This window comes from Pleurodeles waltl, chromosome 3_1 (assembly GCF_031143425.1).
Source record: "Pleurodeles waltl isolate 20211129_DDA chromosome 3_1, aPleWal1.hap1.20221129, whole genome shotgun sequence".
NCBI lineage: Eukaryota > Metazoa > Chordata > Amphibia > Caudata > Salamandridae > Pleurodeles > Pleurodeles waltl.
The window spans coordinates 720,683,242-720,755,330 of record NC_090440.1 but is presented as its reverse complement, the minus strand read 5'-3'; positions in this window follow the sequence as shown (position 1 = coordinate 720,755,330).

Below are 72,089 nucleotides of genomic sequence, written 5' to 3'. Positions count from 1 at the left end.
AGACTTGGGGGAACGCTGGGTGGAAGGAAATTTGTGGCTCCTCTCAGATTCCAGAACTTTCTGCCACAGAAATGTGAGGAACATGTGTTTTTTTTAGCCAAATTTTGAGGTTTGCAAAGGATTCTGGGTAACAGAACCTGGTCCGAGCCACACAAGTCACCCCATCTTGGATTCCCCTAGGTCTTTAGTTTTCGGAAATGCGCAGGATTGGTAGGTTTCCCGAGGTGCCGGCTGAGCTAGAGGCCAAAATCTACAGGTAGGCACTTTGCAAAAAACACCTCTGTTTTCTTTGAAAAATTTGGATGTGTCCACGTTACGATTTGGGGCGTCTCCTGTCGCAGGCGCTAGGCCTACCCACACAAGTGAGATATCATTTTTATCGGGAGACTTGGGGGAACGCTGGGTGGAAGGAAAGTTGTAGCTCCTCTCAGATTCCAGAACTTTCTGCCACAGAAATGTGAGGAACATGTGTTTTTTTAGCCAAATTTTGAGGTTTGCAAAGGATTCTGGGTAACAGAACCTGGTCCGAGCCACACAAGTCACCCCATATTGGATTCCCCTAGGTCTCTAGTTTTCAGAAATGCACAGGTTTGGTAGGTTTCCCTAGGTGCCGGTCAAGCTAGAGGCCAAAAGCTACAGGTAGGCACTTTGCAAAAAACACCTCTGTTTTCTCAAAAAAATTTGGATGTGTCCACGTTGCGCTTTGGGGTGTCTCCTGTCGCGGGCGCTAGGCCTACCCACACAAGTGAGGTATCATTTTTATCGGGAGACTTGGGGGAACGCTGGGTGGAAGGAAATTTGTGGCTCCTCTCAGATTCCAGTACTTTCTGCCACAGAAATGTGAGGAACATGTGTTTTTTTTAGCCAAAGTTTGAGGTTTGCAAAGGATTCTGGGTAACAGAACCTGGTCCGAGCCACACAAGTCACCCCATCTTGGATTCCCCTAGGTCTCTAGTTTTCAGAAATGCACAGGTTTGGTAGGTGTCCCTAGGTGCCGGCTGAGCTAGAGGCCAAAATCTACAGGTAGGCACTTTTCAAAAAACAGCTCTGTTTTCTTTGAAAAAATGGGATGTGTCCATGTTGTGTTTTGGGGCGTCTACTTTCACGGCCGCTAGGCCTACCCACACAAGTGAGGTGTCATTTTTATCGGGAGACTTGGGGGAACGCTGGGTGGAAGGAATTCTGTGGCTCCTCCCAGATTCCAGAACTTTCTGCCACAGAAATGTGAGGAACATGTGTTTTTTTAGCTAAATTTTGAGGTTTGCAAAGGATTCTGGGTAACAGAACCTGGTCCAAGCCACACAAGTCACCCCATCTTGGATTCCCTTAGGTCTCTAGTTTTCAGAAATGCACAGGTTTGGTAGGTTTCCCTAGGTGCCGGCTGAGCTAGAGGCCAAAATCTACAGGTAGGCACTTTGCAAAAAACACCTCTGTTTTCTTTCAAAAAATTGGATGTGTCCACGTTGCGCTTTGGGGCGTTTCCTGTGGCGGGCGCTAGGCCTACCCACACAACTGAGGTATCATTTTTATCGGGAGACTTGGGGGAACGCTGGGTGGAAGGAAATTTGTGGCTCCTCTCAGATTCCAGAACTTTCTGCCACAGAAATGTGAGGAACATGTGTTTTTTTTAGCCAAATTTTGAGGTTTGCAAAGGATTCTGGGTAACAGAACCTGGTCCGAGCCACACAAGTCACCCCATCTTGGATTCCCCTAGGTCTCTAGTTTTCAGAAATGCACAGGTTTGGTAGGTGTCCCTAGATGCCGGCTGAGCTAGAGGCCAAAATCTACAGGTAGGCACTTTTAAAAAAACAGCTCTGTTTTCTTTCAAAAAATGGGATGTGTCCATGTTGTGTTTTGGGGCGTCTACTTTCGCGGCCGCTAGGCCTACCCACACAAGTGAGATGTCATTTTTATCGGGAGACTTGAGGGAACTGTGGGTGGAAGGAATTTTGTGGCTCCTCCCAGATTCCAGAACTTTCTGCCACAGAAATGTGAGGAACATGTGTTTTTTTAGCCAAATTTTGAGGTTTGCAAAGGATTCTGGGTAACAGAACCTGGTCCAAGCCACACAAGTCACCCCATCTTGGATTCCCTTAGGTCTCTAGTTTTCAGAAATGCACAGGTTTGGTAGGTTTCCCTAGGTGCCGGCTGACCTAGAGGCCAAAATCTACAGGTAGGCACTTTGCTAAAAACACCTCTGTTTTCTTTCAAAAAATTGGATGTGTCCACGTTGCGCTTTGGGGCGGTTCCTGTGGCGGGCGCTAGGCCTACCCACACAACTGAGGTATCATTTTTATCGGGAGACTTGGGGGAACGCTGGGTGGAAGGAAATTTGTGGCTCCTCTCAGATTCCAGAACTTTCTGCCACAGAAATGTGAGGAACATGTGTTTTTTTAGCCAAATTTTGAGGTTTGCAAAGGATTCTGGGTAACAGAACCTGGTCCGAGCCACACAAGTCACCCCATCTTGGATTCCCCTAGGTCTCTAGTTTTCAGAAATGCACAGGTTTGGTAGGTTTCCCTAGGTGCCGGCTGAGCTAGATGCCAAAATCTACAGGTAGGCACTTTGCGAAAAACACCTCTGTTTTATTTCAAAAATTTTGACGCGTCCATGTTGCACTTTGGGGCGGCTCCAGTCGCGGGCGCTAGGCCTACCCACACAAGTGAGGTATCATTTTTATCGGGAGACTTGGGGGAACGCTGGGTGGAAGGAAATTTGTGGCTCCTCTCAGATTCCAGAACTTTCTGCCACAGAAATGTGAGGAACATGTGTTTTTTTAGCCAAATTTTGAGGTTTGCAAAGGATTCTGGGTAACAGAACCTGGTCCGAGCCACACAAGTCACCCCATCTTGGATTCCCTTAGGTCTCTAGTTTTCAGAAATGCACAGGTTTGGTAGGTTTCCCTAGGTGCCGGCTGAGCTAGAGGCCAAAATCTACAGGTAGGCACTTTGCAAAAAACACCTCTGTTTTCTTTCAAAAAATTGGATGTGTCCACGTTGCGCTTTGGGGCGTTTCCTGTGGCGGGCGCTAGGCCTACCCACACAACTGAGGTATCATTTTTATCGGGAGACTTGGGGGAACGCTGGGTGGAAGGTAATTTGTGGCTCCTCTCAGATTCCAGAACTTTCTGCCACAGAAATGTGAGGAACATGTGTTTTTTTAGCCAAATGTTGAGGTTTGCAAAGGATTCTGGGTAACAGAACCTGGTCCGAGCCACACAAGTCACCCCATCTTGGATTCCCCTAGGTCTCTAGTTTTCAGAAATGCACAGGTTTGGTAGGTTTCCCTAGGTGCCGGCTGAGCTAGATGCCAAAATCTACAGGTAGGCACTTTGCGAAAAACACCTCTGTTTTCTTTCAAAAATTTTGATGCGTCCATGTTGCACTTTGGGGCGGCTCCGGTCGCGGGCGCTAGGCCTACCCACACAAGTGAGGTATCATTTTTATCGGGAGACTTGGGGGAACGCTGGGTGGAAGGAAATTTGTGGCTCCTCTCAGATTCCAGAACTTTCTGCCACAGAAATGTGAGGAACATGTGTTTTTTTAGCCAAATTTTGAGGTTTGCAAAGGATTCTGGGTAACAGAACCTGGTCCGAGCCACACAAGTCACCCCATCTTGGATTCCCCTAGGTCTCTAGTTTTCAGAAATGCACAGGTTTGGTAGGTTTCCCTAGGTGCCGGCTGAGCTAGAGGCCAAAATCTACAGGTAGGCACTTTGCAAAAAACAGCTCTGTTTTCTTTCAAAAAATGGGATGTGTCCATGTTGCATTCTGGGGCGTCTTGTGTCGCGGCCGCTAGGCCTACCCACACAAGTGAGGTATCAGTTTTATCGGGAGACTTGGGGGAACGCTGGGTGGAAGGAAATTTGTGGCTCCTCTCAGATTCCAGAACTTTCTGCCACAGAAATGTGAGGAACATGTGTTTTTTTAGCCAAATTTTGAGGTTTGCAAAGGATTCTGGGTAACAGAACCTGGTCCGAGCCACACAAGTCACCCCATCTTGGATTCCCCTAGGTCTCTAGTTTTCAGAAATGCACAGGATTGGTAGGTTTCCCGAGGTGCCGGCTGAGCTAGAGGCCAAAATCTACAGGTAGGCACTTTGCAAAAAACACCTCTGTTTTCTTTGAAAAATTTGGATGTGTCCACGTTGCGATTTGGGGCGTCTCCTGTCGCAGGCGCTAGGCCTACCCACACAAGTGAGGTATCATTTTTATCGGGAGACGTGGGGAAACGCTGGGTGGAAGGAAAGTTGTAGCTCCTCTCAGATTCCAGAACTTTCTGCCACAGAAATGTGAGGAACATGTGTTTTTTTAGCCAAATTTTGAGGTTTGCAAAGGATTCTGGGTAACAGAACCTGGTCCGAGCCACACAAGTCACCCCATATTGGATTCCCCTAGGTCTCTAGTTTTCAGAAATGCACAGGTTTGGTAGGTTTCCCTAGGTGCCGGCCAAGCTAGAGGCCAAAAGCTACAGGTAGGCACTTTGCAAAAAACACCTCTGTTTTCTTAAAAAAATTTGGATGTGTCCACGTTGCGCTTTGGGGTGTCTCCTGTCGCGGGCGCTAGGCCTACCCACACAAGTGAGGTATCATTTTTATCAGGAGACTTGGGGGAACGCTGGGTGGAAGGAAATTTGTGGCTCCTCTCAGATTCCAGTACTTTCTGCCACAGAAATGTGAGGAACATGTGTTTTTTTTAGCCAAAGTTTGAGGTTTGCAAAGGATTCTGGGTAACAGAACCTGGTCCGAGCCACACAAGTCACCCCATCTTGGATTCCCCTAGGTCTCTAGTTTTCAGAAATGCACAGGTTTGGTAGGTGTCCCTAGGTGCCGGCTGAGCTAGAGGCCAAAATCTACAGGTAGGCACTTTTCAAAAAACAGCTCTGTTTTCTTTCAAAAAATGGGATGTGTCCATGTTGTGTTTTGGGGTGTCCACTTTCGCGGCCGCTACGCCTACCCACACAAGTGAGGTGTCATTTTTATCGGGAGACTTGGGGGAACGCTGGGTGGAAGGAATTTTGTGGCTCCTCCCAGATTCCAGAACTTTCTGCCACAGAAATGTGAGGAACATGTGTTTTTTTAGCTACATTTTGAGGTTTGCAAAGGATTCTGGGTAACAGAACCTGGTCCAAGCCACACAAGTCACCCCATCTTGGATTCCCTTAGGTCTCTAGTTTTCAGAAATGCACAGGTTTGGTAGGTTTCCCTAGGTGCCGGCTGAGCTAGAGGCCAAAATCTACAGGTAGGCACTTTGCAAAAAACACCTCTGTTTTCTTTCAAAAAATTGGATGTGTCCACGTTGCGCTTTGGGGCGTTTCCTGTGGCGGGCGCTAGGCCTACCCACACAACTGAGGTATCATTTTTATCGGGAGACTTGGGGGAACGCTGGGTGGAAGGAAATTTGTGGCTCCTCTCAGATTCCAGAACTTTCTGCCACAGAAATGTGAGGAACATGTGTTTTTTTTAGCCAAATTTTGAGGTTTGCAAAGGATTCTGGGTAACAGAACCTGGTCCGAGCCACACAAGTCACCCCATCTTGGATTCCCCTAGGTCTCTAGTTTTCAGAAATGCACAGGTTTGGTAGGTGTCCCTAGGTGCCGGCTGAGCTAGAGGCCAAAATCTACAGGTAGGCACTTTTCAAAAAACAGCTCTGTTTTCTTTCAAAAAATGGGATGTGTCCATGTTGTGTTTTGGGGCGTCTAGTTTCGCGGCCGCTAGGCCTACCCACACAAGTGAGGTGTCATTTTTATCGGGAGACTTGAGGGAACGCTGGGTGGAAGGAATTGTGTGGCTCCTCCCAGATTCCAGAACTTTCTGCCACAGAAATGTGAGGAACATGTGTTTTTTTAGCCAAATTTTGAGGTTTGCAAAGGATTCTGGGTAACAGAACCTGGTCCAAGCCACACAAGTCACCCCATCTTGGATTCCCTTAGGTCTCTAGTTTTCAGAAATGCACAGGTTTGGTAGGTTTCCCTAGGTGCCGGCTGAGCTAGAGGCCAAAATCTACAGGTAGGCACTTTGCAAAAAACACCTCTGTTTTCTTTCAAAAAATTGGATGTGTCCACGTTGCGCTTTGGGGCGTTTCCTGTGGCGGGCGCTAGGCCTACCCACACAACTGAGGTATCATTTTTATCGGGAGACTTGGGGGAACGCTGGGTGGAAGGTAATTTGTGGCTCCTCTCAGATTCCAGTACTTTCTGCCACAGAAATGTGAGGAACATGTGTTTTTTTTAGCCAAAGTTTGAGGTTTGCAAAGGATTCTGGGTAACAGAACCTGGTCCGAGCCACACAAGTCACCCCATCTTGGATTCCCCTAGGTCTCTAGTTTTCAGAAATGCACAGGTTTGGTAGGTGTCCCTAGGTGCCGGCTGAGCTAGAGGCCAAAATCTACAGGTAGGCACTTTGCGAAAAACACCTCTGTTTACTTTCAAAAGTTTTGATGCGTCCATGTTGCACTTTGGGGCGTCTCCAGTCGCGGGCGCTAGGCCTACCCACACAAGTGAGGTATCATTTTTATCGGGAGACTTGGGGGAACGCTGGGTGGAAGGAAATTTGTGGCTCCTCTCAGATTCCAGAACTTTCTGCCACAGAAATGTGAGGAACATGTGTTTTTTTAGCCAAATTTTGAGGTTTGCAAAGGATTCTGGGTAACAGAACCTGGTCCGAGCCACACAAGTCACCCCATCTTGGATTCCCTTAAGTCTCTAGTTTTCAGAAATGCACAGGTTTGGTAGGTTTCCCTAGGTGCCGGCTGAGCTAGAGGCCAAAATCTACAGGTAGGCACTTTGCAAAAAACACCTCTGTTTTCTTTCAAAAAATTGGATGTGTCCACGTTGCGCTTTGGGGCGTTTCCTGTGGCGGGCGCTAGGCCTACCCACACAACTGAGGTATCATTTTTATCGGGAGACTTGGGGGAACGCTGGGTGGAAGGTAATTTGTGGCTCCTCTCAGATTCCAGAACTTTCTGCCACAGAAATGTGAGGAACATGTGTTTTTTTAGCCAAATTTTGAGGTTTGCAAAGGATTCTGGGTAACAGAACCTGGTCCGAGCCACACAAGTCACCCCATCTTGGATTCCCCTAGGTCTCTAGTTTTCAGAAATGCACAGGTTTGGTAGGTTTCCCTAGGTGCCGGCTGAGCTAGATGCCAAAATCTACAGGTAGGCACTTTGCGAAAAACACCTCTGTTTTCTTTCAAAAATTTTGATGCGTCCATGTTGCACTTTGGGGCAGCTCCGGTCGCGGGCGCTAGGCCTACCCACACAAGTGAGGTATCATTTTTATCGGGAGACTTGGGGGAACGCTGGGTGGAAGGAAATTTGTGGCTCCTCTCAGATTCCAGAACTTTCTGCCACAGAAATGTGAGGAACATGTGTTTTTTAGCCAAATTTTGAGGTTTGCAAAGGATTCTGGGTAACAGAACCTGGTCCTAGCCACACAAGTCACCCCATCTTGGATTCCCCTAGGTCTCTAGTTTTCAGAAATGCACAGGTTTGGTAGGTTTCCCTAGGTGCCGGCTGAGCTAGAGGCCAAAATCTACAGGTAGGCACTTTGCAAAAAACAGCTCTGTTTTCTTTCAAAAAATGGGATGTGTCCATGTTGCATTCTGGGGCGTGTTGTGTCGCGGCCGCTAGGCCTACCCACACAAGTGAGGTATCATTTTTATCGGGAGACTTGGGGGAACGCTGTGTGGAAGGAAATTTGTGGCTCCTCTCAGATTCCAGAACTTTCTGCCACAGAAATGTGAGGAACATGTGTTTTTTTAGCCAAATTTTGAGGTTTGCAAAGGATTCTGGGTAACAGAACCTGGTCCGAGCCACACAAGTCACCCCATATTGGATTCCCCTAGGTCTCTAGTTTTCAGAAATGCACAGGTTTGGTAGGTTTCCCTAGGTGCCGGCTGAGCTAGATGCCAAAATCTACAGGTAGGCACTTTGCAAAAAACACCTCTGTTTTCTTTCAAAGGTTTTGATGCGTCCACGTTGTACTTTGGGGCGGCTCCTGTCGCGGGCGCTAGGCCTACCCACACAAGTGAAGTATCATTTTTATCGGGAGACTTGGGGGAACGCTGGGTGGAAGGAAATTTGTGGCTCCTCTCAGATTCCAGAACTTTCTGCCACAGAAATGTGAGGAACATGTGTTTTTTTAGCCAAATTTTGAGGTTTGCAAAGGATTCTGGGTAACAGAACCTGGTCCGAGCCACACAAGTCACCCCATCTTGGATTCCCCTAGGTCTCTAGTTTTCAGAAATGCACAGGATCGGTAGGTTTCCCTAGGTGCCGGCTGAGCTAGATGCCAAAATCTACAGGTAGGCACTTTGCGAAAAACACCTCTGTTTTCTTTCAAAAATTTTGATGCGTCCATGTTGCACTTTGGGGCAGCTCCGGTCGCGGGCGCTAGGCCTACCCACACAAGTGAGGTATCATTTTTATCGGGAGACTTGGGGGAACGCTGGGTGGAAGGAAATTTGTGGCTCCTCTCAGATTCCAGAACTTTCTGCCACAGAAATGTGAGGAACATGTGTTTTTTAGCCAAATTTTGAGGTTTGCAAAGGATTCTGGGTAACAGAACCTGGTCCTAGCCACACAAGTCACCCCATCTTGGATTCCCCTAGGTCTCTAGTTTTCAGAAATGCACAGGTTTGGTAGGTTTCCCTAGGTGCCGGCTGAGCTAGAGGCCAAAATCTACAGGTAGGCACTTTGCAAAAAACAGCTCTGTTTTCTTTCAAAAAATGGGATGTGTCCATGTTGCATTCTGGGGCGTGTTGTGTCGCGGCCGCTAGGCCTACCCACACAAGTGAGGTATCATTTTTATCGGGAGACTTGGGGGAACGCTGGGTGGAAGGAAATTTGTGGCTCCTCTCAGATTCCAGAACTTTCTGCCACAGAAATGTGAGGAACATGTGTTTTTTTAGCCAAATTTTGAGGTTTGCAAAGGATTCTGGGTAACAGAACCTGGTCCGAGCCACACAAGTCACCCCATATTGGATTCCCCTAGGTCTCTAGTTTTCAGAAATGCACAGGTTTGGTAGGTTTCCCTAGGTGCCGGCTGAGCTAGATGCCAAAATCTACAGGTAGGCACTTTGCAAAAAACACCTCTGTTTTCTTTCAAAGGTTTTGATGCGTCCACGTTGTACTTTGGGGCGGCTCCTGTCGCGGGCGCTAGGCCTACCCACACAAGTGAAGTATCATTTTTATCGGGAGACTTGGGGGAACGCTGGGTGGAAGGAAATTTGTGGCTCCTCTCAGATTCCAGAACTTTCTGCCACAGAAATGTGAGGAACATGTGTTTTTTTAGCCAAATTTTGAGGTTTGCAAAGGATTCTGGGTAACAGAACCTGGTCCGAGCCACACAAGTCACCCCATCTTGGATTCCCCTAGGTCTCTAGTTTTCAGAAATGCACAGGATCGGTAGGTTTCCCGAGGTGCCGGCTGAGCTAGAGGCCAAAATCTACAGGTAGGCACTTTGCAAAAAACACCTCTGTTTTCTTTGAAAAATTTGGATGTGTCCACGTTGCGATTTGGGGCGTCTCCTGTCGCAGGCGCTAGGCCTACCCACACAAGTGAGGTATCATTTTTATCGGGAGACGTGGGGAAACGCTGGGTGGAAGGAAAGTTGTAGCTCCTCTCAGATTCCAGAACTTTCTGCCACAGAAATGTGAGGAACATGTGTTTTTTTAGCCAAATTTTGAGGTTTGCAAAGGATTCTGGGTAACAGAACCTGGTCCGAGCCACACAAGTCACCCCATATTGGATTCCCCTAGGTCTCTAGTTTTCAGAAATGCACAGGTTTGGTAGGTTTCCCTAGGTGCCGGCCAAGCTAGAGGCCAAAAGCTACAGGTAGGCACTTTGCAAAAAACACCTCTGTTTTCTTAAAAAAATTTGGATGTGTCCACGTTGCGCTTTGGGGTGTCTCCTGTCGCGGGCGCTAGGCCTACCCACACAAGTGAGGTATCATTTTTATCGGGAGACTTGGGGGAACGCTGGGTGGAAGGAAATTTGTGGCTCCTCTCAGATTCCAGTACTTTCTGCCACAGAAATGTGAGGAACATGTGTTTTTTTTAGCCAAAGTTTGAGGTTTGCAAAGGATTCTGGGTAACAGAACCTGGTCCGAGCCACACAAGTCACCCCATCTTGGATTCCCCTAGGTCTCTAGTTTTCAGAAATGCACAGGTTTGGTAGGTGTCCCTAGGTGCCGGCTGAGCTAGAGGCCAAAATCTACAGGTAGGCACTTTTCAAAAAACAGCTCTGTTTTCTTTCAAAAAATGGGATGTGTCCATGTTGTGTTTTGGGGTGTCCACTTTCGCGGCCGCTAGGCCTACCCACACAAGTGAGGTGTCATTTTTATCGGGAGACTTGGGGGAACGCTGGGTGGAAGGAATTTTGTGGCTCCTCCCAGATTGCAGAACATTCTGCCACAGAAATGTGAGGAACATGTGTTTTTTTAGCTAAATTTTGAGGTTTGCAAAGGATTCTGGGTAACAGAACCTGGTCCAAGCCACACAAGTCACCCCATCTTGGATTCCCTTAGGTCTCTAGTTTTCAGAAATGCACAGGTTTGGTAGGTTTCCCTAGGTGCCGGCTGAGCTAGAGGCCAAAATCTACAGGTAGGCACTTTGCAAAAAACACCTCTGTTTTCTTTAAAAAAATTGGATGTGTCCACGTTGCGCTTTGGGGCGTTTCCTGTGGCGGGCGCTAGGCCTACCCACACAACTGAGGTATCATTTTTATCGGGAGACTTGGGGGAACGCTGGGTGGAAGGAAATTTGTGGCTCCTCTCAGATTCCAGAACTTTCTGCCACAGAAATGTGAGGAACATGTGTTTTTTTTAGCCAAATTTTGAGGTTTGCAAAGGATTCTGGGTAACAGAACCTGGTCCGAGCCACACAAGTCACCCCATCTTGGATTCCCCTAGGTCTCTAGTTTTCAGAAATGCACAGGTTTGGTAGGTGTCCCTAGGTGCCGGCTGAGCTAGAGGCCAAAATCTACAGGTAGGCACTTTTCAAAAAACAGCTCTGTTTTCTTTCAAAAAATGGGATGTGTCCATGTTGTGTTTTGGGGTGTCTACTTTCGCGGCCGCTAGGCCTACCCACACAAGTGAGGTGTCATTTTTATCGGGAGACTTGAGGGAACGCTGGGTGGAAGGAATTGTGTGGCTCCTCCCAGATTCCAGAACTTTCTGCCACAGAAATGTGAGGAACATGTGTTTTTTTAGCCAAATTTTGAGGTTTGCAAAGGATTCTGGGTAACAGAACCTGGTCCAAGCCACACAAGTCACCCCATCTTGAATTCCCTTAGGTCTCTAGTTTTCAGAAATGCACAGGTTTGGTAGGTGTCCCTAGGTGCCGGCTGAGCTAGAGGCCAAAATCTACAGGTAGGCACTTTTCAAAAAACAGCTCTGTTTTCTTTCAAAAAATGGGATGTGTCCATGTTGTGTTTTGGGGCGTATACTTTCGCGGCCGCTAGGCCTACCCACACAAGTGAGGTGTCATTTTTATCGGGAGACTTGAGGGAACGCTGGGTGGATGGAATTTTGTGGCTCCTCCCAGATTCCAGAACTTTCTGCCACAGAAATGTGAGGAATATGTGTTTTTTTAGCCAAATTTTGAGGTTTGCAAAGGATTCTGGGTAACAGAACCTGGTCCAAGCCACATAAGTCACCCCATCTTGGATTCCCTTAGGTCTCTAGTTTTCAGAAATGCACAGGTTTGGTAGGTTTCCCTAGGTGCCGGCTGAGGTAGAGGCCAAAATCTACAGGTAGGCACTTTGCAAAAAACACCTCTGTTTTCTTTCAAAAAATTGGATGTGTCCACGTTGCGCTTTGGGGCGTTTCCTGTGGCGGGCGCTAGGCCTACCCACACAACTGAGGTATCATTTTTATCGGCAGACTTGGGGGAACGCTGGGTGGAAGGAAATTTGTGGCTCCTCTCAGATTCCAGAACTTTCTGCCACAGAAATGGGAGGAACATGTGTTTTTTTAGCCAAATTTTGAGGTTTGCAAAGGATTCTGGGTAACAGAACCTGGTCAGAGCCACACAAGTCACCCCATCTTGGATTCCCCTAGGTCTCTAGTTTTCAGAAATGCACAGGTTTGGTAGGTTTCCCTAGGTGCCGGCTGAGCTAGATGCCAAAATCTACAGGTAGGCACTTTGCAAAAAACACCTCTGTTTTCTTTCAAAAATTTTGATGCGTCCATGTTGCACTTTGGGGCGGTTCCAGTCCCGGGCGCTAGGTCTACCCACACAAGTGAGGTATCATTTTTATCGGGAGACTTGGGGGAACGCTGGGTGGAAGGAAATTTGTGGCTCCTCTCAGATTCCAGAACTTTCTGTCACAGAAATGTGAGGAACATGTGTTTTTTTAGCCAAATTTTGAAGTTTGCAAAGGATTCTGGGTAACAGAACCTGGTCCGAGCCACACAAGTCACCCCATCTTGGATTCCCCTAGGTCTTTAGTTTTCGGAAATGCACAGGTTTGGTAGGTTTCCCGAGGTGCCGGCTGACCTAGAGGCCAAAATCTACAGGTAGGCACTTTGCAAAAAACACCTCTGTTTTCTTTCAAAAATTTGGATGTGTCCACGTTGCGATTTGGGGCGTCTCCTGTCGCAGGCGCTAGGCCTACCCACACAAGTGAGGTATCATTTTTATCGGGAGACTTGGGGGAAAGCTGGGTGGAAGGAAAGTTGTAGCTCCTCTCAGATTCCAGAACTTTCCGCCACAGAAATGTGAGGAACATGTGTTTTTTTAGCCAAATTTTGAGGTTTGCAAAGGATTCTGGGTAACAGAACCTGGTCCGAGCCACACAAGTCACCCCATCTTGGATTCCCCTAGGTCTCTAGTTTTCAGAAATGCACAGGTTTGGTAGGTGTCCCTAGGTGCCGGCTGAGCTAGAGGCCAAAATCTACAGGTAGGCACTTTTAAAAAAACAGCTCTGTTTTCTTTCAAAAAATGGGATGTGTCCATGTTGTGTTTTGGGGTGTCTACTTTCGCGGCCGCTAGGCCTACCCACACAAGTGAGGTGTCATTTTTATCGGGAGACTTGGGGGAACGCTGGGTGGAATGAATTTTGTGGCTCCTCCCAGATTCCAGAACTTTCTGCCACAGAAATGTGAGGAACATGTGTTTTTTTAGCTAAATTTTGAGGTTTGCAAAGGATTCTGGGTAACAGAACCTGGTCCAAGCCACACAAGTCACCCCATCTTGGATTCCCTTAGGTCTCTAGTTTTCAGAAATGCACAGGTTTGGTAGGTTTCCCTAGGTGCCGGCTGAGCTAGAGGCCAAAATCTACAGGTAGGCACTTTGCAAAAAACACCTCTGTTTTCTTTCAAAAAATTGGATGTGTCCACGTTGCGCTTTGGGTCGTTTCCTGTGGCGGGCGCTAGGCCTACCCACACAACTGAGGTATCATTTTTATCGGGAGACTTGGGGGAACGCTGGGTGGAAGGAAATTTGTGGCTCCTCTCAGATTCCAGAACTTTCTGCCACAGAAATGTGAGGAACATGTGTTTTTTTTAGCCAAATTTTGAGGTTTGCAAAGGATTCTGGGTAACAGAACCTGGTCCGAGCCACACAAGTCACCCCATCTTGGATTCCCCTAGGTCTCTAGTTTTCAGAAATGCACAGGTTTGGTAGGTGTCCCTAGATGCCGGCTGAGCTAGAGGCCAAAATCTACAGGTAGGCACTTATCAAAAAACAGCTCTGTTTTCTTTCAAAAAATGGGATGTGTCTATGTTGTGTTTTGGGGCGTCTACTTTCGCGGCCGCTAGGCCTACCCACACAAGTGAGATGTCATTTTTATCGGGAGACTTGAGGGAACGGTGGGTGGAAGGAATTTTGTGGCTCCTCCCAGATTCCAGAACTTTCTGCCACAGAAATGTGAGGAACATGTGTTTTTTTAGCCAAATTTTGAGGTTTGCAAAGGATTCTGGGTAACAGAACCTGGTCCAAGCCACACAAGTCACCCCATCTTGGATTCCCTTAGGTCTCTAGTTTTCAGAAATGCACAGGTTTGGTAGGTTTCCCTAGGTGCCGGCTGAGCTAGAGGCCAAAATCTACAGGTAGGCACTTTGCTAAAAACACCTCTGTTTTCTTTCAAAAAATTGGATGTGTCCACGTTGCGCTTTGGGGCGGTTCCTGTGGCGGGCGCTAGGCCTACCCACACAAGTGAGGTATCATTTTTATCGGGAGACTTGGGGGAACGCTGGGTGGAAGGAAATTTGTGGCTCCTCTCAGATTCCAGAACTTTCTGCCACAGAAATGTGAGGAACATGTGTTTTTTTAGCCAAATTTTGAGGTTTGCAAAGGATTCTGGGTAACAGAACCTGGTCCGAGCCACACAAGTCACCCCATATTGGATTCCCCTAGGTCTCTAGTTTTCAGAAATGCACAGGTTTGGTAGGTTTCCCTAGGTGCCGGCTGAGCTAGATGCCAAAATCTACAGGTAGGCACTTTGCAAAAAACACCTCTGTTTTCTTTCAAAGGTTTTGATGCGTCCACGTTGTACTTTGGGGCGGCTCCTGTCGCGGGCGCTAGGCCTACCCACACAAGTGAAGTATCATTTTTATCGGGAGACTTGGGGGAACGCTGGGTGGAAGGAAATTTGTGGCTCCTCTCAGATTCCAGAACTTTCTGCCACAGAAATGTGAGGAACATGTGTTTTTTTAGCCAAATTTTGAGGTTTGCAAAGGATTCTGGGTAACAGAACCTGGTCCGAGCCACACAAGTCACCCCATCTTGGATTCCCCTAGGTCTCTAGTTTTCAGAAATGCACAGGATTGGTAGGTTTCCCGAGGTGCCGGCTGAGCTAGAGGCCAAAATCTACAGGTAGGCACTTTGCAAAAAACACCTCTGTTTTCTTTGAAAAATTTGGATGTGTCCACGTTGCGATTTGGGGCGTCTCCTGTCGCAGGCGCTAGGCCTACCCACACAAGTGAGGTATCATTTTTATCGGGAGACGTGGGGAAACGCTGGGTGGAAGGAAAGTTGTAGCTCCTCTCAGATTCCAGAACTTTCTGCCACAGAAATGTGAGGAACATGTGTTTTTTTAGCCAAATTTTGAGGTTTGCAAAGGATTCTGGGTAACAGAACCTGGTCCGAGCCACACAAGTCACCCCATATTGGATTCCCCTAGGTCTCTAGTTTTCAGAAATGCACAGGTTTGGTAGGTTTCCCTAGGTGCCGGCCAAGCTAGAGGCCAAAAGCTACAGGTAGGCACTTTGCAAAAAACACCTCTGTTTTCTTAAAAAAATTTGGATGTGTCCACGTTGCGCTTTGGGGTGTCTCCTGTCGCGGGCGCTAGGCCTACCCACACAAGTGAGGTATCATTTTTATCGGGAGACTTGGGGGAACGCTGGGTGGAAGGTAATTTGTGGCTCCTCTCAGATTCCAGTACTTTCTGCCACAGAAATGTGAGGAACATGTGTTTTTTTTAGCCAAAGTTTGAGGTTTGCAAAGGATTCTGGGTAACAGAACCTGGTCCGAGCCACACAAGTCACCCCATCTTGGATTCCCCTAGGTCTCTAGTTTTCAGAAATGCACAGGTTTGGTAGGTGTCCCTAGGTGCCGGCTGAGCTAGAGGCCAAAATCTACAGGTAGGCACTTTTCAAAAAACAGCTCTGTTTTCTTTCAAAAAATGGGATGTGTCCATGTTGTGTTTTGGGGTGTCCACTTTCGCGGCCGCTAGGCCTACCCACACAAGTGAGGTGTAATTTTTATCGGGAGACTTGGGGGAACGCTGGGTGGAAGGAATTTTGTGGCTCCTCCCAGATTCCAGAACTTTCTGCCACAGAAATGTGAGGAACATGTGTTTTTTTAGCTACATTTTGAGGTTTGCAAAGGATTCTGGGTAACAGAACCTGGTCCAAGCCACACAAGTCACCCCATCTTGGATTCCCTTAGGTCTCTAGTTTTCAGAAATGCACAGGTTTGGTAGGTTTCCCTAGGTGCCGGCTGAGCTAGAGGCCAAAATCTACAGGTAGGCACTTTGCAAAAAACACCTCTGTTTTCTTTCAAAAAATTGGATGTGTCCACGTTGCGCTTTGGGGCGTTTCCTGTGGCGGGCGCTAGGCCTACCCACACAACTGAGGTATCATTTTTATCGGGAGACTTGGGGGAACGCTGGGTGGAAGGAAATTTGTGGCTCCTCTCAGATTCCAGAACTTTCTGCCACAGAAATGTGAGGAACATGTGTTTTTTTTAGCCAAATTTTGAGGTTTGCAAAGGATTCTGGGTAACAGAACCTGGTCCGAGCCACACAAGTCACCCCATCTTGGATTCCCCTAGGTCTCTAGTTTTCAGAAATGCACAGGTTTGGTAGGTGTCCCTAGGTGCCGGCTGAGCTAGAGGCCAAAATCTACAGGTAGGCACTTTTCAAAAAACAGCTCTGTTTTCTTTCAAAAAATGGGATGTGTCCATGTTGTGTTTTGGGGCGTCTACTTTCGCGGCCGCTAGGCCTACCCACACAAGTGAGGTGTCATTTTTATCGGGAGACTTGAGGGAACGCTGGGTGGAAGGAATTGTGTGGCTCCTCCCAGATTCCAGAACTTTCTGCCACAGAAATGTGAGGAACATGTGTTTTTTTAGCCAAATTTTGAGGTTTGCAAAGGATTCTGGGTAACAGAACCTGGTCCAAGCCACACAAGTCACCCCATCTTGGATTCCCTTAGGTCTCTAGTTTTCAGAAATGCACAGGTTTGGTAGGTGTCCCTAGGTGCCGGCTGAGCTAGAGGCCAAAATCTACAGGTAGGCACTTTTCAAAAAACAGCTCTGTTTTCTTTCAAAAAATGGGATGTGTCCATGTTGTGTTTTGGGGTGTGTACTTTCGCGGCCGCTAGGCCTACCCACACAAGTGAGGTGTCATTTTTATCGGGAGACTTGAGGGAACGCTGGGTGGATGGAATTTTGTGGCTCCTCCCAGATTCCAGAACTTTCTGCCACAGAAATGTGAGGAACATGTGTTTTTTTAGCCAAATTTTGAGGTTTGCAAAGGATTCTGGGTAACAGAACCTGGTCCAAGCCACATAAGTCACCCCATCTTGGATTCCCTTAGGTCTCTAGTTTTCAGAAATGCACAGGTTTGGTAGGTTTCCCTAGGTGCCGGCTGAGGTAGAGGCCAAAATCTACAGGTAGGCACTTTGCAAAAAACACCTCTGTTTTCTTTCAAAAAATTGGATGTGTCCACGTTGCGCTTTGGGGCGTTTCCTGTGGCGGGCGCTAGGCCTACCCACACAACTGAGGTATCATTTTTATCGGCAGACTTGGGGGAACGCTGGGTGGAAGGAAATTTGTGGCTCCTCTCAGATTCCAGAACTTTCTGCCACAGAAATGTGAGGAACATGTGTTTTTTTAGCCAAATTTTGAGGTTTGCAAAGGATTCTGGGTAACAGAACCTGGTCCGAGCCACACAAGTCACCCCATCTTGGATTCCCCTAGGTCTCTAGTTTTCAGAAATGCACAGGTTTGGTAGGTTTCCCTAGGTGCCGGCTGAGCTAGATGCCAAAATCTACAGGTAGGCACTTTGCAAAAAACACCTCTGTTTTCTTTCAAAAATTTTGATGCGACCATGTTGCACTTTGGGGCGGTTCCAGTCGCGGGCGCTAGGTCTACCCACACAAGTGAGGTATCCTTTTTATCGGGAGACTTGGGGGAACGCTGGGTGGAAGGAAATTTGTGGCTCCTCTCAGATTCCAGAACTTTCTGTCACAGAAATGTGAGGAACATGTGTTTTTTTAGCCAAATTTTGAAGTTTGCAAAGGATTCTGGGTAACAGAACCTGGTCCGAGCCACACAAGTCACCCCATCTTGGATTCCCCTAGGTCTTTAGTTTTCGGAAATGCACAGGTTTGGTAGGTTTCCCGAGGTGCCGGCTGACCTAGAGGCCAAAATCTACAGGTAGGCACTTTGCAAAAAACACCTCTGTTTTCTTTCAAAAATTTGGATGTGTCCACGTTGCGATTTGGGGCGTCTCCTGTCGCAGGCGCTAGGCCTACCCACACAAGTGAGGTATCATTTTTATCGGGAGACTTGGGGGAACGCTGGGTGGAAGGAAAGTTGTAGCTCCTCTCAGATTCCAGAACTTTCCGCCACAGAAATGTGAGGAACATGTGTTTTTTTAGCCAAATTTTGAGGTTTGCAAAGGATTCTGGGTAACAGAACCTGGTCCGAGCCACACAAGTCACCCCATCTTGGATTCCCCTAGGTCTCTAGTTTTCAGAAATGCACAGGTTTGGTAGGTGTCCCTAGGTGCCAGCTGAGCTAGAGGCCAAAATCTACAGGTAGGCACTTTTCAAAAAACAGCTCTGTTTTCTTTCAAAAAATGGGATGTGTCCATGTTGTGTTTTGGGGTGTCTACTTTCGCGGCCGCTAGGCCTACCCACACAAGTGAGGTGTCATTTTTATCGGGAGACTTGGGGGAACGCTGGGTGGAAGGAATTCTGTGGCTCCTCCCAGATTCCAGAACTTTCTGCCACAGAAATGTGAGGAACATGTGTTTTTTTAGCTAAATTTTGAGGTTTGCAAAGGATTCTGGGTAACAGAACCTGGTCCAAGCCACACAAGTCACCCCATCTTGGATTCCCTTAGGTCTCTAGTTTTCAGAAATGCACAGGTTTGGTAGGTTTCCCTAGGTGTCGGCTGAGCTAGAGGCCAAAATCTACAGGTAGGCACTTTGCAAAAAACACCTCTGTTTTCTTTAAAAAAATTGGATGTGTCCACGTTGCGCTTTGGGGCGTTTCCTGTGGCGGGCGCTAGGCCTACCCACACAACTGAGGTATCATTTTTATCGGGAGACTTGGGGGAACGCTGGGTGGAAGGAAATTTGTGGCTCCTCTCAGATTCCAGAACTTTCTGCCACAGAAATGTGAGGAACATGTGTTTTTTTTAGCCAAATTTTGAGGTTTGCAAAGGATTCTGGGTAACAGAACCTGGTCCGAGCCACACAAGTCACCCCATCTTGGATTCCCCTAGGTCTCTAGTTTTCAGAAATGCAAAGGTTTGGTAGGTGTCCCTAGATGCCGGCTGAGCTAGAGGCCAAAATCTACAGGTAGGCACTTTTCAAAAAACAGCTCTGTTTTCTTTCAAAAAATGGGATGTGTCCATGTTGTGTTTTGGGGCGTCTACTTTCGCGGCCGCTAGGCCTACCCACACAAGTGAGATGTCATTTTTATCGGGAGACTTGAGGGAACGGTGGGTGGAAGGAATTTTGTGGCTCCTCCCAGATTCCAGAACTTTCTGCCACAGAAATGTGAGGAACATGTGTTTTTTTAGCCAAATTTTGAGGTTTGCAAAGGATTCTGGGTAACAGAACCTGGTCCAAGCCACACAAGTCACCCCATCTTGGATTCCCTTAGGTCTCTAGTTTTCAGAAATGCACAGGTTTGGTAGGTTTCCCTAGGTGCCGGCTGAGCTAGAGGCCAAAATCTACAGGTAGGCACTTTGCTAAAAACACCTCTGTTTTCTTTCAAAAAATTGGATGTGTCCACGTTGCGCTTTGGGGCGGTTCCTGTGGCGGGCGCTAGGCCTACCCACACAACTGAGGTATCATTTTTATCGGGAGACTTGGGGGAACGCTGGGTGGAAGGAAATTTGTGGCTCCTCTCAGATTCCAGAACTTTCTGCCACAGAAATGTGAGGAACATGTGTTTTTTTAGCCAAATTTTGAGGTTTGCAAAGGATTCTGGGTAACAGAACCTGGTCCAAGCCACACAAGTCACCCCATCTTGGATTCCCTTAGGTCTCTAGTTTTCAGAAATGCACAGGTTTGGTAGGTTTCCCTAGGTGGCGGCTGAGCTAGAGGCCAAAATCTACAGGTAGGCACTTTGCAAAAAACACCTCTGTTTTCTTTCAAAAAATTGGATGTGTCCACGTTGCGCTTTGGGTCGTTTCCTGTGGCGGGCGCTAGGCCTACCCACACAACTGAGGTATCATTTTTATCGGGAGACTTGGGGGAACGCTGGGTGGAAGGAAATTTGTGGCTCCTCTCAGATTCCAGAACTTTCCGCCACAGAAATGTGAGGAACATGTGTTTTTTTAGCCAAATTTTGAGGTTTGCAAAGGATTCTGGGTAACAGAACCTGGTCCGAGCCACACAAGTCACCCCATCTTGGATTCCCCTAGGTCTCTAGTTTTCAGAAATGCACAGGTTTGGTAGGTGTCCCTAGGTGCCGGCTGAGCTAGAGGCCAAAATCTACAGGTAGGCACTTTTCAAAAAACAGCTCTGTTTTCTTTCAAAAAATGGGATGTGTCCATGTTGTGTTTTGGGGTGTCTACTTTCGCGGCCGCTAGGCCTACCCACACAAGTGAGGTGTCATTTTTATCGGGAGACTTGGGGGAACGCTGGGTGGAAGGAATTTTGTGGCTCCTCCCAGATTCCAGAACTTTCTGCCACAGAAATGTGAGGAACATGTGTTTTTTTAGCCAAATTTTGAGGTTTGCAAAGGATTCTGGGTAACAGAACCTGGTCCGAGCCACACAAGTCACCCCATCTTGGATTCCCCTAGGTCTCTAGTTTTCAGAAATGCACAGGTTTGGTAGGTTTCCCTAGGTGCCGGCTGAGCTAGATGCCAAAATCTACAGGTAGGCACTTTGCAAAAAACACCTCTGTTTTCTTTCAAAAATTTTGATGCGTCCATGTTGCACTTTGGGGCGGTTCCAGTCGCGGGCGCTAGGTCTACCCACACAAGTGAGGTATCATTTTTATCGGGAGACTTGGGGGAACGCTGGGTGGAAGGAAATTTGTGGCTCCTCTCAGATTCCAGAACTTTCTGTCACAGAAATGTGAGGAACATGTGTTTTTTTAGCCAAATTTTGAAGTTTGCAAAGGATTCTGGGTAACAGAACCTGGTCCGAGCCACACAAGCCACCCCATCTTGGATTCCCCTAGGTCTTTAGTTTTCGGAAATGCACAGGTTTGGTAGGTTTCCCGAGGTGCCGGCTGACCTAGAGGCCAAAATCTACAGGTAGGCACTTTGCAAAAAACACCTCTGTTTTCTTTCAAAAATTTGGATGTGTCCACGTTGCGATTTGGGGCGTCTCCTGTCGCAGGCGCTAGGCCTACCCACACAAGTGAGGTATCATTTTTATCGGGAGACTTGGGGGAACGCTGGGTGGAAGGAAAGTTGTAGCTCCTCTCAGATTCCAGAACTTTCCGCCACAGAAATGTGAGGAACATGTGTTTTTTTAGCCAAATTTTGAGGTTTGCAAAGGATTCTGGGTAACAGAACCTGGTCCGAGCCACACAAGTCACCCCATCTTGGATTCCCCTAGGTCTCTAGTTTTCAGAAATGCACAGGTTTGGTAGGTGTCCCTAGGTGCCGGCTGAGCTAGAGGCCAAAATCTACAGGTAGGCACTTTTCAAAAAACAGCTCTGTTTTCTTTCAAAAAATGGGATGTGTCCATGTTGTGTTTTGGGGTGTCCACTTTCGCGGCCGCTAGGCCTACCCACACAAGTGAGGTGTCATTTTTATCGGGAGACTTGGGGGAACGCTGGGTGGAAGGAATTTTGTGGCTCCTCCCAGATTCCAGAACATTCTGCCACAGAAATGTGAGGAACATGTGTTTTTTTAGCTAAATTTTGAGGTTTGCAAAGGATTCTGGGTAACAGAACCTGGTCCAAGCCACACAAGTCACCCCATCTTGGATTCCCTTAGGTCTCTAGTTTTCAGAAATGCACAGGTTTGGTAGGTTTCCCTAGGTGCCGGCTGAGCTAGAGGCCAAAATCTACAGGTAGGCACTTTGCAAAAAACACCTCTGTTTTCTTTAAAAAAATTGGATGTGTCCACGTTGCGCTTTGGGGCGTTTCCTGTGGCGGGCGCTAGGCCTACCCACACAACTGAGGTATCATTTTTATCGGGAGACTTGGGGGAACGCTGGGTGGAAGGAAATTTGTGGCTCCTCTCAGATTCCAGAACTTTCTGCCACAGAAATGTGAGGAACATGTGTTTTTTTTAGCCAAATTTTGAGGTTTGCAAAGGATTCTGGGTAACAGAACCTGGTCCGAGCCACACAAGTCACCCCATCTTGGATTCCCCTAGGTCTCTAGTTTTCAGAAATGCACAGGTTTGGTAGGTGTCCCTAGGTGCCGGCTGAGCTAGAGGCCAAAATCTACAGGTAGGCACTTTTCAAAAAACAGCTCTGTTTTCTTTCAAAAAATGGGATGTGTCCATGTTGTGTTTTGGGGTGTCTACTTTCGCGGCCGCTAGGCCTACCCACACAAGTGAGGTGTCATTTTTATCGGGAGACTTGAGGGAACGCTGGGTGGAAGGAATTGTGTGGCTCCTCCCAGATTCCAGAACTTTCTGCCACAGAAATGTGAGGAACATGTGTTTTTTTAGCCAAATTTTGAGGTTTGCAAAGGTTTCTGGGTAACAGAACCTGGTCCAAGCCACACAAGTCACCCCATCTTGAATTCCCTTAGGTCTCTAGTTTTCAGAAATGCACAGGTTTGGTAGGTGTCCCTAGGTGCCGGCTGAGCTAGAGGCCAAAATCTACAGGTAGGCACTTTTCAAAAAACAGCTCTGTTTTCTTTCAAAAAATGGGATGTGTCCATGTTGTGTTTTGGGGCGTATACTTTCGCGGCCGCTAGGCCTACCCACACAAGTGAGGTGTCATTTTTATCGGGAGACTTGAGGGAACGCTGGGTGGATGGAATTTTGTGGCTCCTCCCAGATTCCAGAACTTTCTGCCACAGAAATGTGAGGAACATGTGTTTTTTTAGCCAAATTTTGAGGTTTGCAAAGGATTCTGGGTAACAGAACCTGGTCCAAGCCACATAAGTCACCCCATCTTGGATTCCCTTAGGTCTCTAGTTTTCAGAAATGCACAGGTTTGGTAGGTTTCCCTAGGTGCCGGCTGAGGTAGAGGCCAAAATCTACAGGTAGGCACTTTGCAAAAAACACCTCTGTTTTCTTTCAAAAAATTGGATGTGTCCACGTTGCGCTTTGGGGCGTTTCCTGTGGCGGGCGCTAGGCCTACCCACACAACTGAGGTATCATTTTTATCGGCAGACTTGGGGGAACGCTGGGTGGAAGGAAATTTGTGGCTCCTCTCAGATTCCAGAACTTTCTGCCACAGAAATGTGAGGAACATGTGTTTTTTTAGCCAAATTTTGAGGTTTGCAAAGGATTCTGGGTAACAGAACCTGGTCCGAGCCACACAAGTCACCCCATCTTGGATTCCCCTAGGTCTCTAGTTTTCAGAAATGCACAGGTTTGGTAGGTTTCCCTAGGTGCCGGCTGAGCTAGATGCCAAAATCTACAGGTAGGCACTTTGCAAAAAACACCTCTGTTTTCTTTCAAAAATTTTGATGCGTCCATGTTGCACTTTGGGGCGGTTCCAGTCCCGGGCGCTAGGTCTACCCACACAAGTGAGGTATCATTTTTATCGGGAGACTTGGGGGAACGCTGGGTGGAAGGAAATTTGTGGCTCCTCTCAGATTCCAGAACTTTCTGTCACAGAAATGTGAGGAACATGTGTTTTTTTAGCCAAATTTTGAAGTTTGCAAAGGATTCTGGGTAACAGAACCTGGTCCGAGCCACACAAGTCACCCCATCTTGGATTCCCCTAGGTCTTTAGTTTTCGGAAATGCACAGGTTTGGTAGGTTTCCCGAGGTGCCGGCTGACCTAGAGGCCAAAATCTACAGGTAGGCACTTTGCAAAAAACACCTCTGTTTTCTTTCAAAAATTTGGATGTGTCCACGTTGCGATTTGGGGCGTCTCCTGTCGCAGGCGCTAGGCCTACCCACACAAGTGAGGTATCATTTTTATCGGGAGACTTGGGGGAAAGCTGGGTGGAAGGAAAGTTGTAGCTCCTCTCAGATTCCAGAACTTTCCGCCACAGAAATGTGAGGAACATGTGTTTTTTTAGCCAAATTTTGAGGTTTGCAAAGGATTCTGGGTAACAGAACCTGGTCCGAGCCACACAAGTCACCCCATCTTGGATTCCCCTAGGTCTCTAGTTTTCAGAAATGCACAGGTTTGGTAGGTGTCCCTAGGTGCCGGCTGAGCTAGAGGCCAAAATCTACAGGTAGGCACTTTTAAAAAAACAGCTCTGTTTTCTTTCAAAAAATGGGATGTGTCCATGTTGTGTTTTGGGGTGTCTACTTTCGCGGCCGCTAGGCCTACCCACACAAGTGAGGTGTCATTTTTATCGGGAGACTTGGGGGAACGCTGGGTGGAAGGAATTTTGTGGCTCCTCCCAGATTCCAGAACTTTCTGCCACAGAAATGTGAGGAACATGTGTTTTTTTAGCTAAATTTTGAGGTTTGCAAAGGATTCTGGGTAACAGAACCTGGTCCAAGCCACACAAGTCACCCCATCTTGGATTCCCTTAGGTCTCTAGTTTTCAGAAATGCACAGGTTTGGTAGGTTTCCCTAGGTGCCGGCTGAGCTAGAGGCCAAAATCTACAGGTAGGCACTTTGCAAAAAACACCTCTGTTTTCTTTCAAAAAATTGGATGTGTCCACGTTGCGCTTTGGGTCGTTTCCTGTGGCGGGCGCTAGGCCTACCCACACAACTGAGGTATCATTTTTATCGGGAGACTTGGGGGAACGCTGGGTGGAAGGAAATTTGTGGCTCCTCTCAGATTCCAGAACTTTCTGCCACAGAAATGTGAGGAACATGTGTTTTTTTTAGCCAAATTTTGAGGTTTGCAAAGGATTCTGGGTAACAGAACCTGGTCCGAGCCACACAAGTCACCCCATCTTGGATTCCCCTAGGTCTCTAGTTTTCAGAAATGCACAGGTTTGGTAGGTGTCCCTAGATGCCGGCTGAGCTAGAGGCCAAAATCTACAGGTAGGCACTTTTCAAAAAACAGCTCTGTTTTCTTTCAAAAAATGGGATGTGTCTATGTTGTGTTTTGGGGCGTCTACTTTCGCGGCCGCTAGGCCTACCCACACAAGTGAGATGTCATTTTTATCGGGAGACTTGAGGGAACGGTGGGTGGAAGGAATTTTGTGGCTCCTCCCAGATTCCAGAACTTTCTGCCACAGAAATGTGAGGAACATGTGTTTTTTTAGCCAAATTTTGAGGTTTGCAAAGGATTCTGGGTAACAGAACCTGGTCCAAGCCACACAAGTCACCCCATCTTGGATTCCCTTAGGTCTCTAGTTTTCAGAAATGCACAGGTTTGGTAGGTTTCCCTAGGTGCCGGCTGAGCTAGAGGCCAAAATCTACAGGTAGGCACTTTGCTAAAAACACCTCTGTTTTCTTTCAAAAAATTGGATGTGTCCACGTTGCGCTTTGGGGCGGTTCCTGTGGCGGGCGCTAGGCCTACCCACACAAGTGAGGTATCATTTTTATCGGGAGACTTGGGGGAACGCTGGGTGGAAGGAAATTTGTGGCTCCTCTCAGATTCCAGAACTTTCTGCCACAGAAATGTGAGGAACATGTGTTTTTTTAGCCAAATTTTGAGGTTTGCAAAGGATTCTGGGTAACAGAACCTGGTCCGAGCCACACAAGTCACCCCATATTGGATTCCCCTAGGTCTCTAGTTTTCAGAAATGCACAGGTTTGGTAGGTTTCCCTAGGTGCCGGCTGAGCTAGATGCCAAAATCTACAGGTAGGCACTTTGCAAAAAACACCTCTGTTTTCTTTCAAAGGTTTTGATGCGTCCACGTTGTACTTTGGGGCGGCTCCTGTCGCGGGCGCTAGGCCTACCCACACAAGTGAAGTATCATTTTTATCGGGAGACTTGGGGGAACGCTGGGTGGAAGGAAATTTGTGGCTCCTCTCAGATTCCAGAACTTTCTGCCACAGAAATGTGAGGAACATGTGTTTTTTTAGCCAAATTTTGAGGTTTGCAAAGGATTCTGGGTAACAGAACCTGGTCCGAGCCACACAAGTCACCCCATCTTGGATTCCCCTAGGTCTCTAGTTTTCAGAAATGCACAGGATTGGTAGGTTTCCCGAGGTGCCGGCTGAGCTAGAGGCCAAAATCTACAGGTAGGCACTTTGCAAAAAACACCTCTGTTTTCTTTGAAAAATTTGGATGTGTCCACGTTGCGATTTGGGGCGTCTCCTGTCGCAGGCGCTAGGCCTACCCACACAAGTGAGGTATCATTTTTATCGGGAGACGTGGGGAAACGCTGGGTGGAAGGAAAGTTGTAGCTCCTCTCAGATTCCAGAACTTTCTGCCACAGAAATGTGAGGAACATGTGTTTTTTTAGCCAAATTTTGAGGTTTGCAAAGGATTCTGGGTAACAGAACCTGGTCCGAGCCACACAAGTCACCCCATATTGGATTCCCCTAGGTCTCTAGTTTTCAGAAATGCACAGGTTTGGTAGGTTTCCCTAGGTGCCGGCCAAGCTAGAGGCCAAAAGCTACAGGTAGGCACTTTGCAAAAAACACCTCTGTTTTCTTAAAAAAATTTGGATGTGTCCACGTTGCGCTTTGGGGTGTCTCCTGTCGCGGGCGCTAGGCCTACCCACACAAGTGAGGTATCATTTTTATCGGGAGACTTGGGGGAACGCTGGGTGGAAGGAAATTTGTGGCTCCTCTCAGATTCCAGTACTTTCTGCCACAGAAATGTGAGGAACATGTGTTTTTTTTAGCCAAAGTTTGAGGTTTGCAAAGGATTCTGGGTAACAGAACCTGGTCCGAGCCACACAAGTCACCCCATCTTGGATTCCCCTAGGTCTCTAGTTTTCAGAAATGCACAGGTTTGGTAGGTGTCCCTAGGTGCCGGCTGAGCTAGAGGCCAAAATCTACAGGTAGGCACTTTTCAAAAAACAGCTCTGTTTTCTTTCAAAAAATGGGATGTGTCCATGTTGTGTTTTGGGGTGTCCACTTTCGCGGCCGCTAGGCCTACCCACACAAGTGAGGTGTAATTTTTATCGGGAGACTTGGGGGAACGCTGGGTGGAAGGAATTTTGTGGCTCCTCCCAGATTCCAGAACTTTCTGCCACAGAAATGTGAGGAACATGTGTTTTTTTAGCTACATTTTGAGGTTTGCAAAGGATTCTGGGTAACAGAACCTGGTCCAAGCCACACAAGTCACCCCATCTTGGATTCCCTTAGGTCTCTAGTTTTCAGAAATGCACAGGTTTGGTAGGTTTCCCTAGGTGCCGGCTGAGCTAGAGGCCAAAATCTACAGGTAGGCACTTTGCAAAAAACACCTCTGTTTTCTTTCAAAAAATTGGATGTGTCCACGTTGCGCTTTGGGGCGTTTCCTGTGGCGGGCGCTAGGCCTACCCACACAACTGAGGTATCATTTTTATCGGGAGACTTGGGGGAACGCTGGGTGGAAGGAAATTTGTGGCTCCTCTCAGATTCCAGAACTTTCTGCCACAGAAATGTGAGGAACATGTGTTTTTTTTAGCCAAATTTTGAGGTTTGCAAAGGATTCTGGGTAACAGAACCTGGTCCGAGCCACACAAGTCACCCCATCTTGGATTCCCCTAGGTCTCTAGTTTTCAGAAATGCACAGGTTTGGTAGGTGTCCCTAGGTGCCGGCTGAGCTAGAGGCCAAAATCTACAGGTAGGCACTTTTCAAAAAACAGCTCTGTTTTCTTTCAAAAAATGGGATGTGTCCATGTTGTGTTTTGGGGCGTCTACTTTCGCGGCCGCTAGGCCTACCCACACAAGTGAGGTGTCATTTTTATCGGGAGACTTGAGGGAACGCTGGGTGGAAGGAATTGTGTGGCTCCTCCCAGATTCCAGAACTTTCTGCCACAGAAATGTGAGGAACATGTGTTTTTTTAGCCAAATTTTGAGGTTTGCAAAGGATTCTGGGTAACAGAACCTGGTCCAAGCCACACAAGTCACCCCATCTTGGATTCCCTTAGGTCTCTAGTTTTCAGAAATGCACAGGTTTGGTAGGTGTCCCTAGGTGCCGGCTGAGCTAGAGGCCAAAATCTACAGGTAGGCACTTTTCAAAAAACAGCTCTGTTTTCTTTCAAAAAATTGGATGTGTCCACGTTGCGCTTTGGGGCGTTTCCTGTGGCGGGCGCTAGGCCTACCCACACAACTGAGGTATCATTTTTATCGGCAGACTTGGGGGAACGCTGGGTGGAAGGAAATTTGTGGCTCCTCTCAGATTCCAGAACTTTCTGCCACAGAAATGTGAGGAACATGTGTTTTTTTAGCCAAATTTTGAGGTTTGCAAAGGATTCTGGGTAACAGAACCTGGTCCGAGCCACACAAGTCACCCCATCTTGGATTCCCCTAGGTCTCTAGTTTTCAGAAATGCACAGGTTTGGTAGGTTTCCCTAGGTGCCGGCTGAGCTAGATGCCAAAATCTACAGGTAGGCACTTTGCAAAAAACACCTCTGTTTTCTTTCAAAAATTTTGATGCGACCATGTTGCACTTTGGGGCGGTTCCAGTCGCGGGCGCTAGGTCTACCCACACAAGTGAGGTATCCTTTTTATCGGGAGACTTGGGGGAACGCTGGGTGGAAGGAAATTTGTGGCTCCTCTCAGATTCCAGAACTTTCTGTCACAGAAATGTGAGGAACATGTGTTTTTTTAGCCAAATTTTGAAGTTTGCAAAGGATTCTGGGTAACAGAACCTGGTCCGAGCCACACAAGTCACCCCATCTTGGATTCCCCTAGGTCTTTAGTTTTCGGAAATGCACAGGTTTGGTAGGTTTCCCGAGGTGCCGGCTGACCTAGAGGCCAAAATCTACAGGTAGGCACTTTGCAAAAAACACCTCTGTTTTCTTTCAAAAATTTGGATGTGTCCACGTTGCGATTTGGGGCGTCTCCTGTCGCAGGCGCTAGGCCTACCCACACAAGTGAGGTATCATTTTTATCGGGAGACTTGGGGGAACGCTGGGTGGAAGGAAAGTTGTAGCTCCTCTCAGATTCCAGAACTTTCCGCCACAGAAATGTGAGGAACATGTGTTTTTTTAGCCAAATTTTGAGGTTTGCAAAGGATTCTGGGTAACAGAACCTGGTCCGAGCCACACAAGTCACCCCATCTTGGATTCCCCTAGGTCTCTAGTTTTCAGAAATGCACAGGTTTGGTAGGTGTCCCTAGGTGCCGGCTGAGCTAGAGGCCAAAATCTACAGGTAGGCACTTTTCAAAAAACAGCTCTGTTTTCTTTCAAAAAATGGGATGTGTCCATGTTGTGTTTTGGGGTGTCTACTTTCGCGGCCGCTAGGCCTACCCACACAAGTGAGGTGTCATTTTTATCGGGAGACTTGGGGGAACGCTGGGTGGAAGGAATTCTGTGGCTCCTCCCAGATTCCTGAACTTTCTGCCACAGAAATGTGAGGAACATGTGTTTTTTTAGCTAAATTTTGAGGTTTGCAAAGGATTCTGGGTAACAGAACCTGGTCCAAGCCACACAAGTCACCCCATCTTGGATTCCCTTAGGTCTCTAGTTTTCAGAAATGCACAGGTTTGGTAGGTTTCCCTAGGTGTCGGCTGAGCTAGAGGCCAAAATCTACAGGTAGGCACTTTGCAAAAAACACCTCTGTTTTCTTTAAAAAAAATTGGATGTGTCCACGTTGCGCTTTGGGGCGTTTCCTGTGGCGGGCGCTAGGCCTACCCACACAACTGAGGTATCATTTTTATCGGGAGACTTGGGGGAACGCTGGGTAGAAGGAAATTTGTGGCTCCTCTCAGATTCCAGAACTTTCTGCCACAGAAATGTGAGGAACATGTGTTTTTTTTAGCCAAATTTTGAGGTTTGCAAAGGATTCTGGGTAACAGAACCTGGTCCGAGCCACACAAGTCACCCCATCTTGGATTCCCCTAGGTCTCTAGTTTTCAGAAATGCAAAGGTTTGGTAGGTGTCCCTAGATGCCGGCTGAGCTAGAGGCCAAAATCTACAGGTAGGCACTTTTCAAAAAACAGCTCTGTTTTCTTTCAAAAAATGGGATGTGTCCATGTTGTGTTTTGGGGCGTCTACTTTCGCGGCCGCTAGGCCTACCCACACAAGTGAGATGTCATTTTTATCGGGAGACTTGAGGGAACGGTGGGTGGAAGGAATTTTGTGGCTCCTCCCAGATTCCAGAACTTTCTGCCACAGAAATGTGAGGAACATGTGTTTTTTTAGCCAAATTTTGAGGTTTGCAAAGGATTCTGGGTAACAGAACCTGGTCCAAGCCACACAAGTCACCCCATCTTGGATTCCCTTAGGTCTCTAGTTTTCAGAAATGCACAGGTTTGGTAGGTTTCCCTAGGTGCCGGCTGAGCTAGAGGCCAAAATCTACAGGTAGGCACTTTGCTAAAAACACCTCTGTTTTCTTTCAAAAAATTGGATGTGTCCACGTTGCGCTTTGGGGCGGTTCCTGTGGCGGGCGCTAGGCCTACCCACACAACTGAGGTATCATTTTTATCGGGAGACTTGGGGGAACGCTGGGTGGAAGGAAATTTGTGGCTCCTCTCAGATTCCAGAACTTTCTGCCACAGAAATGTGAGGAACATGTGTTTTTTTAGCCAAATTTTGAGGTTTGCAAAGGATTCTGGGTAACAGAACCTGGTCCAAGCCACACAAGTCACCCCATCTTGGATTCCCTTAGGTCTCTAGTTTTCAGAAATGCACAGGTTTGGTAGGTTTCCCTAGGTGCCGGCTGAGCTAGAGGCCAAAATCTACAGGTAGGCACTTTGCAAAAAACACCTCTGTTTTCTTTCAAAAAATTGGATGTGTCCACGTTGCGCTTTGGGTCGTTTCCTGTGGCGGGCGCTAGGCCTACCCACACAACTGAGGTATCATTTTTATCGGGAGACTTGGGGGAACGCTGGGTGGAAGGAAATTTGTGGCTCCTCTCAGATTCCAGAACTTTCCGCCACAGAAATGTGAGGAACATGTGTTTTTTTAGCCAAATTTTGAGGTTTGCAAAGGATTCTGGGTAACAGAACCTGGTCCGAGCCACACAAGTCACCCCATCTTGGATTCCCCTAGGTCTCTAGTTTTCAGAAATGCACAGGTTTGGTAGGTGTCCCTAGGTGCCGGCTGAGCTAGAGGCCAAAATCTACAGGTAGGCACTTTTCAAAAAACAGCTCTGTTTTCTTTCAAAAAATGGGATGTGTCCATGTTGTGTTTTGGGGCGTCTACTTTCGCGGCCGCTAGGCCTACCCACACAAGTGAGGTGTCATTTTTATCGGGAGACTTGAGGGAACGCTGGGTGGAAGGAATTGTGTGGCTCCTCCCAGATTCCAGAACTTTCTGCCACAGAAATGTGAGGAACATGTGTTTTTTTAGCCAAATTTTGAGGTTTGCAAAGGATTCTGGGTAACAGAACCTGGTCCAAGCCACACAAGTCACCCCATCTTGGATTCCCTTAGGTCTCTAGTTTTCAGAAATGCACAGGTTTGGTAGGTGTCCCTAGGTGCCGGCTGAGCTAGAGGCCAAAATCTACAGGTAGGCACTTTTCAAAAAACAGCTCTGTTTTCTTTCAAAAAATGGGATGTGTCCATGTTGTGTTTTGGGGTGTGTACTTTCGCGGCCGCTAGGCCTACCCACACAAGTGAGGTGTCATTTTTATCGGGAGACTTGAGGGAACGCTGGGTGGATGGAATTTTGTGGCTCCTCCCAGATTCCAGAACTTTCTGCCACAGAAATGTGAGGAACATGTGTTTTTTTAGCCAAATTTTGAGGTTTGCAAAGGATTCTGGGTAACAGAACCTGGTCCAAGCCACATAAGTCACCCCATCTTGGATTCCCTTAGGTCTCTAGTTTTCAGAAATGCACAGGTTTGGTAGGTTTCCCTAGGTGCCGGCTGAGGTAGAGGCCAAAATCTACAGGTAGGCACTTTGCAAAAAACACCTCTGTTTTCTTTCAAAAAATTGGATGTGTCCACGTTGCGCTTTGGGGCGTTTCCTGTGGCGGGCGCTAGGCCTACCCACACAACTGAGGTATCATTTTTATCGGCAGACTTGGGGGAACGCTGGGTGGAAGGAAATTTGTGGCTCCTCTCAGATTCCAGAACTTTCTGCCACAGAAATGTGAGGAACATGTGTTTTTTTAGCCAAATTTTGAGGTTTGCAAAGGATTCTGGGTAACAGAACCTGGTCCGAGCCACACAAGTCACCCCATCTTGGATTCCCCTAGGTCTCTAGTTTTCAGAAATGCACAGGTTTGGTAGGTTTCCCTAGGTGCCGGCTGAGCTAGATGCCAAAATCTACAGGTAGGCACTTTGCAAAAAACACCTCTGTTTTCTTTCAAAAATTTTGATGCGACCATGTTGCACTTTGGGGCGGTTCCAGTCGCGGGCGCTAGGTCTACCCACACAAGTGAGGTATCCTTTTTATCGGGAGACTTGGGGGAACGCTGGGTGGAAGGAAATTTGTGGCTCCTCTCAGATTCCAGAACTTTCTGTCACAGAAATGTGAGGAACATGTGTTTTTTTAGCCAAATTTTGAAGTTTGCAAAGGATTCTGGGTAACAGAACCTGGTCCGAGCCACACAAGTCACCCCATCTTGGATTCCCCTAGGTCTTTAGTTTTCGGAAATGCACAGGTTTGGTAGGTTTCCCGAGGTGCCGGCTGACCTAGAGGCCAAAATCTACAGGTAGGCACTTTGCAAAAAACACCTCTGTTTTCTTTCAAAAATTTGGATGTGTCCACGTTGCGATTTGGGGCGTCTCCTGTCGCAGGCGCTAGGCCTACCCACACAAGTGAGGTATCATTTTTATCGGGAGACTTGGGGGAACGCTGGGTGGAAGGAAAGTTGTAGCTCCTCTCAGATTCCAGAACTTTCCGCCACAGAAATGTGAGGAACATGTGTTTTTTTAGCCAAATTTTGAGGTTTGCAAAGGATTCTGGGTAACAGAACCTGGTCCGAGCCACACAAGTCACCCCATCTTGGATTCCCCTAGGTCTCTAGTTTTCAGAAATGCACAGGTTTGGTAGGTGTCCCTAGGTGCCGGCTGAGCTAGAGGCCAAAATCTACAGGTAGGCACTTTTCAAAAAACAGCTCTGTTTTCTTTCAAAAAATGGGATGTGTCCATGTTGTGTTTTGGGGTGTCTACTTTCGCGGCCGCTAGGCCTACCCACACAAGTGAGGTGTCATTTTTATCGGGAGACTTGGGGGAACGCTGGGTGGAAGGAATTCTGTGGCTCCTCCCAGATTCCAGAACTTTCTGCCACAGAAATGTGAGGAACATGTGTTTTTTTAGCTAAATTTTGAGGTTTGCAAAGGATTCTGGGTAACAGAACCTGGTCCAAGCCACACAAGTCACCCCATCTTGGATTCCCTTAGGTCTCTAGTTTTCAGAAATGCACAGGTTTGGTAGGTTTCCCTAGGTGTCGGCTGAGCTAGAGGCCAAAATCTACAGGTAGGCACTTTGCAAAAAACACCTCTGTTTTCTTTAAAAAAAATTGGATGTGTCCACGTTGCGCTTTGGGGCGTTTCCTGTGGCGGGCGCTAGGCCTACCCACACAACTGAGGTATCATTTTTATCGGGAGACTTGGGGGAACGCTGGGTGGAAGGAAATTTGTGGCTCCTCTCAGATTCCAGAACTTTCTGCCACAGAAATGTGAGGAACATGTGTTTTTTTTAGCCAAATTTTGAGGTTTGCAAAGGATTCTGGGTAACAGAACCTGGTCCGAGCCACACAAGTCACCCCATCTTGGATTCCCCTAGGTCTCTAGTTTTCAGAAATGCAAAGGTTTGGTAGGTGTCCCTAGATGCCGGCTGAGCTAGAGGCCAAAATCTACAGGTAGGCACTTTTCAAAAAACAGCTCTGTTTTCTTTCAAAAAATGGGATGTGTCCATGTTGTGTTTTGGGGCGTCTACTTTCGCGGCCGCTAGGCCTACCCACACAAGTGAGATGTCATTTTTATCGGGAGACTTGAGGGAACGGTGGGTGGAAGGAATTTTGTGGCTCCTCCCAGATTCCAGAACTTTCTGCCACAGAAATGTGAGGAACATGTGTTTTTTTAGCCAAATTTTGAGGTTTGCAAAGGATTCTGGGTAACAGAACCTGGTCCAAGCCACACAAGTCACCCCATCTTGGATTCCCTTAGGTCTCTAGTTTTCAGAAATGCACAGGTTTGGTAGGTTTCCCTAGGTGCCGGCTGAGCTAGAGGCCAAAATCTACAGGTAGGCACTTTGCTAAAAACACCTCTGTTTTCTTTCAAAAAATTGGATGTGTCCACGTTGCGCTTTGGGGCGGTTCCTGTGGCGGGCGCTAGGCCTACCCACACAACTGAGGTATCATTTTTATCGGGAGACTTGGGGGAACGCTGGGTGGAAGGAAATTTGTGGCTCCTCTCAGATTCCAGAACTTTCTGCCACAGAAATGTGAGGAACATGTGTTTTTTTAGCCAAATTTTGAGGTTTGCAAAGGATTCTGGGTAACAGAACCTGGTCCAAGCCACACAAGTCACCCCATCTTGGATTCCCTTAGGTCTCTAGTTTTCAGAAATGCACAGGTTTGGTAGGTTTCCCTAGGTGCCGGCTGAGCTAGAGGCCAAAATCTACAGGTAGGCACTTTGCAAAAAACACCTCTGTTTTCTTTCAAAAAATTGGATGTGTCCACGTTGCGCTTTGGGTCGTTTCCTGTGGCGGGCGCTAGGCCTACCCACACAACTGAGGTATCATTTTTATCGGGAGACTTGGGGGAACGCTGGGTGGAAGGAAATTTGTGGCTCCTCTCAGATTCCAGAACTTTCCGCCACAGAAATGTGAGGAACATGTGTTTTTTTAGCCAAATTTTGAGGTTTGCAAAGGATTCTGGGTAACAGAACCTGGTCCGAGCCACACAAGTCACCCCATCTTGGATTCCCCTAGGTCTCTAGTTTTCAGAAATGCACAGGTTTGGTAGGTGTCCCTAGGTGCCGGCTGAGCTAGAGGCCAAAATCTACAGGTAGGCACTTTTCAAAAAACAGCTCTGTTTTCTTTCAAAAAATGGGATGTGTCCATGTTGTGTTTTGGGGTGTCTACTTTCGCGGCCGCTAGGCCTACCCACACAAGTGAGGTGTCATTTTTATCGGGAGACTTGGGGGAACGCTGGGTGGAAGGAATTTTGTGGCTCCTCCCAGATTCCAGAACTTTCTGCCACAGAAATGTGAGGAACATGTGTTTTTTTAGCCAAATTTTGAGGTTTGCAAAGGATTCTGGGTAACAGAACCTGGTCCGAGCCACACAAGTCACCCCATCTTGGATTCCCCTAGGTCTCTAGTTTTCAGAAATGCACAGGTTTGGTAGGTTTCCCTAGGTGCCGGCTGAGCTAGATGCCAAAATCTACAGGTAGGCACTTTGCAAAAAACACCTCTGTTTTCTTTCAAAAATTTTGATGCGTCCATGTTGCACTTTGGGGCGGTTCCAGTCGCGGGCGCTAGGTCTACCCACACAAGTGAGGTATCATTTTTATCGGGAGACTTGGGGGAACGCTGGGTGGAAGGAAATTTGTGGCTCCTCTCAGATTCCAGAACTTTCTGTCACAGAAATGTGAGGAACATGTGTTTTTTTAGCCAAATTTTGAAGTTTGCAAAGGATTCTGGGTAACAGAACCTGGTCCGAGCCACACAAGCCACCCCATCTTGGATTCCCCTAGGTCTTTAGTTTTCGGAAATGCACAGGTTTGGTAGGTTTCCCGAGGTGCCGGCTGACCTAGAGGCCAAAATCTACAGGTAGGCACTTTGCAAAAAACACCTCTGTTTTCTTTCAAAAATTTGGATGTGTCCACGTTGCGATTTGGGGCGTCTCCTGTCGCAGGCGCTAGGCCTACCCACACAAGTGAGGTATCATTTTTATCGGGAGACTTGGGGGAACGCTGGGTGGAAGGAAAGTTGTAGCTCCTCTCAGATTCCAGAACTTTCCGCCACAGAAATGTGAGGAACATGTGTTTTTTTAGCCAAATTTTGAGGTTTGCAAAGGATTCTGGGTAACAGAACCTGGTCCGAGCCACACAAGTCACCCCATCTTGGATTCCCCTAGGTCTCTAGTTTTCAGAAATGCACAGGTTTGGTAGGTGTCCCTAGGTGCCGGCTGAGCTAGAGGCCAAAATCTACAGGTAGGCACTTTTCAAAAAACAGCTCTGTTTTCTTTCAAAAAATGGGATGTGTCCATGTTGTGTTTTGGGGTGTCTACTTTCGCGGCCGCTAGGCCTACCCACACAAGTGAGGTGTCATTTTTATCGGGAGACTTGGGGGAACGCTGGGTGGAAGGAATTTTGTGGCTCCTCCCAGATTCCAGAACTTTCTGCCACAGAAATGTGAGGAACATGTGTTTTTTTAGCTAAATTTTGAGGTTTGCAAAGGATTCTGGGTAACAGAACCTGGTCCAAGCCACACAAGTCACCCCATCTTGGATTCCCTTAGGTCTCTAGTTTTCAGAAATGCACAGGTTTGGTAGGTTTCCCTAGGTGCCGGCTGAGCTAGAGGCCAAAATCTACAGGTAGGCACTTTGCAAAAAACACCTCTGTTTTCTTTCAAAAAATTGGATGTGTCCACGTTGCGCTTTGGGTCGTTTCCTGTGGCGGGCGCTAGGCCTACCCACACAACTGAGGTATCATTTTTATCGGGAGACTTGGGGGAACGCTGGGTGGAAGGAAATTTGTGGCTCCTCTCAGATTCCAGAACTTTCTGCCACAGAAATGTGAGGAACATGTGTTTTTTTAAGCCAAATTTTGAGGTTTGCAAAGGATTCTGGGTAACAGAACCTGGTCCGAGCCACACAAGTCACCCCATCTTGGATTCCCCTAGGTCTCTAGTTTTCAGAAATGCACAGGTTTGGTAGTTGTCCCTAGGTGCCGGCTGAGCTAGAGGCCAAAATCTACAGGTAGGCACTTTTCAAAAAACAGCTCTGTTTTCTTTCAAAAAATGGGATGTGTCCATGTTGTGTTTTGGGGCGTCTACTTTCGCGGCCGCTAGGCCTACCCACACAAGTGAGGTGTCATTTTTATCGGGAGACTTGGGGGAACGCTGGGTGGAAGGAATTCTGTGGCTCCTCCCAGATTCCAGAACTTTCTGCCACAGAAATGTGAGGAACATGTGTTTTTTTAGCTAAATTTTGAGGTTTGCAAAGGATTCTGGGTAACAGAACCTGGTCCAAGCCACACAAGTCACCCCATCTTGGATTCCCTTAGGTCTCTAGTTTTCAGAAATGCACAGGTTTGGTAGGTTTCCCTAGGTGTCGGCTGAGCTAGAGGCCAAAATCTACAGGTAGGCACTTTGCAAAAAACACCTCTGTTTTCTTTAAAAAAATTGGATGTGTCCACGTTGCGCTTTGGGGCGTTTCCTGTGGCGGGCGCTAGGCCTACCCACACAACTGAGGTATCATTTTTATCGGGAGACTTGGGGGAACGCTGGGTGGAAGGAAATTTGTGGCTCCTCTCAGATTCCAGAACTTTCTGCCACAGAAATGTGAGGAACATGTGGTTTTTTTAGCCAAATTTTGAGGTTTGCAAAGGATTCTGGGTAACAGAACCTGGTCCGAGCCACACAAGTCACCCCATCTTGGATTCCCCTAGGTCTCTAGTTTTCAGAAATGCAAAGGTTTGGTAGGTGTCCCTAGATGCCGGCTGAGCTAGAGGCCAAAATCTACAGGTAGGCACTTTTCAAAAAACAGCTCTGTTTTCTTTCAAAAAATGGGATGTGTCCATGTTGTGTTTTGGGGCGTCTACTTTCGCGGCCGCTACTCCTACCCACACAAGTGAGATGTCATTTTTATCGGGAGACTTGAGGGAACGGTGGGTGGAAGGAATTTTGTGGCTCCTCCCAGATTCCAGAACTTTCTGCCACAGAAATGTGAGGAACATGTGTTTTTTTAGCCAAATTTTGAGGTTTGCAAAGGATTCTGGGTAACAGAACCTGGTCCAAGCCACACAAGTCACCCCATCTTGGATTCCCTTAGGTCTCTAGTTTTCAGAAATGCACAGGTTTGGTAGGTTTCCCTAGGTGCCGGCTGAGCTAGAGGCCAAAATCTACAGGTAGGCACTTTGCTAAAAACACCTCTGTTTTCTTTCAAAAAATTGGATGTGTCCACGTTGCGCTTTGGGGCGGTTCCTGTGGCGGGCGCTAGGCCTACCCACACAACTGAGGTATCATTTTTATCGGGAGACTTGGGGGAACGCTGGGTGGAAGGAAATTTGTGGCTCCTCTCAGATTCCAGAACTTTCTGCCACAGAAATGTGAGGAACATGTGTTTTTTTAGCCAAATTTTGAGGTTTGCAAAGGATTCTGGGTAACAGAATCTGGTCCGAGCCACACAACTCACCCCATCTTGGATTCCCCTAGGTCTCTAGTTTTCAGAAATGCACAGGTTTGGTAGGTTTCCCTAGGTGCCGGCTGAGCTAGATGCCAAAATCTACAGGTAGGCACTTTGCGAAAAACACCTCTGTTTTCTTTCAAAAATTTTGATGGGTCCATGTTGCACTTTGGGGCGGCTCCAGTCGCGGGCGCTAGGCCTACCCACACAAGTGAGGTATCATTTTTATCGGGAGACTTGGGGGAACGCTGGGTGGAAGGAAATTTGTGGCTCCTCTCAGATTCCAGAACTTTCTGCCACAGAAATGTGAGGAACATGTGTTTTTTTAGCCAAATTTTGAGGTTTGCAAAGCATTCTGGGTAACAGAACCTGGTCCGAGCCACACAAGTCACCCCATCTTGGATTCCCTTAGGTCTCTAGTTTTCAGAAATGCACAGGTTTGGTAGGTTTCCCTAGGTGCCGGCTGAGCTAGAGGCCAAAATCTACAGGTAGGCACTTTGCAAAAAACACCTCTGTTTTCTTTCAAAAAATTGGATGTGTCCACGTTGCGCTTTGGGGCGTTTCCTGTGGCGGGCGCTAGGCCTACCCACACAACTGAGGTATCATTTTTATCGGGAGACTTGGGGGAACGCTGGGTGGAAGGTAATTTGTGGCTCCTCTCAAATTCCAGAACTTTCTGCCACAGAAATGTGAGGAACATGTGTTTTTTTAGCCAAATTTTGAGGTTTGCAAAGGATTCTGGGTAACAGAACCTGATCCGAGCCACACAAGTCACCCCATCTTGGATTCCCCTAGGTCTCTAGTTTTCAGAAATGCACAACTTTGGTAGGTTTCCCTAGGTGCCGGCTGAGCTAGATGCCAAAATCTACAGGTAGGCACTTTGCGAAAAACACCTCTGTTTTCTTTCAAAAATTTTGATGCGTCCATGTTGCAATTTGGGGCGGCTCCGGTCGCGGGCGCTAGGCCTACCCACACAAGTGAGGTATCATTTTTATCGGGAGACTTGGGGGAACGCTGGGTGGAAGGAAATTTGTGGCTCCTCTCAGATTCCAGAACTTTCTGCCACAGAAATGTGAGGAACATGTGTTTTTTTAGCCAAATTTTGAGGTTTGCAAAGGATTCTGGGTAACAGAACCTGGTCCGAGCCACACAAGTCACCCCATCTTGGATTCCCCTAGGTCTCTAGTATTCAGAAATGCACAGGTTTGGTAGGTTTCCCTAGGTGCCGGCTGAGCTAGAGGCCAAAATCTACAGGTAGGCACTTTGCAAAAAACAGCTCTGTTTTCTTTCAAAAAATGGGATGTGTCCATGTTGCATTCTGGGGCGTCTTGTGTCGCGGCCGCTAGGCCTACCCACACAAGTGAGGTATCATTTTTATCGGGAGACTTGGGGGAACGCTGGGTGGAAGGAAATTTGTGGCTCCTCTCAGATTCCAGAACTCTCTGCCACAGAAATGTGAGGAACATGTGTTTTTTTAGCCAAATTTTGAGGTTTGCAAAGGATTCTGGGTAACAGAACCTGGTCCGAGCCACACAAGTCACCCCATATTGGATTCCCCTAGGTCTCTAGTTTTCAGAAATGCACAGGTTTGGTAGGTTTCCCTAGGTGCCGGCTGAGCTAGATGCCAAAATCTACAGGTAGGCACTTTGCAAAAAACACCTCTGTTTTCTTTCAAAGGTTTTGATGCGTCCACGTTGTACCTTGGGGCGGCTCCTGTCGCGGGCGCTAGGCCTACCCACACAAGTGAAGTATCATTTTTATCGAGAGACTTGGGGGAACGCTGGGTGGAAGGAAATTTGTGGCTCCTCTCAGATTCCAGAAATTTCTGCCACAGAAATGTGAGGAACATGTGTTTTTTTAGCCAAATTTTGAGGTTTGCAAAGGATTCTGGGTAACAGAACCTGGTCCGAGCCACACAAGTCACCCGATCTTGGATTCCCCTAGGTCTCTAGTTTTCAGACATGCACAGGTTTGGTAGGTTTCCCTGGGTGCCGGCTGAGCTAGAGGCCAAAATCTACAGGTAGGCACTTTGCAAAAAACAGATCTGTTTTCTTTCAAAAAATGGGATGTGTCCATGTTGCGTTCTGGGGCGTCTCCTGTCGCGGCTGCTAGGCCTACCCACACAAGTGAGGTATCATTTTTATCGGGAGACTTGGGGGAACGCTGGGTGGAATGAAATTTGTGGCTCCTCTCAGATTCCAGAACTTTCTGCCACAGAAATGTGAGGAACATGTGTTTTTTAGCCAAATTTTGAGGTTTGCAAAGGATTCTGGGTAACAGAACCTGGTCCGAGCCACACAAGTCACCCCATCTTGGATTCCCCTAGGTCTCTAGTTTTCAGAAATGCACAGGTTTGGTAGGTTTCCCTAGGTGCCAGCTGAGGTAGAGGCCAAAATCTAAAGGTAGGCACTTTGCAAAAAACACCTCTGTTTTCTTTAAAAAAATGGGATATGTCCACGTTGCGTTTTGGGGTGTGTCCTGTCGCGGCCGCTAGGCCTACCCACACAAGTGAGGTATCATTTTTATCAGGAGACTTGGGGTAACGCTGGGTGGAAGGAAATTTGTGGCTCCTCTCAGATTCCAGAACTTTCTGCCACAGAAATGTGAGGAACATGTGTTTTTTTAGCCAAATTTTGAGGTTTGCAAAGGATTCTGGGTAACAGAACCTGGTCCGAGCCACACAAGTCACCCCATATTGGATTCCCCTAGGTCTCTAGTTTTCAGAAATGCACAGGTTTGGTAGGTTTCCCTAGGTGCCGTCCGAGCTAGAGGCCAAAATCTACAGGTAGGCACTTTGCAAAAAACACCTCTGTTTTCTTTAAAAAATTTGGATGTGTCCCCGTTGCGCTTTGGGGTGTTTCCTGTCGCGGGTGCTAGGCCTACCCACACAAGTGAGGTATCATTTTTATCAGGAGACTTAGGGGAACGCTGGGTGGAAGGAAATTTGTGGCTCCTCTCAGATTCCAGTACTTTCTGCCACAGAAATGTGAGAAACGTGTTTTTTAGCCAAATTTTGAGGTTTGCAAAGGATTCTGGGTAACAGAACCTGGTCCGAGCCACACAAGTCACCCCATCTTGGATTCCCCTAGGTCTCTAGTTTTCAGAAATGCACAGGTGTGGTAGGTTTCCCTAGATGTCGGCTGAGCTAGAGGCCAAAATCTACAGGTAGGCACTTTGCAAAAAACACCTCTGTTTTTTTCAAAAAATTGGATGTGTCCACGTTGCGCTTTGGGGCGTTTCGTGTCGCGGGCGCTAGGCCTACCCACACAAGTGAGGTATCATTTTTATCGTGAAACTTGGGGGAACGCTGGGTGGAAGGAAATTTGTGGCTCCTCTCAGATTCCAGAACTTTCTGCCACAGAAATGTGAGGAATATGTGTTTTTTTAGCCAAATTTTGAGGTTTGCAAAGGATTCTGGGTAACAGAACCTGGTCCGAGCCACACAAGTCACCCCATCTTGGATTCCCCTAGGTCTCTAGTTTTCAGAAATGCACAGGTTTGGTAGGTTTCCCTAGGTGCCTGCTGAGCTAGAGGCCAAAATCTACAGGTAGGCACTTTGCAAAAAACACCTCTGTTTTCTTTCAAAAATTTGGATGTGTCCACGTTGCGCTTTAGGGCGTTTCCTGTCGCGGGCGCTAGGCCTACCCACACAAGTGAGGTATCATTTTTATCGGGAAACTTGGGGGAACGCTGGGTGGAAAGAAATTTGTGGCTCCTCTCAGATTCCAGAACTTTCTGCCACAGAAATGTGAGGAACATGTGTTTTTTTAGCCAAATTTTGAGGTTTGCAAAGGATTCTGGGTAACAGAACCTTGTCCGAACCGCACAAGTCACCCCATCTTGGATTCCCCTAGGTCTCTAGTTTTCAGAAATGCACAGGTATGGTAGGTTTCTCTTGGTGCCGATTGAGCTAGAGGCCAAAATCCACAGGTAGGCACTTTGCTAAAAACAGCTCTGTTTTCTGTGATGTGTCCACATTGTGTTTTGGGGCATATCCTGTCGCGGGCGCTAGGCCTACCCACACAAGTGAGGTATCATTTTTATCGGGAGACTTGGGGGAACATAGAGTAGCAAAACAAGTGTTATTGCCCCTTGTCTTTCTCTACATTTTTCCCTTCCAAATGTAAGACAGTGTGTAAAAAAGACGTCTATTTGAGAAATACCCTGTAATTCACATGCTAGTATGGGCACCCCGGAATTCAGAGATGTGCAAATAACCACTGCTTCTCAACACCTTATCTTGTGTCCATTTTGGAAATACAAAGGTTTTCTTGATAGCTATTTCTTAATCTTTATATTTCAGCAAATGAATTGCTGTATACCCGGTATAGAATAAAAACCCACTGCAGGGTGCAGGTCATTTATTGGCTCTGGGTACCTAGAGTTCTTGATGAACCTACAAGCCCTATATATCCACGCTACCAGAAGAGTCCAGCAGACGTAACGGTATATTGCTTTCGAAAATCTGACATTGCAGGAAAAAGTTACAGAGTAAAACGTAGAGAAAAATTGATGTTTTTTTCACCTCAATTTCAATATTTTTCTTTTTCAGTTGTTATTTTCTGTAGGAAACCCTTGTAGGATCTACACAAATTACCCCTTGCTGAATTCAGAATTTTGTCTACTTTTCCGAAATGTTGCGGTTTCTGGGTTCCAGCGTTGGTTTCATGCCCATTTCTGTCACTGACTGGAAGGAGGCTGAAAGCACAGAAAATCATAAAAATGGGGTATGTCCCAGTAAAATGCCAAAATTGTGTTGAAAAATTTGTGTTTTCTAATTCAAGTCTCCCTGTTCCTGAAAGCTGGGAAGCTGGTGATTTTAGCACCACAAACCCTTTGTTGATGCCCTTTCAGGGAAAGAACCACAAACCTTCTTCTGCAGCCCCTTTTTCCCATTTTTTAAAAAAAAAACGAAATGTTCACTGTATTTTGGCTAATTTCTTAGCCTGAACCCACAAGTTCTGGGTAACCCTAGAATCCCTAGTATGTTGGGAAAAAAGGATGCAAATTTGGCGTGGGTAGCTTATGTGAACAAAAAGTTATGAGGGCCTAAGCGCGAACTGCTCCAAATAGCCAAAAAAAGGCTCGGCACAGGAGTGGGAAAAGGCCTGGCAGCGAAGGGGTTAATCTGAACCCAATCCCATCCCAGCTGCGCTGCTGCTGTAGCTGCACCTATTCTGAACAAATGAGTCCCATAGCACTGTGCCCTTCTCCCTATTCGTCGCAGCGCCAGCCACAAAACAGCCAACAACTGAAAAGCTGTAACCTTATTGCCATTTGCATGACTAAAAACACCAGCTTCACTTGTATGAACCTATGACTGAAAACAGCACCATTCAACCACCGGACAAGTCGCTGGATTCCCTCCTTTCTCCAACCAGTTCCACCTCCCTCACCCCATTTGATCCGTTTTAGACTTTTGAAGCCATATGCCCAAATGCCCCCACAGCATACAACAACGCTCTCACGCCTACTACCTTACCCACATCCAAAAGTTCAGACATACGAAAAGCCCCAATAAACATCCACACCATACACAATCGAAACAACGCAACATTTTCTACTGAAATGACCACTAAGGTTGCACATCCTTTTTCACTGAAAAAACTATACAGTGTACACACAATATTGTGTGGAAATTGAATGTCAGCAAATATTTGTTTTTTTGTGCATCACCAAGCAAAGTGTTTTGATTTGTATTCATCCAATTCAAATCATTGTTTCCATCACACTTCAGAAATAGGAAAAGTGCTTTTGTACTTTTCTGTTTATTTTGAAATATGTATACAGATGGTTTATACATATTTAAATATTGTTGTGTTTTAGAAGACAACACCATTCTGCAACCTTTCCTTTCACACCAGCAAGATTGTCACATAGTTCGTTTTACAAAACCCTCACATTGTGCTGTAAGAAAAGTAAACACCAGTCTCCATATTAAAATAATAAGCAGCAATTTGTCAGAAGAAACAGCCTGACATTTTTCCTCTGTTTCTGAACGCACAGCAAATGCCACACAATAAACAAAAAGTCACCTTTAATACTCATTAACCTTCAGGACACCAGCATGGGTTTTTAGGGTGCTGCAGCAGCATCTATGCCGTGGGAGCATTGTCTGCTCCCATGTGGTCCTAGAAGAAGCAAACAGGGATCAGGCTGCACCTGTGCCCAAAGCCCCTGCCCTGCTTCATCCACAGTTTTACTAGTGTGGATCCACACCCGGTAAAACTCGGCCCCGTGCTAATGCAGTGCAATCACCCAACATGAATGCAGTTTGTTCTTTCACATAGAAAGAATTCAGACAATACTCTGTTAATGTGAGACTGCCCCATTCCTGCTGATACTTGGTAAAAACACAATAAACCTTCACCGATATTATGATTCATCATTGGATCAGCTAATATTTGACACCTCTTCCCATCATAGATCAGAGCTGGTAGTGTGTCATCCAGGAAACCAGTGGATGAAAGGAGTTATTAGATTATTTTAAGGATTCTGGGCCATATTTATACTTTTCGACGCACAACTGCGCCAACCATTAAGGAGGTGTTAATGTATTTGCAAACTGAATGTTAACAAAAAAATCTTTTAGGAGCAGGCAGCGGTCTATGGGACTGCTCCCTACTCCTAGAAAAAAAATTGGTGTGACCTTAAATTTTTTTTAAACACATCCTGTATTCCTTTAAGAAAAACATGTTGCATTTAAAAAAAAAAAAAGCTTGACGTACATGGTGATTGACATACATGGTGACCTGATGACTGCAGAAGGCCACCATCCCTGTGGCAAACCCTAGTGGGTCACAATTTGTGACCAGTTATACCGAATCGATTCTTTGTACGAGGCCCCTTAAACTAAAATCATGTGGTCAACCAAAGGATGTATAAAGATGTGTCAAATCTGATCATGAGTGTTTTTCAGTGCAGGTGTCAGGTCAGGGACACGCATGCCTCCACAGAGCTGGCACCTGTGGCAGTTGGTGGACGCTCACCTCTTCCAGCTTCCTGCCATCCTAAAGATCTGACCCACATCACACAGTCCCGGCTCGCTGACCTCTAAAGAGGTGGGGCGGGTGCAGCACATAGGGGAAGGGCAACATTTAATAAAAAAACTAAAATAAAGTTACCTCCTCCGTTGCTGCGCCGCTGCTCCGGATTGGTTGGGAGTACCCTGGTTGGGCGCTCTCAGGCAGACTGGGAGCTTGTGCAGGTTCTATCCAGCCTGGCAACATAGTGCCAGGCTGGAAAGAGCTTACTGCGCATGTTTGTTTGGCCGGCCTGAGACGGCCGGCCAAACACACATGCGCTGTGAGGGGAGTGCTCTGTGCACTCCTCTCACTGCCTGTCACCTCCATGCCCCCCCCCTTTCGAAATGAAGGGATAATAAACCTAGTTTATTATTCCTTCATGGTGAAAGGTTTGCAGCTTCTGTTGCTGGCGTGGGGGCAACCTAATGGAGGAGCCGCCCCTGGCATCACATCATATACTCATCACCTGAAGTGCATGGGCACAGCTATCACAGTCCCCTACCCTCTTCAGCCTGATTCGCAAAACATTTAAATTGATTACCACAATCTCTGCTAATCCGCTCTTTCACTGCGGGCATTTTGAGGGCAGGAGCCTCCGTCATTTCCTTGGTGTATGCAGAGAAGCCAGACCAGTCCCACGTGACCTACAGTTATGTCACCCGTGCAGTCTTCTGGCACACTGCCAGCATGAGCACGTTGCCCTTGTCCTGAAAGCAGAGTCAAGTGAGGTTATTTGGGAGCATAATGAGATGTGATTTGACATGACTGATGAATAAGTATGCCAGTTACAGAGGCTAGTCTTTTTAATCCAGAGAGGCTGTGGCACTCTGAAAGCAGGTGGCGCGCAGATGCAGGACAGGCGGCTCTGTTGACTGCATCATTGTCGCCTGGCTAGCAGTACCTCCCATGCCAACTTTGTAGTCCAGGAAACTGGGAGATTTTGAAAAAAAACGGGGAATGAATTTCCCCTGTTGACTTCTATTGAAGCAGAGGCAATTTCAGGCAGGAGACAGCCAAAATAAAGCCATTTTCGACTTTAGAGAGAGAGAAGCTCCCGCCTTAATCGTTCTGTTGGTATTTATGCAGTGCTTACCCTGCCATCCTAGGCAACAATAATGCAGCCATTACAGTAACTGAGTCTTTTTGGTTTGTATCCAATGTGTGAAGAAGGTGTTTGCTTGTAATTGTTCTAAAACGGTGAGTCAGATGGGAAATGCGTGGGAAAGAATGAGATGGGAACGGATGTGAAAGTCTGGATGACTAGTTGATTCCTTGTTCCGAGGTCATCTTCACCATTATGGGAGCTCGGGCATGAGTACTGTGCTACGTTTAAGCCGAGGAGACAGGCTGTTGTATTCAGCCTGTCTCTTAAGAGGTAAAATGTAGAGAAAAATAGTTTTTCCAGAAATCATTGCAGGACTAGGATTGATCTGACTCTGCAATTAGATAGTTATCAAATGCGAATATCTTGAGTTTATTTAACCTAAAAAAGTTAGCACTGCTGACTGTAGATCAGGATGACATCCGATTTAATGTCACAGTGCAGTGGGTTAAAGTAAAAAAAATAAGGGCCTGGCAAAATTTTAAACTTTGCAGTGAAGGGTGTAGTTGCCTAACTTTGTTCAACTTCACCGAGGTTAAATTTAATCTTTCCAGGGCTGGGCATTCACATCCTAAAGGTTCAATTGGTGGCTGACTACGGTACTGCACCTGATCATTTCCTTTGCCCACATGTTCCACCCACGAAGCGCCACATTTCTGTCAGCAGAGAATCGCCAGCTGAGTTCCGAGATTTGGGCTGCCACTGCCGCTCAGCATGTCGACAGGCCGACGCAGCAGTGGACACTGCTCAGCCACTGCACATTGGACATTACCAATGAGAGTGTAGGATTTCCATCTGTGTGGTATTGCAGTGCATATCTGCAGAGTAGCAGCAGCTTACTTCTTGGGGTGGCTCGCCTTCGTGAGCTACAGCAGGAACGTTTCCCCTGGTGTGGTGCTGGAAGTAGGGGTGTGGAGGTGTTGCGCAAGCCCCGTAAAATTTGAAAGAGTTGAGATGGAGAAAGCACAATAAAGGGGCCACTGAAACGTTTTTCTTCTGGCAGAATTTATTGGGTTCTCAAAGACAGAATGTCACATACCCCCAATGCCTTGTTGAGACGAAGTTACTGGCCAGCCCCCAGACTTTAAAAATTGTAAGAACACTACTGTTTCCCCACCAGTGTTTGATTGCTAAAGCTGCCTATTTTCTCTGCTGTTTTAAAAATCTTCACCAGCATTCTACTTCACAAAGCAGGTAAAGTTTTATAAAAACAAATACAAAGTTGAGAAACACAAGCCTTAATAAATGTACATATCCTTAAATAAATAAGTAAGTTAATCTGAGTTTCCTCCACATGTAGCCACTATAATAAAAAGAGCATCACATGTGACCGATTTATATGTAGCGTGATCATTGAACATATGAAAATTCAGTGGACACAGGACACTTCCCCACAAAATGGTGAGATGGACAGCTTCCCATCTCTTGTGCCACAACATCATTACAGCAACACTGGATTACAGTCTATATTATCTAAAAACCAGGCATGTCAGACATTTTTGCAGGACATCACAGTAATTATCTATACATGACAATCTTTGCATTTTTTATTTGAAGTTCTACATATTAACACCAAAGTGGTGCACTCAAAGCCTATGCTGAAGTGCACTCACTGTAGAGTAGTGATTTTAAGTGATGTGATATACCTCTAAAACTTTATGTATAATTACTTAATTTGATTTTATGTGTTTCTTTCTGATGTAAATTAATAGTCTGCACTAAAACGAGAATGAATTTCTAAAAAGAAGTGTCTTAAATGTTACCTGCAAATTTTAAAAATGCAGCTCTGCATTACACCTATAAAATTGTATTAACTCATTATTTCATTTAATTCTACTGCAACATGAACACTGACAAGGATTATTAATGATGAATTCATAATTCTGAATGTTGTATGGACCTTGCTTGATATAAATGAATGTGCCATTTTAAATCCCTTTAGTTAGCCTATTTGTGGCCTGCAAGGCCCTGATTCATAAAACGTGAAGAATAATGCTTAGTCAGTTTTGCTAACGTGTAATTTTTCCAGATTTTGTTCCCATGAAATGCTAGCTTGGAAATAGATGTTCTATTGTTTTATCCATAGAGAGACTGAGAAAGTGACCTGGAACCCAGTCCATTGAGGAACTGTGGAAGTGGACTGTATACAATTGTTTCAAATTGTACAGGTGAGGTAAGATGAATCGCTTTCTCATGATGGACTTGGGAGTATGTCCCTATGTTGCAGTTCCGTGTTGCATGGTGGACTTTAATTGGGCAGTGAAGTCCTCCGATATGTGTCACACTGCTGATGGATGAATCATCAATCATTGTGGACTTTAATATACCTTTCACCAGTTGGATCAGTGGAATTCATTTCAAGATGCCACTTGAGCATTCTTCTTGCCCTTCCTTCTGGGAGAACTTGCTTGAACTCTAAGAAGTACAGACCTCTCTACCCTTGCCCTTTATTTCCAATGCTTTGCTGAGACTTTGAATTTTTACCCTGACCTAAGAAGAAAACTCTTTATCCAGCTTCTGAATTGCGGATGCCTTCCCTTTTTACCTGCTTTTCGCCAACATTGATTAGCCACATTTTGCTCCAGATGTTGTTTTTCTAAATTCTTTTTGCCCTTTTCCTTTTTGCCTTCATGTGTTGTAGCTCAGTACATGCTAACTTGTGACTTGCTCACCTGCAGGGATTTCCCTTGCCCTGGCTGGGTAACTTAAATGACTCTTAAATTGTCTTCATGCTTAACCGCTTTAGTGCGGGCTACCTCCCTGGTGCGGGTCACGACCAGTGGCTGACACCAGGGAGAGGGTTAAAAAATCCTTGGGGGCGTCAGACCAGAGGATTTTTTTTATATAAAAATACTCTGGGAGACACAGAAGATCTTCCCTACCCGCCCCTTTGTGACGTCAGCGCGTCACTGTTTGTTTTCTCTAAAAAAAGACAAGGCCTTCCTGAACCGGTTTCCTGGCCTGCTGCAATCGAAGGCCAGGAAACCCCAGTAGACACCAGGGATTTCACTTGGGGGGCCGGCCCCCTCGGCAAACGGGCTCCCCTTTCGCACCCCCAGGGGGCATATATATATTTTTTTAAAGATATGTTTACCCCTAGGGGTGCGATCGCACCCGATTGGACCCCCCCAGTGATTTAATTTTTGTTTTAAAAAGCCAATAAAAAAAAAGAAAATAAATTGACATTGTCGCTCGTGAGCAGGGTGAACTCCGTCGGGGCAATCATTTTTTTAAATAGTTGTATGGTTCCCCTGGGGGCCACTGTGGCCCCCAAGGAAACCACACAGCTATTAAAAAATATATCTATCTATCCATATATATATATATATATATATGTATATATATATATAGCTATATCTCTATATATATAGATATATCTATCTATGTAGATCTATATATATATAGCGATCACTTTTGTCAACACGTGTGTGGTTTCCCTGGGGGCTGCGATCGCCCCCCAGGAAAACCACACCCACATATAAGTGACCTATATATATATACACACTTTCTCCTTTGATTTCGAAGTATGGCACTCCACAAGTGTTTGAAAGTAAAATGATTTATTCTACACAGGAACACGTTTCCGCCTTTCTCAACCTAATGGTCACCTTTTTGACTTTCCTTATATATTACATGATCGCATCAGTAACCATTACAAATACTCGAGGCCAAACCAATGAGTAACTTGACACATTATTTCCGTAAACTTCAATCAAATTATCTCAACTTCATATCTCTTGTCACAAATAAAAAATCTTCACATTTGTTGCACCTAAACATATCTTCCATGAAAACACCCAAGAAAAGCTTAACAATGTTGATAGTCATATAATGGACCATAGCACATCTCCCAAGCATGTGTTATACTCATGCCTAAATGTCTGTCTGCTAGTTATCGGTTGTATATTCTAATTCATATTTAAGTGCATAGTGTGTATGACATTGAACTGCCTCACTAACTGCCCTTGTGTAAAGTACGCTCAAAATTGATTCAGTAATTATATGCCATGTCACATCATGTGGCCTCTGTATAAATATCTTTAATATTGCTCTTATTCATGTACCTTACTGTTGTAATAATATCTTAAAACCCTGAGAGCATGAAACAGGCTTCATATAATTAAACTAATTACTCCTTATTTGTTCTTTATATTGCTATTATCCCTCTGAGAAAATTCATTTGAATGCAAATGTATACATCTCTTCACTACTATTGAGTCCATAAGGTTCCTTAGTGTCTAGTGCTATAATGTATCTTGACTCTAGCTTTTGCAGTTTCTTTTCTCTATCTCCCCCTCTGATATCTTTAAATATGCCATCCATTACACTGTACCTTAGCTCTTCCACCCTACCACCATGTATTTCATGTATGTGGTGATCCACTGGATAAGTGTCATCTTTATTTTGGATGGCTCTTAAATGTTGTAGGATCCATTTGTGAACCTGTAATTTTGTGCTTCCTACATATATTTTAGGGCAACTGCACCTCAAAATATATATAACAAAGTCACTTTTGCACGTATATCTTCCCTTGATCTTATGGACTATCTTATGTCCCATCACAACAGTTTTGATATTCTCTCTATTTTTACATGCCTCACATCTGGAGCATTTATAGAATCCATCTTGTTGATTTAGTGGTTGTTTGTTTTCTGATATCGATTTTCACTAGTGTATCTCTCATGGATTTGCACTTTCTGTAGGTTAACTGCAGTCTGTTCATCATATCTACACCCATCACTGGGTTACTTTTCAGAATGTGCCAATGTTTTTGCAATATCTTTCTCACTTGCATATGTGCTGTATTTTAAGTTGTTATGAATCTAAGGCTACTTACCCCCTTCTTCCACTTTCTCTTTTTATTATCCTGTGTTTAAAATAAGAGAGAATCTCTGGATAGGGATTTCACTTTCTACTGGATACTCCCAACATTGCATTAGAGTAGCCTCTCATTTTAATCTGGCCATCATATCATTTTGCACTGACTTGAAATTGGTTTCTGTACTACATATTCTCTTAGCTCTTAGTAACTCTCCTAAGGGGATACTTTCTTTTAATGGATGAGGATGAAAACTAGCCGCGTGTAGAATACTATTCCCTGCAGTCGGCTTTCTGTACACACTGGTCTCCACTTTTCCATTTTCTATCCTAATAGAAACATCTAGGAACTCTATTTCATGAGCATGAGTGTTACCCGTGAATTTCAGATTTAAATCATTGTCATTGATATCATTAATGAAATTTCTTGCACTTGCCATATCTCCTTTCTAAATTACAAAGATGTCATCTATGTATCTTAACCACATTATAATGTGGTCATTCCATCTGTCTAAGAGAGGATTGTTCAGCACTTGTTCCTCCCATCATCCTATATACAAATTTGCGTATATATATATATATATATATATATATATATATATATATATATATATATATATATATACATATATATATATATATATATATATGTATATATAATCATATATATATATATATATATATATACACATATATATGTATATATATATATATATATATATGTATACATATATATTCACCACCAGTTGTCTTGCAGTTGCAGCTTGCGTCTTCAACGCAATGCAAATACTTCAACTGATGCGTTTCAACTGTAGCTTTTAGGCAGAAATAAAAAAGTAAAGTAAGTCTTGTGATTATGTTTCTGCTACAAAAGGATCAGACTTTTGTCTAGTGGCGGTTTTGATGCCATAAAGTAGCGCAGAAGGTTTATATGCCTACTGCAAAGATCAAATCTGTATTTTATGTAAACAGCTGAGTACATTAGTAAAGTTGGCCATTACCTGCGCTATAATACAAATTAAATGTATATGCGGGGGACTATGGAGAGATGAAGGGCACTTTTGCTGGTTGGTAGTGAGGGAATCCAAGGAGGAGGTAACGGGAGCACCAATAATGATTGTTGGACTGGGCGCTAGAGGCACTAAAGACAGTGACGATTGGTATGTGACAAGGTGAAGTAACAGTGTGCCTTTTTTTCAGTGTCTTGAAAGAACGTGCTGATTGAGGGAAGAAGCGAAGTTAAGATGACCTCTACTGTTGCACGTATCACACACACACACCCACCAGCAATTTTGTGTTTGTCTACGTAGGCTAGTGTTTTAGAGCAACAGTTTAGCGAGTAGCAAAGATGGCATCTCGTTGGATGACTGCTGCTCAGGCCCTCACTTGGGTTATAGAGGACAGCTCTGACGTTGGATCAGAGCCTGAGACAGCAGATACTGAGACAGAGTCTAAGGGATAGGACAATGGCATAGACTCTGGGAGTGATTTTTCAGTCAGAGGAGTCCCATTCGATAACTCCTCTTCCATTGATTATGAGGGAGGTGATGAGGACAGTCTTGCTGTCCCTTCGCAAGCACAGTCTGTGCTGCGGGACAATAGCGGGCTAACCCAACCCAGAGAGCAGGTGCATGCTGCGGCAAGCACAGAGAGAGTGCTCTCTTGGGAGCTCCCAAATTTAGTTCAGCCCCAAATTCCACCACCCAAATCGTATTGTGGAGACATCAAAATTATCTATCATAAAACAACCTGGTTTTGTAAGGCAGGCACCTGGGTTTTTGGTCCTGGGCTCGGCGGCCTTGTAGAGAAACCTATCAAACCCAGACATTTCTGGAAACTAGACTTCCGGGGATTCCACAGAGGTGTGACTTCTTACCCAGAATACCCTGTAAAGGTGAAATGTTGAATACAAATTCCATTTTGTTTGCATTTCTGCCACAAAAACTGCAGGAATATGCTGGAATCTGCACAATTCCTCCCACCCAGTGTTTCCCCACCTGTCCTGATAAAAATGCTACCCCACTTGAGTTGCCTGTACCTAGTGCCTGAGTAAGGAATAGATCACCCCAGGGTCAACTGTTGCCCTCAATTAAGGACCAACATTGACCGTTGTGTGAGTCTATTCCTCTCACAGGCACTAGGCCTACCCACACTAGTGAGGTACAATTTTTATCGGGAGACTTGGGTGAATGCTGGGTGGAAGGAAATTTGTGACTCCTCTTAGGTTCCAGAACTTTTGATCACCGAAATGTGAGAAAAAAGTGTTTTTTTGCCAAATATTGAGGTTTGCAAAGGATTCTGGGTAACAGAACCTTGTGAAAGTGCCACAAGTTACCCCATCCTGGGTTCCTCTAGGTTTCTAGTTTTCAAACATGCCAAGTTTTGGTAGGTTTCCCTAGGTATCAGCTGAGCTACAGACCAAAATCCACAGCTAGGCACTTTCCAAAAAACAAGTCAATTTTCAATGTAAAAAGTTGATGTGTTCATGTTGCGTTTTGGGGCGTTTCCTGTTGCAGGCACTAGGCCTACCCACACAAGTGAGGTGCCATTTCTATCGGGAGACTTGGGGGAATGTTGGGTGGAAGGAAGTTTGTGGCTCCTCTCAGAGTCCAGAACTTTCTATCACTGAAATGTGAGGAAAAAGTGTTTTTTTGCCAAATATTGAGGTTTGCAAAGGATTCTGGGTAACAGAACCCGGTGAGAGCCCCACAAGTCACCCCATTTTGAATTCCCATAGATGTCTAGTTTTCAAAAATGTATAGCTGTGGTAGGTTTCTCTAGGTACCTGCTGAGCTAGAGGCCAAAGACCACAGCGAGGCACTTTGCTAAAAACTGTTTAGTTTTCTTTGGGAAAATGTGATGTGTCCATGTTGTGTTTTGAAGCATTTCCTGTTGCGGGCACTAGGCCTACCCACACAAGTGAGGTACCATTGTTATCGGGAGACTTGGGGGAATGCTGGGTGGGAGGAAGTTTGCAGCTCCTCTCAGATTCCAGAACTTTGCAGCACCGAAATCTGAGGGAAAAGTGTATTTTTTTGCAAAATTTTGAGGTTTGCAAAGGATTCTGGGTAACAGAACCTGGTGACAGTCACCCCATCCTGGATTTCGCCAGGTGTCAAGTTTTTAGACATGCACAGGTTTGGTAGGTTTCCCTAGGTGCCGGCTGAGCTCTAGGCCAAAATCCACAGCTAGGCACTTTCCAAAAAACATGTCAGATTTCAATGTAAAAATGTGATGTGTCCATATTCCATTTCCTGATGCGACCATTAGGCCTACCCACACAAGTGTGGTACCATTTTTATCGGAAGTCGTGGGGGAATACAGAATAGTAGAACAAGTGTTATTACCCCTTGTCTTTCTCTACATTGTTTCCTTCCAAATGCAAGACAGTGTGTAAAAAAGACGTCTATTTGAGAAATGCCCTGTAATTCACATGCTAGTATGGGCACCCCAGAATTCACAGATGTGCAAATAGCCACTGCTTCTCCACACCTCATCTTGTGCCCATTTTGGAAATACAAAGGTTTCCTTGATACCTATTTTTCACTCTTTATATTTCACCAAATAAATTCCTGTACACCCGGTTTAAAATGAAAACTCATTGCAAGGTGCAGCTCTTTTATTGGTTCTGGGTACCTAGGGTTCTTGATGAACATATAAGCCCTATATATCCCCACAACCAGAAGATGTAACAATATATTACTTTTGAAAATATGACATCGCAGGAAAAAGTTAAAAAAGTAAAACGTGAGAAAAATGGCTGTTTTTTTCACCTCAATTTCACCTTTTTCTTATTTCAGCTGTTATTTTCTGTAGGAAAACTTTGTAAGATCTACACAAATGGCCCCTTACTGAATTTAGTATTTTGTCTACTTCTCAGAAATGTTTAGCTGTCCTGGATCCAGCATTGGTTTCACACCCATTTCTGTCACTAGCTGGAAGGGGGCTAAAAGCACAAAAAATAGTAACAATGGGGTATGTCCCAGTAAAATGCCAACATTATGTTGAAAAATGTGGTTTTCTGATTCAAGTTTGCCTGTTCCTCAAAGCTGGGAAGATGGTGATTGTAGCATGGCAAACCCTTTGTTGATGCCATTTTCAGTGGAAAAAACACATGCTTTCTTCTGCAGCCCTTTTCCCATTTTTCTGAAAAAAACACAATTTTACCTGTACTTTAGCTAATTTCTTGGTACCCTCCATGGGAATCCACAAACTCTGGGTACCTTTAAAATCCTTACGCTGTTGGAAAAAAAGGACACAAATTTGGTGTGGATAGCTTATGTGGCCAAAAAGTTATGAAGGCCTAAGCGCAAACTACCCCAAATAGCCAAAAAAGGGCTCATCAATGGGGGGGGGGGGGGGCTAAGGCCCAGCAGCTCAAGGGATAAGAGAACTAGACAGAGCTGGTTTCAAATAATCAGATAATCAGATAATCCTGTTGATGTTATGTATTGCTATTATTGAGTATTTATTCCTGTTGATGTTAGTTTGTCTAAACCTCTATAAACACCATGGTCAACCCATGGTGATTCTGTTTTGAGAATCATTTACATAAATTTGAGCATGAGTCTGTAATAAGATCCTTAAGTTTATTCCCGACTGGAGTTTTCCTCGTGTGGCCACATCGGACATACTTTCATTTTGAATTGTTGTTTGAGTTTTATTGCCTAATCTTTCTACCCCTGTATGGTAGGTGAAAAAACCCACCTACCCTGCTAAAGGCATAACTAAAAATATGTTTTATCAAAAGAAAAGAACATCAGATGTGTCCAATATATATGTTGTGTGTATATGAGAATTTACCGGACACAGTGGATAAAATGGTCAGATGGACAGCTTCCCATCTCCTGTGGCACAGCATCGTTACAGCAACTCTAGATTCCAATGTATGTTATCTGAAAATGAGGCATGTCAGACGTTTTAGCACGGCCAGGATACCAAACTGGAACATAGTGCTTCTTATGATGAGGAGTGGTTTCAAAGCTTAAAAAACATGACATGCAGCTAAAGAAAAAGACAAATGACTTTGGCGGTCTTTTTGACTGACCGCTGCAGCCGCTGCAGCCAGCATACCGCCAGTGCAGGCAGTCAGAAGACAGCCATATTATGAGTGCTGGCTGCTTTCTGCCATTATTGAGGTGGAAAGCAGCCAGCAGTCGTGCTGGCGGTCTGAGGTGCAGAGACGGTTCCCTCTCTGGCACCGCCACACCAGCAGGACTGTCGTATTACGAGCCATAATACAGCTTGGCAGAGTCCTGCTATCGTGGTGATGGTGGCGAGGGGAGACCACCAGGACCCATCCCCTCCCAGATGTCTTCATAGACAGAAGAGGTAAGTCGGGGTCCAAAAGAGGGGGAGTGGGGTCTGTGGTGTGTTTAGGTGCATGTGTGCATGATTGCAGAGGAAGTGCTGAATGCATGCATTTTTGTGAGTGTATGTGTATGTGCGTGCATGTGCACATGTATGGGGGTGTTTGTATGGATGAATGTGAGTGAGTGGGGGGGTTTGTGTTGATGAATGTGAGTGAGTGGCGGTGTCTGTGTTGATGAATGTGAGTGAGTGGGGGTGTCTGAGTGCATGTATACATATGCTGAATGGGTATGTATGTGAATGCATGGGTGCATGAATGGGTGGGGGGGTTGCCTCTGAGTGTGTGGACGGGTGTGGGGGATGTCTGCATGAGTGGGGACATGTGTGTGTGTGCCGGCAACAGGAGTGAAGATTTGTGTCGCCAGTCCGTGACTGCCAGACTTTTCGTGACGAGGTGACCGCTGCAGAAAGCCTGGCTGTGTGCAACCTCATAATCCGTACGGCAGGCTGAGGCCTGCTGCCGGGTTGGAGGTGCCCCCGCCAACCGCAGCGGTGCGACTGCACATGCGGGCCAGGTGGGGTTGTGGAGGCTTGGCTTCTGTCAAGCCCCACAACTCGTAATGTGGCGGTCCATACCACTGGCTCTGCGGCAGTAGGACTGCCACAGTGAGGCTGGGGGTCTCATGACCGCCAGTCTTGTAATGAGGGCCTCAGTTCTAACATCTGGTATCAGCCATGTTAGCTCACTCTACATTTATAAGTAGGGCTGCTTTTCTATAAAATATATAAATAAATGTCGCTGCATGAGTGTGGAGCCCTGAGAAAGCACAGGGTCTGGGGAATAGTGACATCTCTGCCCTTACCTTTTGAGATTTCTGCTTATAATAGTTGGGATCGGGGTATGTGAAAGGGACTGCCTTTAATACATTTTCCTTGCCCTTTCTGTGGTGGCAAACCCTGAGTAATGTGTATGTATCTATGGGACATGTTAAGTGTAAACCTAGTTACTCAGAAATAGAGCACTATACATGATAGTGGATTTATAGTGGCTGGTGGGATATAGCAGTAAAAGTGTGATAGCACAGTGAAGAGAGCAATATGTGCTAACTTGAGCTTCAAAGGGGAAACCCCGTACGGAGGGTGGCAGAATTTCAGGTGGGAGAAGTGAAAATGGAGTGGAAACTCTTTGGGGGTGACCTGGTATTTGGGTAGTTCCCCTATAATATGATGGTGCTTGGAGAGATACCTTCAAATTCTTGTGATGGTGCAAAAGGTTTAGAGTCTCGTAGATTTGGACTGAAGTTGCATTTCAGCTGGTATCTCATCTCCCTACTGTCTTAATTGATTTAGAGTCAGGCAGTGCTGATGCTGAATTGTGAGCATAATCACTGCTTATCTAAATCCTGGCCACCAGGTTTGGTGTGGTGCATCAGGGCTTGAACATGATGTTAAGTTATCAAATCCCAGGTTGACCTTCTCTAGGAGGGTCAGGATCTGTCTTGTGTTGAGGGCATATGGAAAGAAAATTGTGTGATATGTTATTATGTATTGATATGCTAAGTAGAAATGTCAGCTTTCTACCTGAGATTTGAGTCTCTGTGGATGATGCAATAAACACTGTTTTCATATGAGTGGCCTTGAGAGAAAGAAGGAGTCTTGCCAATCGTCATAAGGTAGAGGGTTGAATGTTATGCATGTGGTTATGTTGGAGGGCAAGAATATCATGGAAATCTTTTGTTTGGGTATACCATTGATGTGCTGAAAGATTTTGTCAATCTTTTCTCAGACCTATTTCTTTTTTTATTTTTTTTATTGCCATTTAAGTCGAAAACAGTACAACTCCTTCAACAACTCAGGATGGACGATGGTGGTACTCAGAGATGAACAGTGGGAAGGGGAAGGGAGCAAGGAGAGAGAATGGGGGGGGCAAGAGACTCACGGTTCCACAGTGGCGAAAGGTGTATTGACATTTGTCACTTAATACCCCATCTGCATTAAGCTCAGACAAAACATTCCTGGTGGTGTCTTACCCACACTAAATTTTCAACCTGGCAGGCCATGAACTCAGTAATCAGACAATGTCAGAGTTCCAAGTCTTTATGCATCAATACCAGGGCACACTGATGCCATGTCCCTTTTCATCCTGAGTACGCAGGTGATTGGAATCTAAAAAGTGTGGGATTTTCTCCAGAGTTAGCTACCCCCTCTGGAAGGGGCAGAGGGTCCCTTTGACGCATGAATGACAGCAAGGGTTCCCAGATATCAATAGGATGGGAACAAAAGACAATAATTCCCAGAATTGGGATGAATCCTCCAGACAGTATGTTGTGTCTCGTAACCAAGTCATTACAGTAGATGCAGGCTGCCCTCCCAAATGCATGGCCACTCTGCACTTCTCTAGGAGAAAGAGCTTTGCGGTAACTTGGCGGTTGCTGGCTGGCACATTTTTGACATAGCCCAGGGGGCTCACCAAGGGATTATGTGCAGAAGATATCCCATAATGTTATGGATAGTTGACGACATCCCCTTCCACAACCCCACCACTTTTGGACACTCCCATGCAAGGTGTATGAAAGAAGCCTGTGGTGAAGTGCACTAAAACAGTGTACATCTACCACTAGACCCATTTTAAAAAGCTGTACTGTGGTGTGGTATAATTGGTGTAGAAACGTAAAGTGTGTTAAGCGCAGTCTGTAACTAGGTGAGAGGGTCTAAACTGGCCGCAGCAGCAGACCATTGGGTGTCTGTGACTGCAGGGTCTGTATCTGTCTCCCATGCTGTGTGTGCTACTGGCGTAGTGGGTGGTGCAGTGGCTTGCATTATAGAATGTAGGCAGGTGACAAGTTTGCATGGTGATGGGTTTGTGAGCATATGCTTCAGAGCTTGGAGCATTGGGGAGGAGCTTGGAAAGTGTTATGTAGTGCACGGCAAATGGCTCTAAATTTAGTCCAGAAGGGCACAACGTTGCAGAGGCCTCAAATGGTGGTGTATGATGTTCCTCAGGGTCCAGGACAGCAAAGGTCATAATATCACACTCGCGACCTGGTGGTCTGATCCTGCAAAGATAGCAATGGAGGGTTTTGTCCAAGAGGCATTGAAGGAGCATAGAGAAGGGAGCCAGGCTCGCCTCCTCATACCATCCCACACCCACCATATACATTCCACCATGTCAACTCCATCCGTGGTGGCTTATAGGGCAAGTAGAGTGGTGTGGTCAGGGGCCATGGTGCTGCACGGACAGCTTCAATGGCTGTATGGGGCTGAAATGGCGTTGGGTAAAGCCAGAAGTGTATTTATTGGATTTGGGTACAGAGTGCATATAATGTAATGTTGGGAGCACCCAGAGCCCTCTAAGCAAGTGGCAAGGTGAGCAATTCCTATGATACCCAAGGCTGTTTACCAGCTGTTTACCACCCCAGGTCAGTATTATGAGATTGGATCTCAGACGTCTCAGGAATTGAGCTGTGAGAGGGATAGGCACATTGAGGAAAAGATATAGAAACTTTATTAGGATAACCATTTTTGCTATCGCTATCTGTCCTGATACAGACAGCAGTAACTGAACCCATACTGGTAGCCTGTCCTCCAGCCACATCATGGCGTGGCCACAATTGGCCCGCCAAAGCTCGTCCAGATCACAGTTAAGCCACCTCCCCAAGTAGAGTACTGAGTCGGATGCCCACTTCAGCAGGTATTCCCAAGTGGAGGACTGGGTGACGTTCGTGAGGGAGAATAGTATAGGCTTGGACCAATTGACTTATGTACCTGAGAAACCTCCAAACCCTATGACCTCATGAATTACTAGGGCTAGGTTCTCCTGTAAATGTATAAGGTTATGTCATCTGCATACATTGAAACCACTAGATCTCTGGTTATGAAACCAAGGCAGTGATGGGAATGATGTTGTCTAAGCTGGGCTACCAGGGGCTTCATTGCCACTGCAATGGGAATCAGTGCCAATGGGCAGCCCTGGTGTGTTCCGTGAGTTCTTGGGAAGGGGGCTGACATCATATCATTGAGCCATATGCAGGCAGTAGGCAAGCTGTATAAGAGTTGTAACTAATGAAGAAGAGCAGTTTCTGCTAAAACTCAAGGATCTATCTGGTGCATCACTGCTAAAATAGTGCAGAGGTTATGTGACGTTGAATGGCTTAGAACAAATTCGGACTGGTCTGGTCTCACAATCTTGGGCAGCAGGAAAAAATGCAGTCCACCAAGATTTTTGCAAATATCTTATTATTGACATTGATCTTGGAGATTGGCTGATAAGACTCATAGTGACAGGCATGTTTATCTGGCTTTAGGAGCATCACAATGACTGCCGCTCTAAGGGAAGGTGGTAGGGAGCCCTCTCTAGAGATTCCTCAAACATCGTCAACATGTGAGGAGCAAGCATGGATGTATATTATTTATGAAGGAGGTGGTTAAGCCATCCAGACCTGTTGTCTTGTCACTTGGAAGACTTTAGATGACCTGTATAACTTCATTCATCATGATGGGTGAATCTAGTTAGGCCTGATGGGCCTGGTGTAACCATAGAAACTGTATAGAGTCCAAATTTCAAATCAGATCATCCTTGCTATGTAACGGAGTGGCAGTATAGATCTTAGAATAAAAGAAAGTAATTGTTTCCAAAAACCCTAGAGGGAGGATTGAAGGTCTTGCCTGTTGTCCATCAACTCCAACACATAGGTTGAAGCCCACGGATTGCGAAGCATGCCCCCCAGGGTTCTACCTGGGCGGTCACCCTTCCCATATCAGCGGGCCTGTTAATCGTGGTCTAAGTAATTTGTCTTGCGGGTGGCTTCTTCAAAGAACTCAGTTTTTTTGGCCTGAATGACTGCCATAATGGCCCCACTTTTAGAACCAAAGTACTCCAGTTCAAAGGCGTGAATGTCGTGTTACAAGTGTGTGAGTCTCTGTTGTATGGCTTTCACGACACCTAATTGTTTCACACTGCAAGTACTGTGGATCACCACCTTGAAAGCCTCCCACAGTGTTGCCAGAGAGGTCACAGAACCCTCGTTATGTGTGAAGTACTCCGCCATCTCTTTACAGAACTCCTCAGGGAATGCCGCGTCTCGTAATGCCCTAGGAGGCAGACCCAAAGTGAAAGCGAGGGGGATCGTCTGTGGGATTCTTAGCTCCATCGGGACAGGGGCATGATCCGAGAGGGTGCAAGGTATATGTCTGACTTTGGAAACACAGATCTGGGCATCTCTGGAAATTAACCAGTAATCGATTATGGACCACGAGTCAGTGTTTGAGTTTGTATTGCTGCCTAGGTTGTCCTGGAAAGCATAGCATCCATCAGGGAGTTCTGGAAGCAACTGTTTATCTTCTTTGGCTGGTCTCAGTGGGTAGCGATGTGTGTGGCATATTAAAATGGCAGCTTAGATGTTCTAATCTGCTTTTTCTGTGAATGAGAAAGACCTATGCTTATGGAAGTACATACAAGTTTCATGATTCTTCCTTTGATGTGGGTAGGCAACCTGATGATCTACCTAATGCAGCAGTAGCCAACAGGTCGAGGAGGGTATCACTCATGATTTTTGGAATGTAGCCCCTGAGAGATTACATTTACAAAGGTATTTACTCATGACAGAATGAGGCTGCTGTTATGAGTGTGACTATTTCTGCACTGCATTTGTGTTTATGCCAGGTGGCAGGAAGATGCAGTGTTCAAACCTGCACTACCAATTGTAGCGTGAGAGGTGTTAGAAAGATATTTACAGCTGAAATGTGCATGGCATTGACAAGCTATGGTAAACCGCAGTGACCAGTTGTGCTTAGTTTAGATCAGTGCTTAATTTGAGCCGGTGGTTTTCGATATTCGGCACCAGCACTGAATTCTCAACTCTAGTGACAGTCCACCACATGGTGGCACTCTCTGTGTAATTTTGAGAGGAGCACAAAAACAGGATTTAATAAGTCAATATATATTAAGGAAGAACAATACATAACACTTACTCCATTAGTATAGCTTTGGATGGCCTAGCATATGCGGAATTGTCACACCTGTAGGAGTGTGATGGTTAGTAGGTCAATTGGTACTGCTATTCTGGAAGGGGCTATGGGTAGTGCAGGCTGCAGTGTGCCCTGGCAACTTACTGTTTTTTTTAAACAAATTATTCAATGATTTAGATAGTTGCTTCATGCAGTGTTCTTGTGAGACCAGGACATGCACAGTGTGTGTAGTAACAAGAAAGATTACATCAAGATTGTTTGCATGGATGAAATATATAGAGCACACATTCCCCAGAATTTGAAGTTCCCTCCACTCTCACCTATAACGCGTATCTTATTATTCTCTTTTCCATCGCATTTTGCTTGAAATATTTTAAGAATTACTGTTCACCCTCAACATTATGCTTAGCATCCTATGGGCCGCAGCGTGAAGAGTTGCGCTGAGATCGCAGAGCCGAGCTCGTGTTTATTTTTCTATCATTTTTTTTTTATTTGCAGTGTTCACACAGATAACTTAGAATTTCACTCAGATAATGCACGAACATTAAACAGGAGAGAAGAGCGGGGCAATCCCTGGTCGCTGTTCTGTCACTTGTCCTGTCCACATTTTATGCATTAATTCGGAGAAATTCTGAGTTAAAGATATAACATTTAGACATCTCAAACACAAAAATACAGGCGCCTGGGTCACAGAAGCTCTTGCTGAGAAGGCTCTAAGGGGGTCATTCTGACCCCCGCCGGCGGCGGATACCGCCGGCCTGACGGGAACCGCCAGAAGACCGTACCGCGGTCAAAAGACCGCGGCGGTCATTCTGAGTTTCCCGCTGGGCTGGCGGGCGACCGCCAGAAGGCCGCCCGCCCGCCCAGCGGGAAACCCCCTTCCACGAGGATGCCGGCTCCGAATGGAGCCGGCGGAGTGGAAGGGGTGCGACGGGTGCAGTTGCCACGCAGACACTGAAAATCTATGTGGGGCCCTGTTAGGGGGCCCCTGCACTGCCCATGCCAGTGGCATGGGCACTGCAGGGGCCCCCAGGGGCCCCACGACACCCGTTCCCGCCAGCCAGGTTCTGGCGGTGAAAACCGCCAGAACCAGGCTGGCGGGAAGGGGGTCGGAATCCCCATGGCGGTGCTGCTTGCACCGCCGCCGTGGAGGATTCCCTGGGGCAGCGGGAAGCCGGCGGGAAACCGCCAGCTTCCCTTTTCTGACCGCGGCTTTACCGCCGCGGTCAGAGTGCCCCCGGAAGCACCGCCAGCCTGTTGGCGGTGCTTCCGCGGTCGTTGGCCCTGGCGGTCCATGACCGACAGGGTCAGAATAACCCCCTAAATGTCTATTGTGCACTGTAGTGGATTTAGGTACATGCGCATTTCTACTTTTTGTTATACTCTTTTTTAATCACTTGGCAAATTGGGTGCCTCTTGGCCAGTCTGCTACAAGTACCACATTTTTAAGCTTTGATCATGTCAATAATCGATCCTGGCCTAGTGTATCAAAGATCCAAAATGTTCACAAAGAATAATGAACTTTCGAAATTCCACCTCTAGTAAAGAAAATATATTTCCAAGAATAACTCATTCTTAGCATCGCTGGTGATCATGCCATGAAAAACTAGCATTGGCAAAGCCAATAGTTCTCATCTTTGGGACCTTTTGGCTTTACCAATGGTTTTAGCAATATGCCACTTTTATGCATTGCATAGTTTATGAAGGTAAAGGATTTGCATCTGTTAACAAATGTAAACTCTCTTTGTTTTAGTACAATGTCGTATTGTAATTGACTTTACTAAGTACTGGTAAATCCTAGAGGTCTCAGCTCCAAGAGGATGAGCTATTTGGTTTTTCAATTCTTGTATGGGACATCTGAGCTCAGTCACATTTAGGTGTCCAGATGACTTCTGGCTGTGGGTGGATATTCAGAATTGGCCACAATTTAGAGCTCTGGAGGTTAGGCTGACGGCAGTGTGAATCAGTGGGCTATAATATTGTTCATATTACATGCTTGTTTTAATCCTTGGCCTTTCTCCAGTGTGCACAGAGTCATAGTCACATAGTCACCATTTGTAATTACCATTTCTAATTGTTTACTGACCAATAGGTCTGGCTTGTTTCAGGCATATGTTTGTTGTTGTGAGATATGTCTGGATGTGAGAGCAGAAAACTCACAAATGGGCACCTAAGGCACCTAAGTACTGGTCTGGAAGCACAGTGTTTGAAGCACAGGGTTGTACCACAGTGCTTTATGTGGGATGAAAAAGGGGGAGGGTAACCGTAAGTGAGGGGAGTTGTGAACATTCGTGACAGGACGCTGTAGGTCTGACCTTCTTCACTGTGACACACCAGGAAGTGATGAAGGTCCAGGGGCTCTTAGTACTACTGCACTCCTTTAGATTTTGAGCTGCAGTATTTGGTTCTTGGCAAAGTTGATCCAAACCTTATGCAGGTAATTTGCTCCCTGGTGATGCAGATCCAAATATCCTCACCTTCCCTGAGTCAAGCAGCAGGGGTGGCAAACAAAATTAGCGGAGAACTGGGGAGTGAAGTCAGGGTCTTGAGAATTTTAAGCAAATGGTCTACCACCATGCTGCATGCTCTGCACTACATTTACTCTGTCAAAGGACATCAATAAAGTAAAACATAATAAAAATAATGCATGAGTTTTACCGATTGTGAAAGATATGTGTTCTTTAGCAAGTTGATGTGTGTGTGCAGCATCTAGTCTAGAAATTGATCACTGACCGTCATGAGGGTGTAGCAAGAAAGCGGACAGAGGAAGATGAAACATAAGCCAGAGAACAGGGGGCAAAGGGAGTAACTTGGGAGAGAGACAGCAATGTGGAATGAGGAAGGGTGGAAGCAATATAGAGGGCTGAATTGTGGAGGATGGTGTGCTACTTCACCCTACATAGAAGTGTGGAGGAATTAAGACAAAGAGTGGGGTAGAAGCAACATGAAGGTGCTGGTGGGGGGGAACAACACAAAGGTTGTGGATAGAGGGAGGCAACATGGAGTGTGAGGGATGGAGTAATGGAGGATAGGGTGGATGGAAGCAACATGATGGCAGAGGGAAGGTACACCTAGGGTGGACCAGAAGCAATAAAGGGACATGTGTGGGGGAACATAGGGAGGGAGGCAAACTCAGAGAAAAAGAGAATGCAACTTGGAGTGCACAGGGGTGGATAATTAAATGGGCAATAGAGGAAGTGGTTCTGGTGGCGGAGCAGCACAATGGCAAAAAAACAATGTTGGGGAGGAAGTAGACAAAAGTGAGCTCATCATGGAGGGCACAAGAAAAAAGCACACAAATGAGAGAAACACAGGGTGTGGTGACCGTGTAGTACACGAGGGAGACAGCTGGAAGACACATCCACACTTACTGAGTGTGTAAACAAAAAGAAAAATGTAGGGCTTGAAAAATGAGTTGTGGAAGGACCAAGTTATGCTCTATGGAAGGGACAAACATATGAAGAGGGAGTAACACCTACAGAGGCTAGTGAAATTGATGCAACTAAATGAAAGTGACAATAAAGCCAGCTAATGTAATGGTTGGGATCTGAGCTGGTTTACAGGTCAGTAAAACAGTTTTGGAAATTTAGCAACTGCTGCTGACATTTGTCTGAAACTTTAAACACTGAATTGAATGCTGGTTAGACCCCATAACCTATTAATCTTCCGAGCTCCCAAATTCGGTATCACAAATTATTATAAAACACTGTTACAGAATTGAATTTGTTGTGTGCTTGTATGTAATCAATCGTCATTGTTGCTATGATGATGATGATAAACAATATTGTTATGCATGGCTCTTTCAGAGAGACATTAGCATGAACAACTGGGTTCAAAATCTAGTAAGCCACTGCTATGAGGTAGCAACAGTGAATAACAGAACTTGTTAACCACTGTTGCTACATCACAAACGTATTCCAGGCTACCCAACTGGGATCTCTGAGAGCCCAGTTAGAGCACTGCTGAAAATCAGGCAGCACGGCTCCACAGAGCTCCCACAGCAGATGGAAGGGAAGGCACAGAGAGTGGCGGAGGTGGGTTGCAAGAAGCCATGTATGTTTTTTATTTGAGAAAAGGGATAGAGGCCATTCTATGTATGGCTCTCCCATTACTCCTCTGCCTTGTAGCTGAAAGCATACAGTATACACAACATAACGTTATACATGGCTAATAAGTAAATTGCAGGATGTTTTTCATTCAAGGTACTGAGTGACATCTTAGGCAAGTCTCATTGTGCATTTGATGTTGCTCAGTGCCCACCAGTGAAAACCAACACTGTAATTCTTTATATATCATCTATGAAATCATACGGAAGAGAACCACATAACTTAATTGTGACATGTCACAACACTAAGAGGCATTTGGCCAACTTAAATACGATTAAACTATGCTATGTGAATGGGGAACAGCAACAAGTAGAGCCAGCCAAGTTCTGGTGCCTTTAAAAATATGGTACCAAGAAGGTACAGCCTGAAAATAGGGAAAATAACAATGCAGCAGTGAATAATGAGGAGTCATATATTGGACAACGGAAATAGTGCATCTCATTCAACTAATACTGCTTCCCTGTAACAATATTTTGAAGACAAAATAGGACTGCCCTATCTTTTTAAGTGCAGAGACTCCACAGATATAAAGATACTACTTGTAAAATTCCTTTGTGAATAGCAAACATTCGTAAACTTACACAGGATTGTAAGTTTACCTTTGTGAATCAGGCCCTCAGTCTTCCTCTGAGGCTGCTCATATTCTCTAGAGAAGTCTGTAGATCAAAAGCATACCTTCTGGCTAAGCGCCTAATCACATGCGCACAAATGAGGTCTCATGTCTTACCAAACAACATGGGGGCGAATACAATGAGGAGGTGTAAGACTTCAATCAGATTCCATCACACAGATATTCTGGTTTTTTTTCTGATCAAGCATCAAAGTCTACAGGGTGTTCTTTGTAAACAGGGGATGCTGGAGAACTGGATTTGTAAGGAGCTGTAGTCGCATTAAAGGTAACGCTGTTGTTATATAGATGGGGTTCTGGTTGTCAGGCATGGCAGACAGTAAATATGACATTATTATTTAAAGGATGCAGGAAGCCGTACCGCTTTCTATTGGCCAAATGGTTTGGAGGAGTGCATGCCACGCGCTAACCAATCACACAGACAATGGCTGATTTATATGAGATACATCCCTAAAGAAGATAGCTACGAGTCTAATAAATAGCAACATTGTGCATTTGTATTAAAGAGCAGGAAATTATGGATTCTATATTAACTTGATAATTGGGGAAAGCGTCCATTCCTGAAGCTCTCTCTCTCTTTTTCTCAATCATTTGATAAATGTAATTTACTTTCTTGCTATTTTCTTCTACCCTTTGCTGTCTCTTTGTCTTCCTTTCCCACCTCTCATTATTTTACTTGTTCCATTGCTCTCTCTTCAATTCCTGTTTTTTATACTTGCTATTTTCCTCTCTCTCTCTCTCTCTCTCTCTCTCTCTCTTTCTCTCTCTCTCTCTCTCTCTTTTTTTCCTCTCTTCGTCTGGAGTGCCATCCTTATCTTCCCACTTTCGCTGCTTTCAAATGTTCTCATTTCTCTTTCCTTGTCTCACCCTCTCACGTTTTCTGTCTTTGTGGTTCGACCTTTTGCTCATGCCTAACACCTTATGAAGATTTGCAAATCTTGGTGACTAGTGGACTTTATGGATCGTCCTGGCACAGCACAGATCTGCAAATGTTCGGAAACTACCGAAGTGATCACAATTTAGCATATTTGCCTAACAGGCAAAACCATAGACACAACTCTTTACATCCCCAGAGGAAGACAGTATTCAGAGGCAGGCATGTCACACTGCTGACATTTTATTCAGTATGTTGTTTAGAATAACAGAATTAATGAGGGTAATATAATCAGAATGCATGGGGTGCATGATAATACATTCACCTTATTATGTGTGCATCCAATTTGCATAATGGAAAAATGCGTGTATTCGTTCCTTTTTAACTATACTCATAATATCGTGGAAATCATCCGTTTATTAGGCCCAAGCAAGCAGGAATTTAGCTGTTATAACCAAAATCTATAAATCTATAGTTTGGGGAATCGGAGAGCAGTGAAGTGACTTAATTCATAAGAAGAAAAGAGTTTATAATTGTTTTTGCGTAGTGTTTTTATTATATAAGGGTGTACATAGTTCACAACAGAGCAAATAAACTAACATTTTAAAAAATAACATGTACCTTTATTAGCCACACAACAGGAAAGTTTCACTTGAAATTAAACGGATAACATTCAAAACATATACCATGGAAGGCTATTTTCAAAAGTACATTTACTTTTCTCCATTTTAGCACCTAATATCCCTATCACAACAATAATACTCATGAAGTAAAACAACATACACATATGAGGGAAAATAACAATAATAATAATAATAGTAATAATAATAATGATGATGATGATGATGACGATGATGGTAATAATATTAATAATAATAAGCAGAAGAAGAAGAAGAAGAAGAAGAAGAAGGAGAAGGTGCCACAGCTTGCAGTGTTTCTAAACTCTGACGTCATCATAAATGTTATATACATTCTGTGTTAGCTTTTTGTAGTAAATGAGAGAGGCACTGGACAATCACCTAGTCTAGTAACATCTGATCACTTACATCTTCATCGATATATAAGCAGAGCCCTCGAGGCAGCAGCACCAAAAAAAGGTGAGTGTAGACTCTAACCCCAAGTAATGATGGTCCACTCCTGCCCTGCTCAGTCATTCTCCATATATACGTTACAATTTAGATTGTTTTTTATAATGTTCATTCACCAGTAGGTTCAATAGTGCACCATTTGGTCAGTTGTACCTAGTTTATATCCAAACGGCATTGATCCTTATAGAACAGGGTGCCTACGATGGGTACGCAATGCCTGGACATAGAACTAATTTTCACAAAAACCTCTATGTAAATGATTCTCATTTCGACCTACCGAGAAAATAACATCTTGATAGAGGTGCAATACGGCTGTGGACCAGAACTGACACTGTGGAACATTATATACATTTTTTCCTCACAGCAGATAATTATGTCATGGTTAAAGGGTGGGGGGGGTGTTTTACACCTGTCCTTCAAGGACCTGTTGAGCATCTTCTAGCTAGTAAACATGTTAAAGCTTTGAGCCTAAGTGGAACAGATGGCAGTCAAAAAGGATCTGCTCACTCTAAAAAGACATCTGTATCATGACTTAACGGTAAAGGTTCATTATGGTCCTTTAGGCGAATGCCAATCAGAACTACCGGGAACTTGAGACAGGAGTGCATCCTGGTCCAATCCTTGTTCTTACTCTTCATGAATGGAAACAATAACCACCTAGTGTGTCAAGGAAAGGACATGCGTTGAATGGGAACCCAGTCTATACCTATTCTACTGTGTGAAGATGATGCGATGTTCAATGCCCGTACAAGAAATGGCCTACAGATCCTATTGGAATCTTTGGTGACTCATATGAAGGACCTGGATCTGAGAGTAAACTTCTCAAAGTCATATATTATGACCTGTGGGCAAACAAGCACCAAGAATTATGGTCTAATTATGAGTACAGCGGTCAAAGGATGCTGCACCTGTGGATGGCGGTCGGACCACTGCACTCCTCGTGGTCCAACCACCGTACTCCTGGCAGTCCGACCACCACATTACGACCCTGATGGTCGGACTGCCAGGGGTCTGTTGCCACCGCCAGGATCAGGGAGTCTAGTGGATGTCGGAGTCGTGGTCAGCCATGGCAGTGCTGAGTTCAGCACCGCTGTGATGATCACAAGTCCACTTTCTGCCAGCCTTTTCATGGAGGGGTCCCCACGATGGAAAGGCAGTGGGAAAGACAGTGCTGAGGTCCACGGGGGTCCTGTAATGCCCACAACCATGTCATGGGCAGTACAGGGGTCCCCCTGCCCAACACACTCTGGATGTGCACTGTCTGCTTTGGCAGACAGTGTGCATTCAGAGGGTGGTGGAGGCACCCTCTATGCGACAGCCCTGGCCTCAGCTCCCTGAGTAGCTGAGGCCAATGCCGCCACATGGTTTCCACTGGGCTAACTGGCAAAAACCTCCTGATTCTGAGGTTTTGGCCGGTAAGCCCAGTGGAAACCTTGTAATAGGGCCGGGGGGAGCACATCAGATCTGCATCGGTCTCCTCCCCATGGGTCTGGTGGGCCGACGGTTGGCTACCAAACTCGTAATCAAGCCCTAAGTCTCTTATTATGGGGACACACAGTTAGAAAAAACAAAAACTTTTAAATGTTTGGGGATCTTTTTTAACTCCTCTTTTAGCTGTAATTGTACTTGTAATTGTATTTACATATCGCCTACTGTTCTTTTAACCTTAAGATTGCAACAAATTAGCAGAAATACTGCTGCTATCTTTAGGTTTGATCACAGATTACGGCCGAAACCAGTCAAAGAAATGATAAATATTTAGAAAAGTAAATGCATCTCAGCAGGAACATATGGTGCTGGTTTGTGAGGCTATAGCAAAGTGGGAGCTCTTCAACATGCTTCAAATTATTTTACCTGCAGATTGCATTCAGTTACTAGAGGTATTGCCACTTTAGTTTTTCAGGAGGAACTGGGGATACAATATTTGGAAGATACAGTTGGGCTTGCACTATTGATGCTATGCATCAAGTGATGGGGCAAACCGGAGGTGGGTTTGGTCAGAACTTTTATTACCGATTGAAAGGATAGGTCTCCAAGAACTGTATAATAGCCCTCAGCTGTGAAGAAACAGTTAAACTTAAACTGTGCTATCATGAACATTGCAGGAAGAGGCAGCTGGAGAGGGTCCAGTTCAAGGAGATGGTAGTTAGATACTCTTTGATGTCAACTACAAGTGGTATGGAGCCTGATTCAGAATGGATCAGGAATCCCAATAATCGTTCTTATCTCACTCTTTTTATATTATGCATAGTGCACTTTAAGGTCACCTTCTCTTTTCAAGGATCTTGACAACAGGATCTACCTCCTTGCCACTGTGATGATGTCTCTAAACAAGGCACAAGTCAGTTTATACTGTTTTGCCCGCTTTACTCAGCCCCACAGACCTCTTTCTTGGTCCCTATCTTGTGTAGCGTTAATCTAAAACAATATAACTATGGCGTTTTTGCAACAACTTTGCACAGAAGATATTTGCTATGCTGTTATACATTTTTATAAAAGTGGCATTTGCAATTAGGAAATGTTATGAAGAGCTACATATCTGACCTCAGACCAGCTACTTTGTAATGATTTTGATGAAATTCTTTTCGTAATTTTGACAACTGGTTTTAACACTACTTTAAAAGTCTTATGCTCATATTTTATGAACTGTATAATTATGTCTCACTGTTTATGGCACATGGTGAATAAAGATTATTGACGACTTTTTTGTTTAAATCTATTTTATTGTTATAAATATAATTAAAACTCCTGTAGATGTTGGGGAAACAGAAACAGAAAAGGGAGGGTAGGAGGAAGGCGGGAGAGAAACCAGGATCAAATGTTCAAATGAGGATGGAAAGCAATGATCGCAATCCATGTAGAAACACATACGTATCATATGTAGGCATTGTTGGAATAATTATATATACTTGAACTGTGTAAACTTGTATGATGGATCAGAGAGGGGTATAGCAACCAGAGTCCCAGGAGGGGATGGGGTGGCGGAAAGTGGGGACAATCACTCAGAGTGGCACAAACGGAAAGGGAGGGAGGGGGGCGATGAACTAATGGACAATGGTGTCCTGTGGCAGCCTCTTAGGTCAT